Consider the following 71,481-nt stretch of genomic DNA (forward strand, 5'->3'; position numbering starts at 1 on the left):
TAGATGGGGTTGCATACTCTCTAAAAGTGCGTTCCTCAGCCATAGCGTTTCTATTATTGCGTGTGTTTCTTCTTCTTTCGTAGAAAAACCTCTCAATCTCAGGAATGAATTCTCCAAGACTTTTGGTTCTTCGCATTCAAGAATTAGAAAACTCCAAAAGTTGAAAGTAAAAAGAAAAAAGAAAAATTTCAGTCTAACCGGTACTAAAAAGTTAATCAATATTACTAACTCCCCGGCAACGGCGCCAAAAACTTGATGTGAAATCCGCAAGCGTACGGTTCTATCAAAGTAGTAAAATATCGTTCCACAAGGAGTTATTGTAATTACCGATTTCCTTTCTAATTATGATTAAATGAAAGGTTTAAAGTTTAGAAATTTAACAGATTGTTGATATAAGCTCACGGGAACAACGAATATTATCTATACTATTTTATACTTCCTCAAAAATAAAATAAAAACTACTATTCTCTAATCTATCTATAATCTATAACTTATACAAAGAGTAAAAATGAGCTTACACTTACTTTTTCTTACCTATTTTACCCTTCCTTTAACAATTTAATTTTTAATTTCCATCGAAATAGAACTATGTGACTGCACTAGGAGCAATATTATATACTATATCTATACTATATACGTGCTCGTCTTTCCGTTTTTTTATTGCGCTAAGACGTTTGAAAATTATGAACGGTTTAATTAAATATACTCATATAGTTAAAGGAAAAAATTAGACATATATATAATTATATCGTGTTTGTTACACTTTTATTTTAATATTTGAATTTACTCTTATCTATTTGGTATATGTGTTATTTGTATTGAAAGTTTGGGCTAACTTTTTTATACCGATTTTTATCAGTTTTATTATTTTCCAAAACATTGATTAACTATTTTTTACATATTTCTCCACTATTTTACCTATTTCTCCACTATTTTAGATAAGTACATTTATTTTTTATTAGTAAATTGAAAACACGGTTTAATCGGTCAAACTGTGTTTTAAATTGTAGTTTTATTTGTGTTAGGGTTACAAATAAATTTAGATTATTAAAACTACCACAAATAAAACTAGTACTAAAATTGTTATTATGGATGAAAATAATACGGTCTTTAGTTTCGTTGGTTAAATATTTTGACATTATTATTTTTGCCCCACCAAAATGTTAGTGCCGGGTCCACCCCTGCATTAATTGAACATGCCTGCCTAGTTTGAAAGGAAGTCTCTGAAAGGGAGCAGATTCAAATTGCTTGATGAAAAAGTCGGTCAATAGATTCATATAGATGATAGGAAGAAGATGGAAAAAATGTGCTTGTAACTTCTCACGAACTATGCAACAATCAATGTCAATATGCTTGGTGAGTTCATGAAATGTAGGATCAAAATCAATGTGCCTATCAGATCGACTATCACAGTAAAGAAGTGTCGGAGAAGTAAATGGAACTTGAAGATCCTGCCACAAATAGGTGAGCCACTGAATTTCACGTGTAGCAACTAGAGCTCAATACTCCGCTTCTGGGGACGATTTTGATACAGTGACTTGCTTCATTTAACTGAATCTTATATGAAATGGAAATTCTTGTGAGCATGACATCATCTACATAAACCATCAACGTTGTAAAGATAGTAGAAGTTCTTCTTATGAATAAGGAATGACATGATTTGGATTGAATGAAACCAGTTGAGATTAGAAAACTAGATGGTTAGGAGAACCATTGGTGACTTGCTTGTTTTAAACCATAAGAGATTTCAGTAATCTGCAAACTTGACTAGGATTTGAGGAAGTGACACCAAGAGGAAGCTTTATATAAACCTGTTTATTATTGTTGTGTGAATCCCTTTGCTACTAAACATGGTATTTGATCTTGTAAAATCTATCTACAACTAATAGGTACTTTACCTGATGGTAAATCAGTCAAAATCCAAGTTTTATGAACTTCAAGTGCCTTCAATTAAGTGTTCATAGCCTTAATCCAATCTTCGGATTTTGCAACTTGAGTATGAGTAGTGTAGGTTTGAACAAATGCAAAATGGCTAGGACGAGGTGTTTACGAGAAGAAGAGATGGAATGATAAGAGAACATAAGAAATGGAATATAGAATGGACTTACCTGATTGAGATTTTGATTGAGCTACTGATTTGTCAATGTTCCAATGAAAATTTTGGATATGCAGAGGAGCTCTATGAGTTGTAGAAGAATATAGCTACAATCTGTACTATATAGAATGAGGAGAAGGGTATTTACAAACATCAAATAAGTTTCGCTTCTGCATACATTTTAATATTTCAAGTTTAGCATTAAAAAAACGTCGTGACAAAAACAGTTTTGTTTATTTGTTTCTTTGAAATCCTTTAAAGATGATGACTTATAGCAAAATTCCATTATAAGAAATATACTTCATCTTGTCAAAAAAAAAAAAGAAATATACTTCAACATTCTTTTTTTTTTTTTAGAAGCTATACTTCAACATATGTTATCAAATCATCGTCTCTTGATTACATCTAGAGCATATACGCTCCTATTCTCAATACAACTGTGTATTACAACATGACAATAATTTTTTTCTTTAAAGGAAGTAAACAAACTCTTCCAAATATCAAATATTGTGCATGCCCTAGAAATATAGAGGGTTTTTTTCTTAGATATGTTTGGATGAATGGTTTTTTTTCTTCCTGTTTTTTGTTACATGGATAAAGGGTTTTGAAAGGTAGAGAAAAGAGAACTTTTTTTTAATTAATGACACACTATTAAATACATGTTAGAATGAATTAAATGTAATTGACATATTATATGATCATCTATCATAATATTCTTAAAAAAATAAAATTAAAATCAAATATATATTGAAATATAAACTCAGTCAGTCCTCCAAAATTCTCCCCTGTAAAACCCTATAAAACTCAACTCCAGATGTAAAAGCCTATAAAACTCAACTCCAGAATATAGGCTCAAAATTATGAAAATTGCTGTTGACACATTTGAAAAGGCTGTGGCATACATGTAAAATACGGTTTTGCCCCCTCGGCAGTTAACTGCCGAGTAATTTAAAACCGGCTGCAGTTAACTACCGAGGAAATCCTCGGTAGTTAACTGCCGAGGAAATCAGACCTTCTCTTTTCTTCTTCTTCTTCTTCCACTTCAATCCCTTTTTTTTATTTTTTCTTTCACAACCAAAAACTTCACTTTTTTTTTGAGTAAAAACCAAAAACTTCACTTTTCTTGTATGTGGAAATTCCCAAGGTAGCATAATCGTATTAGTTATTTGCATTGGATATTCATTGGATCTATACCGAGAAATACACCATCATGAGGCAAATCAAGTAGCAGGATTTACAGTTTTAGTTATTAAGTTTTTTTTATTCTGTTCCTGTAAATGCAAATAACAAATTTAGAGAGAAAGGGTATCTTGAAACGATGGAGAGAATGAAAATACAGATATGATAAGAAGCTTTTCTAACAAATAACAGTTGAACTCTCTGAAATATGTGGTAGATATCTTTCAGAACCACAAACTTCACTTTTCTTGTACGTACAAAACAGCAAAGCAGGACTGCTATAGATCAATTTGGAGAAGTTTGTGGTTGCGAAAGAAAAAAAAAACAAAGAAAGGGATTGAAGTGGAAGAAGAAGAACAAAAGAGAAGGTCTGATTTCCTCGGCAGTTAACTACCGAGGATTTCCTCGGTAGTTAACTGCAGCCGGTTTTAAATTACTCGGCAGTTAACTGCCGAAGGGGCAAAACCGTATTTTACATGTGTGACATAGCCCTTTCAAATGTGTCAACAGCAATTTTCCAAAATTATAGGAATAGATGGAGTTATTTGCGGTAACAGGCAGTAAGGTTCACACTACAGGTAAACTGGATATTACAAATGTGGGGATATTATTTACTAGTTCCTTGCTGGAAAAGTGACCGTAACGCTTATTATTAGGAACTATTGCTGCATGTATCCCACCAAAAAAATTATAATAACTTTTAACAGATAAAAAAGAGGGAGATGTGCAGCACGTGTGGTGACCAAATTGCAATTCGAGTGAATCATATTACCATTATTAGTAATAAATAGCATCTATTCTACAACAGTTTGGCAATTATTTATTTGGTTTCCTTTTGTATACTAACATCTCCTTGTTCTCTAATATGGACCTATGATGTTTGAGTGCCCAGAAGATATTAGTCAAGCATAGTTTTAGCAAAGATCATCACAGCTTAGATCTTGTAATTTTCTCATCGAATACAATCATCACCTTCCCTATAGCTTTCCTATCTCTGATGGCAGTGAAGGCGAGGTTGGCCTGCAACAATAAGAAATTGTTTACACCATCGTATAATACTAGTCCTCATTGAACATCAATGGAGCATAGAGGCAAATGATACAAATTACTGACTAATAGTTTCAACTCTCAAAAAGATAGATGTGTAGATGATAATTCCAACTGTTATAATGACCCAAGTATACAGTATATCAAATTTAAACTAAAAAAATAGGGAATAAAATAAATAAAACCAACATAATCCATAAAATATTTCACCAAAATTTCAAAAACTAATGAGAATAGAAGGATATATGAAGTTAATCATATTTACTAATGCCCATTGGTCATTGATGTCACAAGTCACAAACTAACATATCATGTATTTAGATAAATGATTTGTCATCTTCAAGTCTAAATTGCAAGAATATGTTATAACTTTTCCAACTTTCCCACTCTAACCACTCACTAATTTTAACCTGGTCAAATAGAACCCCAAGAAAATGAACATTGAACTAAATATTATGAGACTCCTATTACTTAAGTCAGCACTAAACCTGACAGTAAACATGCTGATTTATCCCAAAAAAAGAAAAAAAAATTTAGTAAAAAGTGAACTATCTAAAGCAATAGTTTCCTTTAAAGAGTTACAACAGTAGCGAAATCTCTTTTAACAAATAGTTGAAACCTTGAATGTACATTGAATTTTAGAAAAGAGAAAGAGATACACAAATTATTAGAACGGATAAGACAAGGGATTTTCTGACCTCTGACAGGCCGTAAGAATGAGAAATGTGAACGGAAATCAAGCCTTTTGCCAACCAAGACAGCAGCTCCTTGAGAGAATCTTCAAGAACAGCTGGGCGATGTATTTTGTAACTACCCCAATAAAGTCCATGTACTGTCCAATTCTGCCACAGTGATTTTAACAAACAAAAAGGAAAAATAAGCAACAATTACTTCCAGCTATAGCAGAACTAACATAAGAGGAGTGCTATGGACACTATCTTTCTAACACTCTCTCTAACACTCTTCTCTTATTGGATGAAATCCATGTAGGTCTCACACTTAGAAAATGGATCCCACATAAAGTGGTGAGACCCACATGGGATTCACTCAATAAGAGAGTGAGTGTTAGAGAGAGTGTTCCTAGCATTTCTCTTAATGTAAATATGCAATGTGGGCAAGGGAAAAAAAGCAGCCAACAAAAGTTTGCAGATCCAAAGATCTCACTAGTTTAGTTGGGTTAATAGTAATATTTTCAGCCATTAGAGTATTGTAGCGATTTAATCACAATGGTGTTTATGTATGTAGTTTAAATTAGGTTCTAAGAATCAAGGATTTAGTCATATGTATGAGGTAACAGCCTTTTCTTTTATTTATATGGGATTTTACATTGCTTTTCAGGGTTGATTATTTGTATTATCAAACAAATGCTGAATAAAGATGAGAGAACCCTACCCACCTAGGTATTCAATATGTTTCTTAGATGTCGTGGTCTTTTTTCCTTTATTGTCTAATGTAGTCTTAAACTTATGTCATTGATTAGATAAGCTATCTGTAAAGCCAGCCAGATAACTAAAAATTCCCCAGTCTCAGCTCTCAGTTTCATCCTTTTTCATTATATACCAAATATGTAGGTGCGTGTAGATATATATCACAACTTTGGAATAGACCCATAGGTCAGTTGTTTCTTAGTGATGAGATAGAAAAGGACTACATCATACTGGCATTTTGTTTGGCTTTTGGTTTTGTGCTGCTTTAGATACATAGCATAAAGTAACGGTAGTATTTAAGCAGGAGCTTTCAGCTTCACTATCTAAAAGGAAAGCAAATTAATTCACAGTTCAACATGTTGCAATAATACATGCAGGCTGTTAGTTTTTTCAAGGTTAGTTAGGGCAGCCAAAATCTAGCAAACTGTGAAGCGGCTGCTTTTAAACTTACGCTGTATATATTGTTTAGTACATATCTATTTTAAACTACTCTTTGACAATTCAAAACTACCATGTTTAGTACATATCTATTTACTTATATAAACTGTCTACAATCAGTATAGCATTTCCTGCTCAAAATTCTCTTCCCATTTATATGTCATTTTTCGTTACATTAATCACTTCCCTGTATATTTTTCAGCATTGATTTTCACTTGACAGTGGCGTATAGTTTATTTCTTTTTCTTTACTGTTGTGTGTTAACACCCTTGTCAGCAAATCAACAATGACTAAACGGAAGCAACATTAAAATAAATGCACAAATTGTATGGGTCTGCTAGCCCTACTACGGGTGCATGTAACTGATGACATTATTTTGGAAGTGGGATATCTAGTTGTTTACCGAACAGCAAAAGCAACAGTCATGATATGGTATCAATCATTGAAACGAAGAAAGAAGAGATTAAATCAATGTTGATGAGAAATTGTCATATGTGGTCCCTCGATATCCCTTCCCAATTAATTCCAAATTGATTATCATAGAATGTGATTTTAAATTCAAAATCTATGTGAATAAAGCATGATCAGATCAAGCAACAAACAATCAGGCATGAAGTTATTTAGTGACCAAGCAAGACAAGATAATAACATAGTCCAAAATCTATTCCTGATGTACCTTAACAAGAGCTATGTTAGCAGGGATGACAGGAATTTCTCCACTTGCAAACCCAATTATTAGAATGTTCGCTCCCCATTTCAGAAGCCGCAAAGATTCTTTCATGAGCTTGCCTCCTACTGGGTCATACAGGACATCAATCCCTTTAAGCCTTTTGACCTTAAGGAACTCTTTCACACTCTCAGTCACATTTTCATTACCCAAGTCCACCACATGATCAACACCCATTGATTTCAAGAGCTGCACCTTTTCAGCTCCCCTAAAACCAGATTATGCAAACAAGAAACACTCAACTCCAACTTTCCAAGGGATACCAAGTTAGAGTTTAAAATGCGAAATCTAGAGCATGTTTGAATAAACTTTTCAAAAAACATCAATAAAAAAAAATGTTAACAGAAGTCATGCATACCTGTGTGTATTTAAACAAAAGTTTCTCGTTATTTAAGTTGAAATTAACTTACTCATCTAAAAAATTTCAGAAACTCTCATTTAACCTACCCATAAAACAACTATAACTTTACAAAAACTTTTGTGTAAAGAAAGAACCCAAAATTCATTTTAGCTAAGCGTACTTTTGATAGTAGAATATGTATTATCGCGTTCCGATGTGATTACACCGTGAAAATTAAGAAGCTACAGATTGTAGCAGTTGCTAAATGTGCTGCTGCAACGTGAATGCAAACATACGCTAAGAAGCTCATGGGAGCTAGAAGCTAATCCAAAATGAACCCTACTCAAAGGCATAATGGCATTACGCGCACAATACAAAAGGAGAAGAGTACCTAGCAACAGCAATGACAATAGCCCCACATGCTTTTCCAATTTGCACAGCTGCAAGACCCACACCTCCTGCTGCACCTAAAACTAGCAATACCTACAAACAATTCCACAACCCACTTAACCCCACCAACAAACAAAACAATATACACATTGGCAAACAACAAGTGAAGTGAAACAACACTAGATCATACCTGACCAGATTTCAACTGAGCTCTATGAACAAGTCCAACATGTGAAGTGCCAAATGCCACAGCAAGTGCTCCAGCAGCAACCAAATCACAACCCTCCGGCACGCGAAACCTTCAAATTCAAAGAATTTACAATTTCAAGAATTTACAAACGTGACCTAACGAAATAAAATTTTAGATACTCGTTTGGATTCACTTTTGGCTCCCAGAAGTGATTCTAAAGACTTGAGATTGATTTTTGTATGTTTGGGAGTTCTCGACTAGAATCCATTGTAACTTAAATAATGTTTCCTTCCAAATGTGATTTTTAGGCTCACAATTATTATCTGAGATGTGATATTCAAACACCAAAATACATCCATCGTATATGACATTTTATATGTTTATCTCTATCTCTCGTGCTTTTTATCATATACAATTTACAAGCATTTCAAATGTACATATAAAAACCAAATGACATCAAAATGTTGGTGTCAAAACACCATTTCTCCATTATTTAACCCATTTTTACGTGAATATGTCTAAATCTAAATCATGTTAGCTTAAAATCACTTCTAATTAAAAATCAATTCTACAAATTCAAATCAATCAAAATCAAATTTTGCAACCATAGAACCAAACACACACTAAATAAACACGAAGAGGAGTATCGGAATCTCACAATTGAGTCTGATCAACAACTACATACTGAGCATAAGATCCAAGAGCAGCAAAGGAACAAACAGGATCCCCAACACGGAAATTGGTAACATTGGAACCAACGGAATCAACGATGCCTGAAAAATCGGATCCAGGAATGAATGGCAAAGGGGGTTTCTCCTGGTACTTTCCAAGAATTTGCAAGTAATTAGCGAAATTCAAGCTTGTGGCTTTGATCCTAACTCTAACTGATGTAGGAGAATCCAATTGAGGGATTGGGTGATTCTTGGATATGATTATTGGGCTGTTTTCGTCTTCGACGCTCACCGTTGGGTCACCCAATTTTCTGCACAAAAGTGCTTCCATTTCAACGCGCGTTTTGTTCACTCCGATTCTGTTATTATGTAATGAAACTGTGCAACGGAAAAAGCCACAACCAAATAAGGCACTACGCTGGTAAGGAAGTACTCATCTTCTGAACGTCAACTTATTTTTTCGATAACTACGGTCAATTTTTTTATTTTATTATATTTAATTAATAATATTATTGTTTTTTTAGATAAAAAAAAAATGATATTTATTTATTCAAATTGATAGAGTAAGCAAGTAATAGAACACAAATGGTTAATCAATTCATGTGTTAAACAATTTTTTTGCGAAACTTTACTAACACTCGGAAGATCGTCGAAATCACGAAGGAAAAACATATCTACGTGAAAATCATGTATTTAGATTAATGATTTTTCTATCATATGCAAATTTAAACATGTTAAAAAGTTCAAAATAGGAAGAAAAAGATGAGGAGAGTGATTTAGAGTAAAAGATTAATCCAAAATGATTCTCAAGAAAGAAGATGAAAGAGAGAACCTAGAGAGAGAAATTAGAGCAAACATGTTTTGATAGTTTTTATTTTAATTTTTGGTTTGTTAAATTACTTCTACTTAATAGAATCATTTTTTTACAAACTATTTGATGTAATTGTATTCAAAATACTATCATAAACGATTTTTTCACACGTTTTTCAGTCATGATTTGAACTATGTTTTGTTAGCAAAAGTCAAACCTCTTCGACTAACATATTTATAATATATTTTTTAACTTTATTTTTGGATTCAATATGTTTTTAATTCTTATAACTATATATAAAAAAAGTGTTTGTAGGGCTTTATCGTCTAAGATTACCTTGTAGAATAACGAGGAAGATGTGTTTTCCTTTTTTTGGTTACATCAGAAAAATAATGAGGACAATGTATGGATTTGAGAGTTTAATAATGACGATCTTAAAGAAACTTATGTTATGAATTGATATCAAATCTTGAAGTTGTAGAAGATTCTCTAAATGATTGCCTTTTAACTAAAATTAATGTAATCCGCAAAGAAGTGCATGCAAACTTTAACATCGCCTCTATGCATGAAAGCATGTACTTTAAATTAAGGCAAATGTTAACTTGTGCCCTCAAGGGCACATGTTAATTAACTAATTATAGAAATATACATATCAAAAGTCGTGTAGTCAACTTCTTAAAAGTTAAAATATTATGTTTTCCAATGTAAATTTACTCCTTTTGGGTTCCTTAACATGTGCCCTTAAATTAAATATTCAACCATTTGTTTTTTGATTGCTACATTGCTCGTAAATCATGGTCAGGTGTACTATCTTGATTAAGGATAAGTTGTGCATTAAGAAACAACACATTTTGTCATGTGGTGTAATTTATAGGTTTGGTATCTCATGGAAAGAATTAAAAGATTGTTTTTGTTTGGTTTGGTTAGCTTGTGTGTGACCAATTTAGAAGCATAAAAGTCATGTAATTTCTGATAACCACGATTATCTATAAGGGTCACCTATTGAAATTAACTATTTCTTGTGGGTTTTGCTAAGTTTTATGATCAAGTGACTTCTTATAAGGATACTTGTTAAAGATTCACAAAAAGAAACAATTTAAAAGTTTTTTGTTGAAAGAGTTACCTTTAAAACTTTTAGGGATCGTTTGATGACCATGATATAAAGATAAGATATGATACATTTATCATATTCTGTTTAAATCTCATGTTTAATGCACCAAAGAGATATGATAAAATAAATCATTTTTCTATCCTATTCTAATTTGCCTTTGTAATTTTTATCATGAGTATAAATTGGGTTAAATATTATCCTGACATAATTAAAAATTCATTCTCTATTTATTAACATTCAGTTTGTAAAATGTTGTTATTCCTTACTTATTTATAATTAATTACATGCCATTTTTAAAATATTTAATTAATTATGAGAGTAATTTCTCATTTAATTATAATAAAATAATGATATCATATTTGTTAGGAGAATGTTAACCAGTGCCCTAAGGGCATTGGTTAAGCAACCAAAATAAGTAAGCTTTTAATAAAAAATAGTGTAATTATTACTTGGTCAATTGTAACAGCTTACTTTTTCCAAGACAAAATTTTTACTTATGGATTCATTAACCATTGCCCTTAGGACACTGGTTAGGAAGACCCTATTTGTTATCATGTGCACATCAAACACAGATTAATACTTATCATATCCATATCATATTATGTCTCTATCCAACTCTATATCTATCATGTCTCTATCATATCTTGACTATCAAACAGACCTGCATTAAATGTATCATTTTCTAAAACGAAAACTTTATTTTTGGTTTTCTTAACAAATGCATGAGTGTCATGCAATTGTTAGCATTAATCTAGGCTAAATGCATAGGTGTACTCTTTTTTTTAGAGAATCTAGGCTAATACATACTCGTTGATGCTCCTTTTAACTAGGAGCTCATTTTTGAAAAATTCATTCTCTAAAAACAGAATTATGTGCCTTTTAACTTTAAACAACAGAATTTTTTTCTTAATACCTCTCTCACTTTTTTATGATGCTCTTGTTTTGTTCCTTTTTAATTGTTTCATTTGCAGGATAAACATGTTCTTATTAACTTGTCATTTTCAAAACTAAATTATACATTAATTATTTGTTTTTGTCAATATTATCTTTAATTCTTTACTGCAAAGAGAAAGTAGATAGAATCTATGGTAAATTATTAAGGTTATTAAAGAAAAAAGATAAATATTTTTATTAAAAGTAACAAAATTTATTGATTGTCTTTTATGTGTAAAAAATATTACTCTCTCCGTCTCATAATAATCGAGTTTTTTTTCTTCTCATTTCACATGTATTAAGAAAAAGTGTATATGTAAAAGTGAGAGAAAAAGTTCCCATAAGCATAACTCAATTGACAGGGATATGCATTATTATATGCAGGGGCTGGGGTTCGAACCCCAGACACTCCACTTATATATGAATGTGACATTAATTACTGAGTAGAGTTATAATTTGAATAAAGTTATTAATATTGTATTGATAAATAAAATAAATCAATTATTTTGATACATATTTTTTTTTTTGCAAATGCCTCGGTTATTTTAGGACGAAGGAGTAAAATAAACTAAAAAGGAACAGAAGAAGTAATTTCCATAAAATCATCCAACCCTCCCTTTCTTTTCCAAGTTAGTTATTTTTTTCAAATAAATGCATAGTTTGTATAAAATAATGGTTTAACATAAGCTTTTCTAAGTTGAAATTATTCAAATCATTTGTGGTCTATAGTCACAATGTATATGAAATAGGGGAATGGATCCTCTCCAGTGACTGGAGGGTCCAGTGAAATCTCAGCCTTTAAATCAAAATAAATCCTTGAAAATATAAATGTTTAAAACTTGAAATTATGAGAGATAATAAATTTAATGGTGTAGATTCCCACACTGCAGAAAACAGGAGAAAAATACACTGGAGGAAATCCCCTCCCTATGAAATAGTCTTATTTTGATTAATTATTTTATATGTATAGATTCTTAATTAATTATTGATTTTGTAGAAAAAAAATGTAAAAACGATAATAAGCAAATTATTAATGGATCAGAGAACGCTTGAATGAGATTTTTGTATCTCTTATAACTTCATCAGAGGTATTGAGTTCGAATCCAGCAATATAAATGCAATATCTACAAAACTCTTGATTGAAAGTATTGTCGTCCATTGTGGTCCCACCCAGATAAGGAAGCAGTGCGTGAAGTATACCTTGTTTAGACAAAAGAAGAAAATCAAATTATTAATAGAGCATCATTTCTTAGTTTGCAAAGGGCACCCAAAATCTCAGTCACTGCCCTGTGCAGATGCTATAGCCGAATGTTGGATAATTATCTATAATAGTGAAGGTATAGTTAAAATACATACTTACAAAAGAACCTGAGGGATATATGATGAATTTATGAGTTGATTGAGACATATATACATAGTAATGGAGACAGCAGAGAAAGAAGGAGCTCCCCTTCAGTCCAAGCACATATACATAGGGATCAATGCAAAACATACATCTGCCACTTCATTCATATATTCATATATAGTATTAACTGATGAATTAATGAGTACTCAGCAGATACAGTGGTCAATATCCCATATATATGCATGGGCTGAAGGAAGCCCCTTCACTCTCTTTCTCTCCCAATCTCACACTTGGAACAATCTGCTCTGCTGCATCACATTATTGATGAGGGGAAGGAAGTACTGTTGTGTTTGATCGATCGGTATTATTATGTAATTTCTGGCAATTAAACCAAGGTCCTTTATGAGTCTATTGATGAAAAGGAAATTGTACACACCCGCACGCAAAATATGGAACTTGGTTTGTCATAAATATCAACGTGAATGAAAGAAAATCAGATGACAATATAGTTTTCAAAAGTATATATACCAACCCTTTTATATTTTAATTAATGTAATTAATTGTAGCAACTAGCAAAACCAATATTTTTCAAATAAATTTTAAGACACCAGAAAAATGAGAAGACCTGAACTATACTGACAGGATGATGACACGAATGTATGTTAGTTTCAACATATTATTAGGCTATGTAGATGTACCATATAAATCCAGTATCGATATATCTATATAGTAGAAAGGAAAATAGCTGGCATGAAACATCAAGTAAAGAAAACACTAACTTTTTTTTTTGGAATGAAGAAAAAAAACACTAACTTTGAGAAACACATAGCCATACCAAATATAGAATTGTCATGGTAAACATACCAAAATATTTTGAAAAATAACCAAAAAAAAGTTATTATGATTATACATTTATTTACTAAAACACCATCCGATCACTATTATAAACAAAAGTATATTTTTTAGATTCATTCAATATAATACACTACATATATCATTTATTAAATGAAACTAAAAAATGAATTTTTGCTTATAATAGTTATTGGATGGTGTATTTTGAATGACCCAGAATAGAAAATAAACTTGAACCTGAGTAACTAGGACGAATTAAGAACGCAAAGCTCAGAGATAGATGCTGCCAGAAAACCTAAGCTGGTATGTTTTTTTTATGGATATCAGTGCTGTGATAGCTCAACAGATGAAAGAAAACGTGTGTTATAAAGAAATCAATACTGTATATAAAGACCAAAAAGGACATGATGGAGTAACGAATTAATGGCCAACAATGGAAAGGAGATACATTATTATTAATAATTTTATTTATGCTACTTTTATTTTCTTCAAAATAGCTGCAAAAGTCATAGACATGATGGGTCAGTGTCCCTACTTGAAAGTCAGGCGAGAAGTGCATATACTAAAAAAAGGCGGGAAAGTGCACAATATAATGAGGGGATAAATAAATTTCACTCACACTCATACTTACATTAATGTTGCTTTAACACTTTCTTGAATCCAAAAACTACTGCACTCCTTAATCCTTATAAACTGTTAAGTTTCACAGTGTAACAGGGCCATCCCTACTTATAAATACAAGGGTCTTGCTAACTAGTGGACAATGAGTGCCCTAGAGGTATGAGTGAAGGAATTCATAAATAGCAATTTTGCATTGAAAATGTAAATTTTTACTTTTGATAAAATAATAATTACACTATCTTTTTATAAAAAAAATTATCTGTTTTGATTGTTTAATCAGTGCCATAAAAGCACCGGTTAACATTCTCCTAAATATAAATGTGAAACTTTTTAACAAATGCAAATAAGTTTAATGTTACCTGCTTATTCAAGGTCACACTAACTTAGTATTTTTCAACTTAGCAAGTACATATAAGAGCAACATATATATATATATATATATAGGTTTTGCTAGAAGCCACCCATGAAGGTGTCTTCTAGCAAATGCTAATAGAATAACTTGTTAAAAGACACCTTCATAAAAGGTGTCTTCTAGCAAAACCCTATATATATATATATATATATATATATATATATATATATATATATATATATATATATATATATATATATATATATACTCTCTCCGTTCCAAAATATAAGCAAAAATTGGTCAACAAAAGTTAATGTATTTAGTTCAAAATTTGTATCAAATACATCAACTTATGTTGACTCATTTTTGTTTACATTTTAGGACGGAGGGAGTATATACTAGATATCAACTTTCCTTAATCATCAACTTTCCTTAATTCTAACAAATCATTTAAAGGGAGATAGTGTTTGGATTCTGCAGTGCAAAGGATCCAAGCTGCTCTACATTGTGCTTCCTTAGCTGTTCATTATTATACATTTCATGGAGACCATCCATAAATATATGCAGTTGTCCTTTTCATTCCTTTCATCAAAACTGCATAAATAACCAGTAATGTTTGTCAGAGTACTACCTTACATTACACTGTCATGGTCAGTGCACGTGCATTGTGCTCAATGACAGGCTTGCATTGCAGTCCATTTTCCAAGTAACTTCAATTTCATTCCCATTTGGGATCTGATGTTTACTTACACAACTGGTTGGTTGAGGACTAGAACTATTTCTTTGGCAACATTCCACTCCACCTCACCGATACAGGGTAACTACCACAACAGTAAGGTTGTGCTCAGAACCAACCAGCAAAAATTAAGGATGTGTTTCTGAAGAAGAAAAGGAAAGTATTCTACTAGTTATTATGTATTTAATGATTGCCTTTTTATTTTTATTAGCTCTTTGTTCTAATTTTACCATAATTGCATTTATTGTACTATTAATCTATCTATGTAGTAATAATTTTTATCAAAATCCAAAAATTAATTACACTGTCAGGTTTTATACAAACCATTGAAAAATTTAGTCACACATCTAGTAAAATAAAGAAGTGTTTATTGACGATCCATTTAGGCTGGTCTAGTGGTGTTGATTTGGAACCTTGGAGTGTGTTCAACTTAAGGTCTCTGATTCGATTCCTCCCGATAACAATTTCGGTGGGCTAGTTCGTAGCTTTGAATGGGACATCACAAGTGGACGGTGGGATTGGACCCTTTAGATTAGTCGGTCTTTGAGCAGGATACCAAGTTTTCAAAAGAAGAAAAAAGAAGTGTTTCTTGAACTAAAAATAATAATATTAAGAAGTGTGTTTACCCGTAGAGGGTAAAGAGACTCGCAATGATGGTGGATCGGTGGAAGGAATTCTCCGTGAATGGAGGTGGAGGCCAAAACTCGAGGTGGAGAGGATGGTGATAAGACTGTACTTGCAAACACTTCGACGATCAAGTCAGTATAAGCTCGAGATCAGTGTTAGGATTAGAATGCGACATACCTTGTTAGTTTTGTGAGGCCATGCTTATATAGTGAATGTGGTATTAGAGCTGATGGACGTGGCATTCAGCTTGACCAAACTCAAAAGTTTAGTCCTGATCAAGAAGGTTAAAGTGTTTATGGTTGTTGTCAAAATCCAACACAAACTTTCATGGTTATGTCAAAAACTAGATTGAGTTCGATCTCTAATTTTTCCATTTCTCCTCTTAGAAAGTAACTAAGCAAACAAATAAATAAAAGGTACTCCCTTCATCCTAAAATGTAAGTAAAAATGGATCAAATGTGGCATTGAGCTTGACCTAGCTCAAAAGTGTTTATGGTTGTTGTCAAGATCCAACACAAACTTTCATGGTTGTGTCAAAAATTAAACCGAATCTCTAATTTTTCTTTTCCCCCTCTTAGAAAGTAACTAAACAAACAATTAAATAAAAGGTACATAATAATATACCTCAATTTTTTTTCCTATTTTAACATAAACCTTAATTATTAGTAGCATGTCCATCTTTTAGTGTAGTCAGAAAACTAATACTGGTTAGATATAGGAGCTATTAGCACTAATTGCAGTGATACTAAACATGCAATTACATAACATATGTCAAAAGTAAAACTAGCTATAGTGGTAGTGAAGCAGGGAGGGAGTACATTCAAAACTGAAGGAAATAAATGGACATATCAGAGAGGGGAGGGAGGAAGAGCTTAGAGCTCCCACCAAAAAAAGGTGATGAGTAAAGTCATATATGCAAAGATGAATGTGGCACTTTAGGTGGGCAGGGCCAGGGGGGTCAAAAGTTTCATTGATGAAATGAGGGAAAGGAAGGATAGGCAATGAATAATGTGATCTCCCACAATGACACAGTGGGGAGCAGCAGTCAGACCACTAATGGACCACATAAGATATGGATTTGCTAAAGTTTAATCTTCTGCTGATTTGGTTAACATTTTAATTCCAAGATAAAGTTTGAGTTTTGAGTACTGCTTTTGCTTAATCATGTACTTCATGGTTGTCGGTACCTTAGTATGGATAGCCATATCTATGCTTATGTTGAACAAGTTCCATATATAGCTAGAAAAAGTTAGCAAACTCCAGAATCTAGTACTGTAAGTTATACTGATACAGGATTTCTAAAGAAATAGAAGTTAAATATAATAAATTCCGGTTCCACAAAATGAACAAATAGAGAAAATTAGCAATAAGAGATGTAACTCTGTGACCCTAATCAAAATTACATTAAAGAGTCAACATATTCACATATAGTATGAAACCAATAGAACGTTGCACAAAGAGTCAAAGTAAATTGCCATTGTTCTCAAATTAAAATAGAACAAAATTAAATTGGAACGAAATGAATAACCAGAATCCGGTTCCTGTTTGAGTTGTGTCCTTGTCTTATCTCATATTTTTGTCCCATTTTTATTTGACAAGGTTAGATCCCACCCATTGTGTTTGGACCAGTACAGGTAGTTAGAAAGGATCAGGTTCTATATACACCCCTAAATCAAGTCACCACCTAACGAAATACATCAGTCATTGTTGATATTTTTGAATGATTACTGAATTGACAATGAAAGTGGTCCTTGTCCCCCATAAAACCCACTTTTAGAAATAAGCGATGTAATCCCAAATATACACTTTAAAAGCCTTAATGTTTATCACAATTGTTATCATGGATCGCATCTCAAAGCATAATGATTGTAGATGACAATAATTCATTAATTCATTATCATCATGAGGTGAGAAATGAATATTTTGAACAAGAATGTCTATAATGTATATCAGACCTCCTTGCAGTTTTAATGAAAAAGAAAGAAAAGAAAGGGTAGAAGAAAACTAAAGAAAACTTTGATTGAACTGCCATAAACTTATTTTTATTTTTTATTTCCTTTAATCTCAAATTCATAGAATCCATCCATTATTACTAAACATTTGGACGGAAAATTTTACTTTATAGCGCAATAATGCGATCTCAACAGAACTGATAAAACAAACTTGTTGATCCATCTCCAAAGGTCCGCAGATGAGCAGGTACTACCAATGTCCTGCACACCGGGCAAGTACATTCTCTCTCAAACCTGGGAAAACAAATTGGTAAAGACATGTTATGAAAAGATTATTTTGAACAATCTGAATAATTATTCTATAATATAAAAGAAGGTTAATGAAAACAAAACCATGCCATAGACTCAGTTTTAAAGTTTGGGGAAATCACATTTCTGGTCATTAGGTCCAAAGCAGAGAGTGCTATTTATTACAAATTTATTAAAAATTCATTTCCATAATTGATACATTATCTTCCATAACCAATTACCTCCTTCCCTAATACCCTATTCTCATGCTCCACACAATTATTAGCCACATTTAACAATGCAACACTTAGATAATAATGAAAACCGAAAAGCATACATAAAGAAATCGGAAACTATCAAGAAGCAGGATTCAAGTCTAATAAATAGTCTGAGGATGCATAACAAGCAAGGGTTTCAACTTAAATTAGTAAATAATCACAAGTTATTTATGCAAACCATTTTCATCTTCTGAATTTATTAATAGACCACTGCAATATCTAGCAAATATATGCCAAATTTTAAGTGTAACGGAGAAGTAAACCTAAAATAATTATGTGGACAACAATTCTGATAATCAATTGAGGCAATTTAGGGGATATGCCTTATACTGAAGGCGTCCAACCCAAATAATTATCTGTTACTTCTAAAAACCTATAGTTTATTTGTCTTAAATAAGAAGTAAGTTTTCGATTTAAAATGTCTAAACATGTAAGAAAACTATGAACTAACCATTCAGATACACACTCCTCGCAGAACATGTGTCCACAGCGAACCACGATAGGAACATGCATCTTCTCTTGGCATATAGCGCACATATCACCAGCAGCACGTACCTGCATTTAGATACTCAACTTAGAACTGCCGGTAAAAAGACTAGTGAAAAAAGTCTTCCATTATACAAATATTAGTATATAAAGAATAGCAGCATTAAATAACAAAAGGGAGGTCAATAACAAACAAATAATAGAATAAAGCCGTGTCGATGTTTCAAAGACCTCCAGCTCTTCCACATAATCATATAAAGAATCCTTATGAAAGTATACATTATCCAAGCACTTAAGAAAATGAAAGTATACATTATCCAAGCACTTAAGAAAATAAAAGAAAACCACAATCCAACAAAGCAATGTAAAAGCAAGAACTGTCCCAAGTAGGATGCTTGAATGGTTAGTTGAGGGAGGTTGAAGGAGTTCCAATTAGGAAGTCGTTCAAACCTTAAAAACTAATGTAACCACTGTTTACAAACACTAATACTCGACTGATAAAAAATGTTAAGAGTTTCACATTGGATGAGATATGATCTAAAAATGTGTTTATAAATGGTGGGTAGTCATCATCTTACAAGTCGATTTTGTAAGAATGGGTTAGGCCCATCCCAAATTCTAAGATGGCATCACAGCCTATCCAAGATCTGTTTGGGCCACATGCTATCAGATCATCGCTATCGAGCCACGCACCAGATGCCCAGTCCTAGGTGTCAGTAAGTGTGTTAAGTGTCCCACATTGGGTGAGATATGACCTACAAATGTTTATAAGTGGTGGGTAGTCTCATCACCTTACAAGCCGGTTTTGTAAGGGCTTGAATTTTTAGTTTTTCTCCTTAATTTGACACAATTAAATGCAAACAAGGCATGCCACAAAGATCTTCCCTCCTTACTTCTAAAACCTCTATAAGCTGACTCGGCAGAATTTGCTCCAAATTTGAAGCAAGAGTCAGGAATCTCGAAAGATCACAAAAAGCTTAATCTACATATACAAACAAGGGCAACATACAGAATACATGTATAGAAATAAATTAATTCTTTACATGTATAGAAATAAATTAATTTATCAAACCAACAAGTAAAAACTATGAAGATTGGAATAAAAACCGTAACCAAATAAGTGGCATCCACAAAAAAAGTATACAAAAACCTTACGTTTCCCTGTCCCTTGATAAGCATTTGAAACTTTGAAAAGCTTTCAGAAAAAAGATGAGGCAGATGAATATAGTATCATATTCTTTTTTTTTTAAGGATCCCTTCCCAGTCCCCACACCATCCATAAAAATGCTGTTCTATTATAGAACACAACTACCATGCATACAACTAAACAAACTGAGTGTCATGATGACACAATGCATTATGGAGAGAATGCAAGCATATTCCACATCTTTTTACTATAACCGAAGACTGTTGCATTAATTTATCGACTTCAAATTTCAGATTAACAAAGTATGTTGTGGGCAAAGAGGTAAAGTTAACTCCATTTAAGTATATAATTCCTTTATTTGATTGCATAGATGAAGATTTGAAGGAGGGACACAGGTCCCTTATCTTAAACCTCTAAAATTTGCATATCCAATTTTCAATAACTTTTATAGATTGTGTATGCATTGAGAAAGCTACAGTGTCAAAGCGAAAAAATGCTATTGAAACAAAGAAAGAAGAAGCATAATTAAGATTGCAATTATTCAGATCCAGATTTAATCAGATCATTTTTCAGAATATTTACCTGTTCTGATGTAGCATAAACACCATAAAGAATTTCGTCTTCTGATAATGCTTTTAAGGCAAAAAGTAAGCATGTCACCTAATAAACATATAGACGGGTAAAGAAAATGGAATAATTTTGGGTCGTGCACAAACATCTTTATATACAGCATAAGAAAGCCAATTTTAAAGAATGAAAGCTTACCTTCTCAACTGCAGATGTTAACTTGAATGTTAAATACAATCCTGTGATAATTGATGAGAAGAGACTTCCAAAGTCCATGTAAAAGAAAAATCGGTACCAAACTGGTGCTGGCAAGAAAGCACGATATAGCAGCAGTGTATACTCAACCAGAGTTAAGATTTGACCCTTGAAACAATTTAAAACATTTTCAGATCACTGCAACAGAAAACTATACTTGAAAACTACAGGCTTGTTGTGAAAACCAAGGAAACTACTCCTAACCCGTCGACGGAAGTTATGGCGTCTGCCATTTTTGCAGTAAATCAGCAACAAACACTTGAAAGCCATTGCCACTTGCCGCACCATTGTATCTGAAAGACAATGAATATTGTGACCATGGATACTAACCAGTAATTGTTTCTCACCACAAAAGAATTAGAATAATTGTATGCCATAGAAACACCAATATCGAGAATAGACAACACACATAAATAATACACCAGGACACTGGGGATGGGAAGATACTTGTAAAACAATAGATATGTAAAAAGATACAACTCACTGTTAGTGTCGAAAAGTACCTAAAACATTGCAGCAGCTAAGTGATTCACAGCATTATTCTAAAACAACAATTTATAGTGAAACAAAACTGCTTAAATGCAAACAGGCAAATTTGGTAAATGTTATTATGTTAATTTCTTATACACAGCATGAAAAATACTTCAAATTGGCACACAATGCAAGACCCGCAAATTTTGGATCAAAACTTAAAACATGTTTAATATTGTAATAAGTTTATTTGGATTCCGTCATTGTTTCCTGCATGGCATACAAGAGTAACATGAACCCTGAAAATTCTAAAAGAAACATTGAATCCATCAACAGCGCACACAATAGCAAACCAATTGATATATTCCACAATTTATGTGATAATATCAATTAAAATGAGAAGTGCGGTTAGATAACCAACCAATAATGGACCCCAAGTGATGCAATTGTCAGGAGAAGGTTGACCAAGTAAGCCAACCCGCATTGGCAAAGAACTGTTAACTCTACCCAAAACAAAGTTATTCAAATTTGGTCATATCCCACTGATTAAATACAAAAGACTCGTTTTACTGTACTCCTTCCACATCCTTGATATACTTTAGTCTTTAAATAATAAAAATATTTCAAAATAGAGAAGTTATGAAATAAAACTACTTACATACATTTTATGTCACTAAGCCTGATAAAGCAAATAAATTGTCTGGTGTGCAAACAACTGATAACAATATAACTGCATATATAGAATGAATCCATACCATTAACCAAAATGATGAATATTGCGTTCCCAAAAGATGGTGTTGCTTTTGGCGGAAACATGGCCAGAGGGAATAAAACATCATCACTTCCATAACACTCGTAAATGCATAGCACGTACAGCATGAACATAAAAGAGAGAGCAAGAAGAGCGGAGACTTTCTGATCTCCCTGCAAAACAGAAATCGAATTGAGCCTCTCTAATTTTTTTCGTCATCTTTTTGTGAGGAGGATGGGAGTTCAGTTCACAAGTAGATGCTTCGTTTCAAAATGAAAATTCTAAAGGACTTGCATAGTTATGGGCATAGTACCTTCAGCGCAGTATGTTTCTTGACAATCTCATTTGACCTGAACATTACAGCTGATACACCAATTGTGACAAAGAAATCTGCAAGTTTTCATACACAAATATCATACAGTTAAATTGATGGATTGGATTCGAAGGTATAACATAGGGTTTGAGTGATAAAGTGGTCATTGACTCAACTCCCCTATTAACATAACACACTAACTGCTAAGTACTAATATTTTATGTTCAGAACAAAAATGGTGGAAACAGCCGAAGTAGAAACTTAGAGGAAACTGAAACTAACTATATGTGAGAAGCAGTTCACCATGCCCTTAGACCATAGAATCACTACGCAATTAATTCAGTACAGATAACAGTTAAACATCAAACCATGTTGTTTTTATTACCTTATCAAGGAGGGATGAAGACGTTGCAAAGAAGAACAAATACACTCACAAGAAATTAGATAGCACAGATTCAATACAGTCTTCTTCACTGAGTAAAGCTTGGACATGTTTTTTTTTTTTTTTTGAAAGAAGCTAAACTAGCTTGCCAAAATTGGCATCCGGGAGAATCAAACCTGAGACCTTGAGAGGAGCACACTCCAAGGTCCCAAGCCAATACCACCAGACCAACCCAAGTGGGAGTAAAGCTTAGAGATTATCAAGTAAGGATCATTACAAAAACACGGAGCATTAACATGATGGGCCTGTTTGGATTTGCTTATTTGAGCTTTATCTACTGACATATGTTTTGTGAGAACTTATGAAAACACGTCATGACAGTTTTTCATAAGCTTTTTTATAGCATGTACAAAATGAATTTAACTTTATTTTATCATTTGCTATAGAAATAGCCTGTGCGAGCTTACACAAACGCTTATCATGATAAGCGCTTCTGCTATAAGCTACAGATAAGCTGTTAATCCAAACATGCCCAATATCTCAAAGTAACGGTGCTATGTGAGCAACAAAATGAAGTTGGTTCAGCCATATGATTGAAGATTATACTACATTACATTACATTACATTACATTACACATCAAAAACACCACAATCCAATCCAACATTTGAAGGACAAAAGAAAGAAGAGAAACAAAAGAAAATCATACATTCCATGTGACGGCGTATCAAAACAATCAACAACAAGAGCGAAAAAGGAAGAATTTGATCAACCATCTTAGCAATCTGCTGAAAATCAAACCAGGAAAAAGTGGAGAAGCTGTCGTTAACTCCACCGACAACATCAGTTAAAGGGACTAACGGAACTCTGTCCGCCGCAATAGCACGGCGAGCCTCTTCAGAGAACATCACATTCCGTGATGATGATGAAGAAGAAGAAGAAGAAGAAGAGGAAGAACCAGCCTCTTCTTGAGAAGCAGCAGCTCGAAACCGTTGCCACGTGCGAGGAATCATGATCACGTGATCAGCTCTGAAGTGAAGAATCAACACGAAGGAAAACTTGTTTCAAACCAATTTATAGTGTTATTACTAACACTTCTTCTAGATGATGATTCTGATACCATCGTGTTGAGGAAACACGACAAAATTGAAACCTACCTTAATTGATTTGACCAAGGATGTTGTTTTCTTTTTCCTTTTGCGTCAGTTTTTTAGTTTGAATTATGCGTTTCGACGACGTATAAGGAAAAAGCGTTTGCGTTATCTTGAAGGATAAGATTTGGGTTATCTGAATGATGAAATTAATTAAGATAAAGATGGGAAATAATAAAAGAGAAGGATTAATGAAACTTGGGAAAGGGGTTAGTTGAAGATGACGGTGGAACAAGAGATCAAAAGTTAAATTCATGAAACTCATGCTTTTGTTTTTTTGTTTTTACATTTCCTTGTTCTTGTTTTTGTTTTTGTCTGTGTGCGCGTCACTCCTGTCTATATTTCAACACTTTTCATTAGTTGCTCCTCGCCACGTACCGTTTCCTTCACTCGAACCCGGTCCTTCAAATATTATACAATGTTTTTGGTAGACAGACGAGATAGCAAAACCATCGTAAACTCACACACACAAAATTGAGGTATCGAGGTTCGAACCACGGTCATAACGTTCGACCTAACAATTTTAACATTTTTGTCAGTTGAGTTAAGACTTATGAGACACACAATGTTTTTCTCAAGGGATAGGGGAGATAGAAAAAGTTTATTTTTCATTTTTAAATTAAAGATATTATAAAATATTTTTTAAAGAATTAAAATAACATGTTTAATTATACTTCAATCAGGTTTTTTTTTAAATATTTTAAATTGTCTGTAAATTAATATTAAAAAGTAAACTCTGGTTTTTTTTTCTTCTCCTGAACCTTGAATCCAAACATACACCATTATGAAATGGTGGTGTATTCATTGTTATAATAAACAATTTATCATAATAGATAAATGCAAGGTCCTTCAAAAAAAAAAGATAAATGCAAGGTAAAAAAATATTATTTATAGAATTTGTTGGTTTTGACCAAAAATATTCAAGTGTTAAAAAAATTAAAATGTTTAATAATATGATCTTCAACAAAATATATTAAAAAAATAAAAATATGATCTTCAACAAAATATATTAAAAATATGAGTTTAATGGTTGTGGGTTGACGGTCCAAAACAACTTTGCACATACAATCAATCAAAACATTTAGAATCGCCACATCAATTAATGTTTTTAATTTGTGGCAATTTAAAATATTTTGATCGGTTGTGTGTACAAAATTATTTTGAACCCTCAACTCACAACCATTAAACTCTATACATATTTTATAATAAATACACCAAAATATTAAATAGTACTACTCCCTTCGGTCATTTATATAAGAAACTTTTCAAGAGAAAACTTGGTTATAATAAATACACAAAAAAAAAACATATTACAACTTTTAAGATATATTTATTGAGGGTTTAGTTTTGTCGTCCCTCCTTTTTGTACCACACTTTTCTCTTTTATACACCCTCCGGTCACTAATCAATCAATAGTATATATATAAAGTAAGGTTTTTTATGCCACGTGTCGCTTCCACGTTTATTCTCAATATTTTTTTATTTTTTCTATATTTTATTTGACATCTTATTTGACATCAAAATCTCAGCAAACTTTTGATCTTATCCACGAAATATTTTATTTAATTTTATATTTAATTCCTAATATCTTGTGTAGCCAAAATATCTCAACAAACTATATATAATACTTTCAATACTATTCATTAAATCTTCCTTTATTTTTTTCTTTCTTTTTTTTAGGAAAAGAAGTTTCAATTAGTTTTTTCATTGAGGAAAAAAAGGCTTCGATTTGTTTTTTTAACTATAAATAAAGGAGAATTTTTTAATCACGTAAACACATATTTTGAGCAGAAACTGAAACTCAAATATTCTTTTGATCTAAGCTTTTTCTTTCTTCAGGTTTGACAAACACCTATACTATTGTTTCTTTTACTTATGCTTAGATTTTTATTTTTATATATAATATGAGAGGAAACTAACACCTACGAGTGAGTTTACCGATTGTTTTTTTCTTTCTTTCAGGTCCTTGAACTATTGTTGCTGGCATCCATTACAAACACCTACGAGTTTCAGGTCCTTGAACTAACACCTATAATATTGTTTCTGTTTCAAGTCCTTGAACTAACACCTATACTGTTTTTTTTCCTTTTTGTTTCAACAGTAGCGTTTTAATATTATTAATCATCTATACTATTATCACCTATACTATTTTTTCAGGTCCTTTTTGTTTTAATATTATTAATCAGTAGCGTTTTAATTTTAATAATAATATTTCAGGACCTGAAATATTTTTATTTAATTTTATATTTAATTCCTAATATTTTATGTAGCCAAAATGTCTCAACAAAATATATATAATACTTTCAATACTATCCATTAAATATTTCTTTTTTTTAGGAAAAGAAGTTTCAATTAGTTACTATCTCTTTTAGCACCATATTATTCAATTAGTTTTTTTCATTGAGGAAAAAAAAGCTTCGGATTTTTTTTTAACTATAAATAAAGGAGAATTTTTTAATCATGTAATCACATATTTTGAGTAGAAACTGAAACTCAAACCTTCTTTTGATCTAAGCTTTTTCTTTCTTCAGGTTTGACAAACACATATACTATCGTTTCTTTAACTTTTACTTATGCTTATATATTTTTATTATTTTTTCTATTTTTAATAACCAATATTTTATTGAACATAAATATCTCAACAAACTTTTGATCTTATGCACTCAGTATTTTTTTTTAATTTTTATTGAATTTCTAATATTTTATGTAGCAGAAATATCTCAACAAACTACACATCAATCAATCAATCAATATCAATCAATCAATCAATCAATCAATAGTATATATATAAAGTAAGGTTTTTATGCCACGTGTCACTTCCACATTCATTCTCAATATTTTTATTATTTTTTCTATTTTTAAAAAACCAATATTTTATTTAACATAAATATCTCAACAATATTTTGATCTTATCCACTCAATATTTTCTTTAAATTTTTATTGAAATTCTAATATTTTATGTAGCAGAAATATCTCAACAAACTACACATAATACTTTCAACAAAGTTTACATATACGATCTTATTTTATGATTAAAAGACTCCAATTTGTTTATTTGTTTTTAGGAAAAGAAGCTTCAATTAGTTATTACCAATCTTTTAGCACTATATCATTCAATTAGTTTTTATGTTTGAGGAAAAAAATTTAGTTTTTATGTTTGAGGAAAAAAATGGTTCGATTAGTTTTTTTTTATAAAAAAAAAGGTTCGATTAGTTATTATGTTATCTTTTAGCAGCATATTCTAATGCAAATGTTAACTACAAATAAATAAATTTTCGTTAATCACATATTTACTTATTTTGAGCACAAGAAAAAACCTCAAACCTTCTTTTCATCTAACATTTTTTCTTCTTCAGGTTTTCCAAACACCAATTTTATTATTTCTCATACATATACTTTGATATATATATATATATATATATATATATATATATATATATATATATATATATATATATTTCAACCACTTTCTTTTCTTTCAATCGATTTTTCTCTCTCATACGCATGGGTCACGAAACAAACCCATGACCACATGTTTAAAAGGAGTCAAAACTCTTACCACTAGGATTAATTCATTATTGATTTTGTTACACTTTTTATCTTGCATTGGACATTCATCTCATCATTTATATTTATTTTTATGATATTATTATAATTTTAAATTTAAATAAATTCAATCTAATATACTGACACGTGTATTCGTGCAGACAAACTTATAAAACTTATTTAATATCTAACCCGGGCAACGCCGGGTCTCTAAACTAGTATAAGCAAAAATCCACTTTCTAGGTTTATTCAATAAATGATGTATGTAGCCTATAATAAAGACTACATACATCATTAATTGAATGAACCTAGAAATTGGATTTTTGCTTATATTAGTGACTGGAGGGTGTATACTTTAGATGAGGTCATCTTAGGCTCGTCAGTTTAAAAAATATATATATTATTCAACACCTCATTATTTTTTTACCTTGTGTGTCTCTTGTAACAAAAAAATCAATTTTAGAGGAGAGTAACAGTAAGTGTCAAAAGATTAAGATAGTTTTGTAAAAAAAAAAAAAAAAATCAAAATCTATTAAAAATCCAAAACACAACTTCAAATGAAAAAAAATGTTAAGATTAAGAGTATTTTTTTTTTAAAAAAATTTCATAGTTAGCATTTACCTAGGTTATGTAGGTGTCAATCTTTTGACATTTATCAATCAACATGTCATTAATTTGAAATAAAAAAAATATTTTGAATATTAGATAAATCACACACAATTGATTTTCATGAATTAAACGTGACTTTTGACGGCATGAATTTCAATCACAAAAACACTACCAACTATGGGCACAAACCACACACATATCTTACAAAGAATACATATTTATCTCGTTCTTCAAGTATAAATATGATTATTTAAATCATCATTCATGTAATGTGAGAATGAATACTATATATACAAAGTGATTGTAATTTTAACCTTTATGTATCTATTCTTAAAAAAAAAAAACATTATGTATCTATTTTCAATCAAATAACAGTTTTTTATTTTTTATTTTTTTGACAAATAACAGTTTTTTATTTAAAAAATGACCACATAAATTGTTGAAATTTTATATTATTTTATAACCAAATTATAAATCACGTAAATAACCATTTTTTTGGTTACTAAATCACGTAAATAACCATTTTAAAAGTAGACAAAGAACGTTCCTCAAAAAAAAAAAAAGTAGACAAAGAACGTCAATGCCGTTAAATACTTATTTGATATTTATTTATCATCACCCATTTTTTTGTATTTTATTCTTTTTCTTTCTTTCATCATTTTGCACACATACCTAAAATAAAAGACACTTTTTTTTAAGACAAGAAACAGACTACTCAAATTGTGAAATTAATCATATTCATATCTATACTCAATTGAAATTATATCATAGTCTTGACTAGAGTTCAAGTTTTGTTCTGCTGAAGAGCTTAGGGGTTGCACCTCGAATCATGTGTCTGAGGGCTCCTTGTTAGATCCTCCCTGCACACACTAACTAAAATATCTACAAATGCTGCAAACATTAGACAAAATCAGTTGTATTTAGAGAAGAGGAAAAAAAATTACTATCTTTTTATCAAAACTGGCTACTCCTTCCCGATCTTAACTTATATATTATTATAAGAAGTTTAATGTCCCTCCAAATATTTATACAATTTTTTTTTTACATTATTTATCTTTGATACAATTTTAATTATTTTATATTTTTTTCCTTTTGATTCTTAACAAGTTTATTGTCCTTGTAGGATGTTTTTATAATTTCTTCTACTATTAACATTTACTATTTTTAACTCTAAAAAAAGTATACTATTTTTATATTTATTTTTTTCTACATTCCTTATCTTTAATAAAAAAAATTAGTGTCCCTACATATCAAAAAATAAAATAAAATTTAGTGTCCCTCTGAAAAGTGTTTTTTCTCTTTTGATTCATTTTTGTGGATTCACTGTATTATATACTTATTATGTATACTCAATACATAATAGATAGAGCTATGTCTATATTTATATATTCATATGTCCTCCTCGCGTCTGCTCATTCCTTTGGCGTCTTGCTCATCAATGCTTGCCTACACGCACAAACCTTAACACGAGAGGCATTCCATGTGACGATTCATGTGTTATGTGTGAATCACTTGCTGAAACTCATATGCACCTTTTCTTTGTTTGTTCCAAGGCTATGGAATGTTGGGATCATATTGGCATGGGAAATCAAATCCGTGAGCTGCTCCAACATGCTAATGATTTCACTTCTATGTTGTTTGATTTTCTTAACACGTTATCTTTATACCAACAACAAACAGCCGCTATGTTATGTTGGAGTTTGTGGAAGAGACGAAACACAAAACTTTGGGAGGCTTCAGACACAACTTCGTCCTTTACCGTCTCACGAGCGATAAACACCCTTCACGAATGGAGTTGTATGCAAAGACTAAAACCCCATGTCCCGAATGTGGAGTACCCTACCTCTTGGACAACACCACCAACTGGTGTGATCAAATGTAATGTAGACGCTGCAATTTTCCACAACAACACAGTAGGATACAGAATGTGTTTCCGGAACTCTGTGGGCCACTTCTTGATGGGAAAATCTGCCCACCTTCACTCTTCAGTATCTGTCCTAGAAGCAGAAGCTATTGCATTGCTTGCAGCAATCAACACGACTATTTCACTTGGTTACCACAATGTTACGTTTGAAACAGACAGCAAGTCGCTTGCAGATGCCATAAACTCTTCTTCATCCTTCAACAACGAGCTCGGGGACCTGCTAGTTCAATGTGGGGGTCTCTTGGCTACCAACTTCGACTTTGTAGTGTCGTTCATTCGGAGGCAAGCAAATAGGGTTGCACATAGCATAGCTAGAGCATCCTTATGTCATCATAGCCACCATGTCTTTTATATTGTATCACATGATGTGTACTCTATAATTATTAATGAAATTCATTAATTCTCCTTTTGCTCAAAAAAAATAAATATTCATATGTCCTCGTGAGCTTAGCTCAGTTGGTAGGGACAATGCATAAAATATGCAAGATCCGGGGTTCGAACCCCGACCACCACAAAAAAATATTTATATATTCATATATATTATGTATACTCAAAATATAATGAATATATATAAATTCATCTACAATAAAGTTATGAGTGAATAAGCAATTTCCCCCCCGAAATTGTTAGTTTCATCAATTACCCCCCTGTAATTAACGAAACATCAATTACCCCCCTGAAATTGCATAACGTTAATCAATTTACCCCCTCCGTCAATTTTTCTGTTAACTGTTTACGGTTATGATCAATTACCCCCCTGAAATTTTACACTTATGTGCAAAATGCCCCTTGAAAACTGTTTACGGTTTTTATTAATTTTTCTAGATTTTTTGAATTTTTTCAGATTTTTTTATTTTTATTAAATTTTCCAGATTTTTTCCATTTTTATTAATTTTTCAATTTTCCAGATTTTTTAATATTTTTTTCAATTTTTTTTATCGTTTTTTTATTTTTCCAGAATTTTTTTTAATTGATCATAACCGTAAACAGTTAACAGAAAAATTGACGGAGGGGGTAAATTGATTAACGTTATGCAATTTCAGGAGGGTAATTGATGTTTCGTTAACTACAGGGGGTAATTGATGAAACTTACAATTTCGGGGGGAAATTGCCTATTCACTCATAAAGTTATTAAAAAAAATGATACCCTTGTGTATGGCACCAAAGAGGTCGTATCTGAGTCAGAGTCAGCATTTCCCATAACTAATAACAATATATTGACCGAGGAAAATATAAGTTAATTAATATAATGATGAAAGCAAAATGAATTCACATCCAAATAGGCTCCAATTGTAACCTTGCTTCTCGACTTCGCGATGCCACTCAAGCAACATTTGGTATGGGAGATAGCTATAATCAAAATCGGAGATCGACAGAAGAAAATATAAAATCATAACATCAATTTTGTTATGTTTTATTATTACTACAAACCGTAGTTATTGAGGGATTGAAATGTTGATCATCATGTACGGGTTATGCTAAACAGTTAAAATCGTAAAATCTTTTCTTGATTTATTTAACTTATTCGTACAAACTCCATCCAGATAATAATAAACACTGTTTAGTTTTGCTGATTTTTTTGAACACTATTTAGTTTTGCTGATTTTTTTGATGTAACCACTCATACTTGAAAGTTGACTTTTATGCTTGAATATGTTTATGTTTTTGTAAGAATTAAAAAAATAAACTTGAAATGAAAAGATTAAGAAACTGCATTTTTCAAAATCCTCACCCATCGTGTTCATCAAACTCCATCCACCTTCACCCACCAAACCCGATTTTCTACAACCTCACTCACTCTCTCTCGTTTAAACATGATCCTCACCCACTCTCGTTTAGTGTCAGGTGCTTAAAGAATGAACAAAAAAGAACATAAATTATATGCTTGATGAACGAAATCGAAAATGAGAAAGAATGGGTCTGATTCAAAAATGGATGAACGAATTTCAATTTTGAAAACGAGGACGAATGAGTCTAATTTGAATATCTGTAAACAAAACTCAAATTCAAAAACGAGGAACAATGGGTCTGATTCCAAAAGGAGAAAGGAAAAGAAGAATGAGAATGAAGTCGGGGATGTAAGACAGTAGGGTTCATGATCCCCAATCAGATTCCTTTTCCATTTATTATTTAATTTATTTTCTAATTTTTAATTATTAATCAAGTAGTTATTATTATTATTATTCACAAAAAAAAGTAGTTTTTGTTATGTATATAGTTAAATATTGTTATTAACGAAATGGAAAATGAATAAGTCAACATTCATGCCACTTCATTGTCATGTCATTAATGAGAGTTATAAATCACTAAAATTTATGGGAGACTTATAAAAACCCACGAAATGTATAACATGGGGACTAAAATAACAGCTTTAAAATGGGGGGACTAAAATTTCGTTTAAGTGTCTTTAGAAAGAAAAAAAAAACTGTTTAAGTGAAATAGTCTTGGTAACGAGTGCCATAAGGGCACTCTTTAAGATTTCCCAATTAAGTAATTATTCTTTGAAAAAGTTCAACACATCAATTTCTGATGCATTTAATACACAATTTCCCATAAAAATTTACTATTTAAAGTCTTAAAGAGTGCCCTTCGAGCACTCGTTAGTGTTTCCTTAAGTTGAAATATGACGTCCAAAATTGAATTTAAACCTTGTAATTTTATTTTAAAGACAATTTAAAATGAAGGTAAAAGGGTCATTTATGCACTAAATACACCTTAGAAGTTGTACTTTTCTTATACTCAATCCGTCTCACAATAATAGCCGTTTAATGTTTGTACACAATTATTTAAAAAATGATTAATTGTGTTGATTTCAATAATAAAATTAGTATCATTTACTAAAACTAAAATACTTTTATTAATTGTAGTTAGTGGAGTAATCAAGTCGGATGAAATTGAATAAATACAGATATGATAGTGGAAAAATAATAAAAATGCTACATTGGTATTCTAAAGTGACAATTACTTTGAGATAAAGAAAAAATGCTAAAGAAACAATTAGTATAAGACAGAGGCAGTAAATAGGAACGAAAAATTCTCCCAAATTTCGTTTAATAAAGACCATAGAGAGTATGGGTGTTCAAATCAAAACTGAAGTAAAACCGCAAACTGATCAAAAAAACCGAAAACCGCAAAAAACCGAATATTTTTGGATGCGTTTGGACGTTGTTTTGTGAAAATGGCTATGATCAGATCGGATTTCGGATCACTTTCTCAAAACCGATTCAAACTGAACCGAACCGCAAAAGTAAATATTAATACATATTTTTTTTCTATTATTCGTATTATATATTGCATTATTATGTTGCTAGTTGGTTTTTAATCTTATATACTGCACTAATTTAATGTTATATATTAGTATTATATATGTTTAAAAAATAATTGATAATTTTCATACTATAATTTTATTTTTTTACTATGTTTTGCATCAAACCTATTATTTTACCGTGTTTGTGTAATATTAATATTAATAAAAAAAATAATATTCTTAAAAAAAGTAAATAAAAAAAATATAATTTGCATTTTGGATATCCAAAAACCGATCCAAATTAAACCACATGTATTTGGATCAGATCAGATCGAATTTTTTTTAAATAATCATCCAAACCGAATCGAACCGTATGTGATTTTTATGTTAGATCGGATGACAATTTGTTTTAAAACTGATTCAAACTGCACCGCAAACAACCCTAATAGAGAGTATTTGCCCATACTTAATACCAACGGTTATTACTCCACTAATATAGCCTTATTTAATGAATGTATATCCTGGACCCCTAACTATGCTATTTATTGAATTGCAATTTAGACTACATCTTTTTCTTTTGAGAAAGGATAACAAGTGCCTTTAGAGTATTCTTTAGAAGTTTAAAATAGTAAAATTTTATGAAAATGTGTATATTCGATGCATTGAAAATTAAACTGATTAACTTTTTAAATAAATACATTTGAGTAATTTCATTTTTTGGAATCCTTAACGAGTGCTCTAAATACACTTGTTAACAAAAACATTTTTCTTTTCTTTTTCTGGAAACAACATAAATATGTTTCCAGAACCCTATTGATAACCTCAGTTTTCACGTCAGACTCCAGGTGATCATAGGCAGTGCTCGTGCACCTTGTAATTTGAATAATTCCTTTCAAAAATTAATCATAAAAGTAGGGTCTTTATCACTTACAATGGATAATGCCACCACCTCTCGAGCAAAAAGTCAACCAGATAGGTAGTTGTATAAGAATTTTTTTGGGATAAAATGACTTGATCAATTTGTTTACTCTACCCGTATGGTGTCAAATCCCTTTGATTTAAGCAATCTAGTAATTTAAAATCCATACTAATTTTCTCCCAAATGGCATTAGGAGTAGGCAAAGGTTGTAACAAACCTGGTAGTGATGCAGTCATAATTTGCCACGAACTTGGTAACTATATCCTTCATTCCTCACCAATACGGCGATTGCGCCATCCTTCTATACGTTCTTTATACCCCAGAATGGCAGTATGGAATGATCATGTAGCAGTTTAGGAATCCAAACCGAAATAGATGCAAGCATCAACTGTCCTTGTAGTGTAACCTTTCTTGCTATAGTGTATAATGAGGGGAGTGAGATTGAGTCTTTTATCAACTCTGATGTGATCCTTTGCAACTAACCAAGGATCAACTTGCACCTCTACCACTAGAGCAAAATGGTCCAACCAGTAAACACCAGAAAGAGCCATATGTTAAATTTTTACCACCTTTTTTGTTACCCCCTTGTTTGTGCACAATATCAAACTCATACCCGAAAAGCTTTGCTATCAAATTTTGTTGGTTCTAAGTTGTAATTCATTGATCCATTAGAGCATTCATAATTGTATTAAACTAGAAAAGTCTTTGATTGTGGGCCATGTTGGGTAATCAAGTGTGAGTGATTATGTCCCACATCAACTAGAAATGGAGGAAACAAAAGATATATAAGAGAGGGAACCCATAAACCCATTGCCTTAAGGTTTTGGGTAAGAGTGTGGTGTTCAAGTCTCTAATGATCCTGAAGAATGTTATAATGTTATGTTTGGCTCATTGCCGCTCCCGAGGCTCTTGGCTCATTGCCCCGCTCCCGAGGCTCTTGGCTCATTGCCGCTCCCGCGGCTCCCCGGACTCCCCACCGAGGCTCCCCGGGCTCATTGCCGCTCCCGAGGCTCCCCGGACTCCCCAACAGTGATATCAGAGACACGTGGTTAGGCTTGGTGGGGAGCGGGATTCACGTGGTCCCCGGACTCCCCACCGAGGCTCCCCGGGCTCATTGCCGCTCCCGAGGCTCCCCGGACTCCCCAACAGTGATATCAGAGACGTGGTTAGGCTTGGTGGGGAGCGGGATTCACGTGGTTAGGCTTGGTGGGGGAGCGGGATTCTAGAGCCCCAGCCCGACCCACTTTAGTTGTTCTTTTTTTTTTTTTTTTTTTTATAATCAAATTAATAATTTATGTTCTCGTGAGCTTAACTTAACTGATAAGGACAATGCATTATATATGCAAGGTCCGGGGTTCAAATCCCGGCCATCACAAAAAAAATTAATAACTTATAACAAAAATCAAATAGACAGATTGATAATGGGCCGGCCTGAAGCTCGATGGGTCAGTTCAACTCAACCCCCTGTTTTATATGGGCCAAATGGGTTAGGGCCAAAAAAGCTCGAGTGCATTTTTAACTGGTTTTTTGAGGCTCGGCCCAACCCAAAATGTAGGCTAATACATCGACCCATTAGCCCAGTTCATTTTTAACAGCTCTTTTTTTTTTTGTGGTGTTACAATGCTACATTGTAACAAGCAAAAAGAAAAGAAAAAAAACAAAAAACTAACTAGCTAGATTGTCTCTTAGAAGGAGAGATTCTAAGCCAGTTGGAGGACGAGTCTAGTGAGCTGAGCAAGCGGAATATGAAGACTCTTTTGTCATAAAGTCAGCATAAATGTTTCACTCCCTCAAAATATGAACTAAATTTACAGTCCCATTATGTAAGGCATCCGAGATTTCCAGTAACACATATCCATACACATGCTAACTTGCATTTTTCAAGTTATGAATAAGGTTCACCGCTTTTAAACAATCATTCTCACAAATGATGCTTGTATATCCAAGATCATAATAAGTAGCAATCCCAAGTTGAATAGCACGAAGTTCCGCCATGAGTGCATCACCGCCATTTTCAAAGTAAGTGAACCCTGCTATGCAGCTACCATCATGGCCACTAACAACTCCACCAGCTCCTAGGCGAGATCTGTCTTCAAGAAATCTGCCATCCACATTAATTTTGTTGAGACCCTCAGGAGGTGGTTTCCAACGCGGTAAAATTCGATTCATAGATGTATCAGAGCCTGGAGGTTGGCAAAAAGTAACGAGTTCGTCATGTAACGTCCGAGTCTTTCTCACCACTTCTTGAATCTGCCAGGAATGTTCTTCAAAGATACTATTATTTCTCCAACACCAGGCCTGCCATAAACCTGCAAGAAACAAGAGCGACCTAGTACCACAAGCCATTTGTTTGACCCAACCTGCGGCATCTGTTAGGGAGAAGAAATTCACGTGTCCTCCCATCCTTAAGCGAAGCCAAAGTTCCTTGGAATGAGGACAATCGCGTAAGCACCGTAAAGGATCTTCAATAGGATGAGCAACAAGTGCAGCCTGGTGTATCTGTCATGTTGCAGTAGTGCCGACGAGCATTTATTGGAAGAGCGTTGTGTGAACAAAGCCAAATAAAATGTTGTATCTTTGCAGAAACTTTGAGCCGCCAAATCCATCTCATATCACAGTTAGGATCCCAACCTCTTTGCTCTTGGAGAAGCCAAAAGTAACCACTTGAACAAGTATAAGTCCCACGTTGTGTATGTTGTCAGGTCCACTCATCATTTTTGACAGCTCTAATTACATTTTGTTTAAGATACTGCAATTCTCTTAAATTTATCGTCAAGTCAACGTACATTTAAAAATTGATATATCCATGATTTAAAATTGATTTTTTCTTGCGAATCAATCTTATGGTAAAAGTAGATTTTTTTTAAAGAAGTAAAAGAAGAATTTATATAGCCTGTGCTTTCAAAAATAAAATAAAAATCTTCTAAAAAAAATGTAAATTATTTGGCTCTAAACTTCTTTTTAATTAAAATCAATTCTATAAATCAATTATTTTTTGAATAAATTCTATAAATCAATAAGAAAAAACCAATGGTCAAAGATAAAAATAAATAATAAAAACCAATGAGTTATTTTTTCTTTTTTACATATTCTCTTGTGTTCTAGCAATTTTCTTGTAGAGAAAGAAGGCATCTGCGTGAATCGATTGTTCCTGCGCAACGCAACCACTACAATGCCACACAATTAACAGTTCAATTAGTCCATTTTTGGTGCCGATCGGGTCGAACCGACCGTTATTTCAATCTCCGGCGAGTTCTATCACAGATCGGAAATGCAAATGTCAAGAACAAAATGCGGTGGTTGTTCACAACGAATCACCCAACTCCACCAACTCTTCCTCCGCCACCCTTTCACTTCCGCACCCCCTCCTCCACTTCACCACTCTTCAAAATTACTACCCACACCCCACCCTAAATCCATCCTCTCTTCCTTCCTCCATTCACCCCCAATTTTCCACCCTCCCAGTCGTATCGGCGTTTTCAGATTCTTCTCTTCTTCAAAGCCACCACTGAACCTCGGTTTCAAGGCCAAGAAGGTTCTGGAGAAACCTACGGCCGCGGTGACCTCTGCTTTCACGCGGTACCGTGAGGCCATGGTTTTGCAACTTGAGGCTTTCTTCAAAAGGAATAACCTTTTTCTGTTTGGTGCTGCTGGGGTTGTTCTTTGTGCTATTCTTTGGAGGATTATGTTTGGTATTGCTAATACTTTCGTTGTTCTTTCTGAAGGCATGGCTAAGTATGGTTTCTTATCCCTTTCTGCTGCCATTGTTGCTTTTACTGTAAGTTCCTTTCCTTCATTTCCAATTTGGATAATTGGATGCAAAATTTTATGTGCATTAGGCTGTACACTAGTTCTGATTATTGATTATGATCCTGTTTGGATAAACAGCATAATAATGATGCTATTTACTAGTTCTGATTATAGATTATGACCCTGTTTGGATAAACAACTTAATTAAGCACCTGTAGCATAATGTATAAGCTATTTCTACAGCAAAAGGTAAAATTGTTTTCATAATCTATCATAGAGAGTACGGAAATGAGCTGAAATGAGCTCATGGGCATGTCATGAGCCGTTTTCATAAGCTCTGTCAAATAGTCTCACAAGTGTTTATGTTAGTAGATTAGTTCAAATAAGACAATCCAAACCGTCTTTATGACTGTTTATGTGATATAATATCTAGCTGAATAATGTTTTTTTAGATTGGGATGGAAGTTGTAAATTTTTCTTTCGAGTTATATGCAGATTGTTATTATTAGTGAGTTCTGCATTGATATATGGATTGTTGTCTAATTATTTTATTTTAACATCTTTTAAGGGTTTGTATATCCGCTCAAGGCACACAATCAACCCCGATAAAGTTTATAGAATGGCCATGACAAGACTTAACACATCTGCTCAAATTCTTGAAGTTATGGGTGCCCCCCTTACAGGAACTGATTTAAGAGCCTATGTGATGTCAGGGGGCGGCCTTACGTTAAAGAAAATCAAGCCAAGTCTTAGAAGCAAACGTTGTTTTCTCATTTTCCCCATAAAAGGTTCTGAGAGAAAGGGTCTAGTCAATGTTGAAGTCAAGAAAAAACAGGGCAAGGTAAATCAAGTCCCCTCTTGTTTATATAATTAATCGCCTGATAGAATTTATTTGTCTTAAACTGAAATTTGTAGTATCTTAAATTCTGCTTCAGTGTCATCTTTCCATTCTGCGTCAAATTCTACTAATATTGTAAACTAAAGTACATCTTGTTTTATCTATGTCATGATATTTGTTAGCTAGCCCAAAGTTTGGTTTCTTGGAAGCATTCATATCTGGTGAATGGTTGTTCCAACTTCATCCGTATGATATGCCTTTCCAGAATTATGTCCTCCTAATTCTTAAAATAACAACATCAGATTGTGTTTAGTCTAGGAATAGTTGTGGGTAATAAACTTCATAACCCTAGATATAGTAAGCATTGAAATGGGAATAGTGGTGAATAATAAGCCTACTAACTCAAGATATATGTATGTAAGTTTCCAAATGGAAACATACTTAATATTATGCTCTGTCCATGATATGATGCTTGCACAAGTTACCTTTGGACTGGAAACATGGACACCGAATGCCCAAGCCTACAAGGCCCTGTGCTGAAGTTCACATTTTTATTTTAGATATCTGGGGGAGCAAACTCTTCACCATATGTTCATTGAGGCTTTTGGAACCATGTTACGATCCAACTATTGCTGGTTGGGAGCACAATGATTTATATCTTATAATTTTGTTTAGCAACATTTCCCTGACATATATGACGAGGCAATGTTATAAATCTCGGACCGGACAATGACTTGGTAAGGGTACTATGTCAATGGATCGTTGGTCGAACTAGTGAGTCACATGAACCCCATTTATTCATACAATAAAGTTCCTCGCTTATAAAAAAAAATCATATAATTTAACACCACACTTCAAAAATTCACACTGTGCTTCAGTAGATGTTCATAATTTATTTTAACTTCATTGTTCTATTATAGAACATTACTTGTAATTATTATTAATTAAGAGAATATTTAACCACTTAAAAAAATTAATAATTATTAGTAAATTTTGTAATTTCATTGGAATAATTTATAATTTTGTTTGCAATTGTATAAAGACATTGCAAACTTGTACAAATATTACAAAATTTTAAACTGGTCTAGTCACCAAAAAATCCACCGAGTCAAACCAGTTTTCACTGGTTCACAAGTATTTTCGACCCGTACAGTGACTCAGATCAGTTATGTAACTGGTTTTCCGGTCGGTCCGGGCTGATTTTAATAATACTGCTGAAGGATTGAACTACTTGGATTTGTTGATTCCGTTTAAATTACTCATTCATTTTCCTTGTTTGTTAAGGAATATCCTTGTCCAATAAATTGAGGTAGAGGAAGATTAAAGATAGCTGTTGGCAACATTATTATGTGCAATTTAGAGTTAAATGGTATGTTGTTTGGATAAACTAATGAAAGTGAGTAAAAGTAGTTAGGGTAGTTGGTTAATTAGAGGGAAGCCATGTATGGAGAAAGAAGGATAGCAAATATAATTCTGTACATTTGATATTGTGAATGAAAGGAGAACCCTTTGAAAAGACTGCTATTCTTCCTTTTATTTTAGTTTTTCAATAATACACTTCCTGTTCTTTTGATTGTTTATGTTTTCCTTCCATCTCAATTATCTGGTTCCTAGATATGACATTGAACTGATTTTGAGAAGGGAATTCTTGGGTTGTTTTATCTAAATAGCTGATCCCACCTTTTGGGTTGTTTTTGTAGGAATAGGCTTTGGTGGTAATTATTATTAAGGAGGATTCCTTTGTTAGGCTTCTCATTAAGGAACAATTATGTGTGCAGTTTTTATTATGTGACAGTTCTGTGTGTTTTATGAATTGCAATAAGTAGGAAGTTATAGAAAAGGGAGGGAAGTTGGCTAATTTGGAATAATGATAGGGAAGGAGAGATCCAAGACTCTGAAATTCTTGGAGGGACGTTTACTTACCAATTCTTGTCATTCTAAGCTTTCCATATTGTACTTGTGTGGATTGTTAACATAAATAAATTTAGTTTTCTGCTGTTCCAGTATTGTGGTAGGATTCTTACTCATAATTTTGTTTTTCCATAGATATCAGTTCTAACATCCTTATCCTCCATAATTCTGTTTTTCCATAGATATAAGTTAAAACATAGGAAAGAAATATATAATGCAAGAATAATTATTGTGTCAAATATTAGCAAAAATGATTCCCTAGAAGAAAAAGAAATGTACAATGCAGAGCGGAAATTCGTGCTTCAAGGTTTGCTTACTTAGCTTTTGCTGTTATCTTTATATGCAGTATGATATGAAGCTGCTAGCCGTTGATGTTCCCATGGCTTCTGGCCCAGACCAGCGTTTGTATCTGATTGGAAATGAAAAAGAGTACACGGTTGGTGGGGGACTGATATCTGATCTAAGAGACCCTGTGGTGAAAGCAATGGCCGCAACCAAAGAATTTGATGATCTTGATGAGATTGAGGATGAGGAGGATGCCGAAAGAGTGCGTCAGGAGGTTGAACGAAAGCATCGAGAAGAAGTTGAGAAGGTTGAAAATAGTGGTACCAAGCAATGATCATTGATGATGTTTCTCTTCCTGTTTCTTCTCTTGTTAATTACAGGCTTTGTTTTTTTTTAGAACACATTAATTTTGTACCAATTTGAGTTTTTGCCAAGGCTTGTAACACAAGTTTCTGAGTTTTTCTGAACCAAAACTGATAAAATAAAGATGACAGACATCGACATACATTGGTGCTGTCTTGTCCGGAGTGTATAATCCTTGTCTATGATGTTTTTAAGTAGCAAGCAATAATAATCATGGGCGAATGCCCAATGTCAAGGACTGATTGGATAAAGTCTTGTTTTTTGGTCAAATTAATTATTTTTTCTGTCGCTTATAAAATGAAAATTGTCAGCTAACTTGGTTTAATCATCTCACTTGCACACGTGTCTCATCATGAAATCAAAATTTTGAGAGGCCATCCTTTTCATGGAATATAGGCAAGAGGAAAACAACTCTATGTAACATATAATCACTAACAACGTGAACCTAATGTTCTATTTACAAAATCCAAATAGAGGAAGTGTTGATGATGGTTAATGTTGACATGATGAAATATATGTGACAGCCTACCTATATTATATGTCCATTAGCGATGACATTAGTGAGAAAGGGAGAAAGGTTTTCAAGTAGTTCTGTAACAGCCAACTACCTTCTTCGTGCTTATATGAATAACTCATTATAAGGCTGGCCCCATTATGGTTTAGTCTCTCTGACAAACTAGCCAATATGTGCCAATTTTAAGTGTTTCAGATTCTATTCAACACAACACTTGTTCATGACCTCGTCTTCTTATTCCTCTCTAGTCAAATCACAATAGCTGAATCAATCGGAAGTATCCGAGTTTAAATTTTAATTGGACCAATTCACAATTAGACTTTACTTGTCTCGATTGAACTTGGGATTATCGGGATTCATTTCTCCTAAAAACCAGAGGGTTAAGACAAAAAACCACTGGCTAACAGTTTGGAAGGTGACAACTAAGTAAACATCAAAATATTTAACCAATGGACTATGTGGTATGTGTTGAATATGTTGATAAATGATATTGATAGCTAGTTAACATAAATAGGTCTGCCTTGACATTTTAGCTAAACTAGTCTTTCATAAATAACAGACTATATATGGTCTACAAGATATGAATACAAGTCGGTGTACAGTGTGATTACAATGTTGCGCTGGCCTCTTGGTTTTAATCCTCATTGGGGGACCATTGTGATGAATTTTGATGTTGCATATGAAATCAACACACAATTATTGTCCTTTTTTGAATCTGTAATTGTAATTACTCACTCTTTCATGAAAGTTTCCGGCTCCATCATAACCACTATAACAGTTTTTCATGTAAGTTCTGACAGACCCATATATCACTCACTCGCCAAACAGTTATAGTTTTACTATAAAAGAGTTAAAGTTTCAGTCTTGTTGAGTGCAATAATCATGGGGTGACAATGGGTTGGTTTGGTTGGTCCCTCATTGACATGTCATCAAATTAATCCTCATTCATGCGCCTGTACTCTTGGTACTTCTTTTCCTACTATTAGATTAGATCCATGCACTGTTCTTTCCTTTTATGCCTGACTATTTTCAATAGCATGAGAGATGGACATTTATGCAGTGGTACCACTACCAGCTAGTTAGATAAAAGACTTTGATGTTAAACTCCTTCATTATTATTGCTGTCATTATAGTTAAGAATGATTCTTTTTTCTGTGTGAATAGTTGAGCCACCAACTCCAACGGTTCAGTAAAAGAAACTAGCCTTACTCTTAATGGTAATGTTTTTCAAGTCATACATACAAGTGTTCAATGCACTAAAGTTAAGTCCTACTGTCCTATGACACTTTATATGTGAAGATGGTAGATAATTGTGCTTTTTGAAACTTGCTTTATTCTTCACCACAATGATATCTCCTTGCTCTTTTTTGTGATGTGATGCTTCACTCTATGATGTGTTCTTGGTATTCCAAAGGTGAATTTCTTACCAAGGTAAATATCTCACTGCCATCACATTTTCAATTTGATTACTACTAGTCCCTAACTTGAACATTTACCTCTTTTGTTCACAGCTCTAAGTCACTATAATTAGTCTTGAATCCTGATCCCTATGAAGTTTTTATCTCTGTGTGCGCGCATTTATATGTCCTAGCCTTGTAACTTTAAATCTTTTTTTTGTTGCTTGCCTTCAATAGAATAAATAATCAACAAGTTGTCTTTGATGAAATGCTGGTTATATGATTGCTTTGTGTTGTTTAATGCAATATCCCTTTAATAACTATCCTTTGTTTGATTACTTGTCTAATAAATTTGGTTCATGAAATAGTTTTGAGTACTTCAAGATGACTTTTTCTGCAGTATTCACTGACCAGATATGTATGGTGGAAAAAAAATGAGAAATCAACACCAATGATTTATGTTGCTGATTTTTTTAAAATTATGAGAATACAGTCCACTTTTGTTAAAGAATGCTTTTTCTTTATAAAGTACAAAGGAGAATCAAACTTTAGCTTTTTCTTTTTTAGTTCTAATTTTCCTTGGATTCTCAATTATCACACCAACTTTTTTTTTCCTTCTCCCTTCTTGGCTGGCTGTTGCTGAAACATATAAGCACCAATATGTGAGATAATTTCTTTATTAACAATGAAAATTGAAAAGTGCACTTTAGTCCCCCATAATTTAAAGTTCACAGCTAGACCTTCGGCTTTTTTCTTTATCTTTTTAAATGGAAGAGTCAGCATAACACTTCAAGCATTGAAATAATGAAAATGCCTAAATTTATGCATCTGAATTAAGGAACTCCCTTTCCTTACTTCAAAATGTGCTCAACGGTAAGCTTGAATCAGACAGACTGTCTATTTTATTTTCTTTTTTGTTTCTTAGCAAAGCTGCAATAAGTGATGTCATCTGCATGAACAGCAACATTTTTTTTTTACTAAATTCAAATTTTCAGAGAAAAAGTTGGTTTACATGTCTGGTATCAATTCTGTAATATTTCTAAATTCATGGTATATTGTTTGTTCCTATCCCTTTCATCCTTAAACTTACAAAACCATCGCTTTCTGTTTAAAATTCTGTTTCACTTTAAAAATTGAAAAATATCACTGATCATAGTCTAGGACTCTAGGTCAGATTCATGCAATCATGCTTGGATCAAGTAGTTTTATATTTATCTGAATAAAAACTAGTTAACATAAACTTGTTAATGTTATACTTTCCTATCTGCATGAGTAATTGACAACTTGTTGTATCTTTCAAAACTAAACCAGGAAAGGATGAAGAGCAGTTAAGCTTATAACTTGGAATAATCAGTAGCCTTGATTTCTTACCAAACAAGACATGAAGTTGCAATTCCCTAATGTTTCTCTGGTTTTATTAATCTCCACACTGTCTCTCTTTGGCTTGATTATATCTGCTGCTGACTTGAACTCCGACCGACAAGCTCTATTGGAGTTTGCTTCTGCTGTTCCACATGCTCCAAGGCTCAACTGGAATGAATCTTCTTCAATCTGTACCTCATGGGTTGGTGTGACTTGCAACTCAAACCATACTCGCGTCGTAGGTATCCATCTTCCAGGAATTGGACTAACCGGTTCAATTCCGGAGAACACCATAGGAAAATTAGATGCTCTAAGAGTTCTCAGTCTTCATTCCAATGGTCTTGCAGGGAGTCTTCCTTCTAACATCCTTTCCATTCCTTCACTCCAATTTGTACACCTGCAGAAAAACAACTTCTCAGGTCTAATTCCTTCTTCTGTCTCTCCTAAACTAATTGCATTGGATATTTCCTTTAACTCCTTCTCTGGAAGCATACCATCTGCATTTCAGAACCTTAGAAGACTCACTTGGTTTTATCTCCAAAACAATTCTATATCTGGACCTATCCCTGACTTCAACCTTCCAAGTCTCAAATACTTGAATTTGAGCAATAATAAATTGAATGGATCAATTCCAAATTCTATCAAAGCATTCCCTTCTACTGCTTTTGTCGGAAACTCTCTCTTATGTGGTCCACCTCTTAATAATTGCTCTTCAATCCCCCCTTCTCCATCTCCTTCCCCTGCATCCTCACAAATCCAAAAAGCTACTGTCGCTCATAAGAAAAGCTTTAGCATAGCTGCTATACTTGCTTTAGTCATTGGAGGAATTGCATTCCTCTCGCTACTAGTTTTAGTGTTCTTTGTATGCTTCTTGAAGAAGAAAAACAATAAAAGAAGTGGCATACTTAAAGGAAAGGCTTCTTGTGCCGGAAAGGCTGAAGTTTCAAAGAGTTTTGGGAGTGGGGTGCAGGCTGCTGAAAAGAACAAGCTATTTTTCTTTGAAGGTTCATCTTATACCTTTGACCTTGAGGATTTACTAAAGGCCTCAGCTGAAGTTCTTGGAAAAGGGAGCTATGGTACAGCATACAAGGCTGTTTTGGAGGAGGGAGTGACAATGGTAGTTAAAAGGTTGAAGGAAGTTATGGTAGGAAAAAAGGAGTTTGAACAACAGTTGGATATTGTTGGGAGAATCGGACGCCATCCGAATGTTATGCCACTTCGAGCTTATTACTACTCCAAAGATGAGAAACTTTTGGTTTACAGTTACATGCCAGAAGGCAGCTTGTTTTTCTTGTTGCATGGTATGTTTTTCTAACTTTTAAGCTAGACGGCTCTCTTTTCAACTGTGTTGACAGTGACACATCAACATGCATGCATTCACCAATGTCATTCATAATGTATGCAACAATAAGACTTTTTGAATTGATTTATTTGAACTTATCTACTGGCGTAAGACTTGTGAAGCTTGTTTGAGAGAGCTTATGGAAACAGCATATGACATGTCCATAAGCCGTTTTCAGCTTATATTCTCATAAACTCTCTTAGATAGCTTATGAAAACAGCTTTTTGCCGATATAAAAATAATAGGAAATAATACGATCTTATGTTTATGCTATAAGCGCTTTATAAAGTTGTTTATCCAAACATGAACAATGTTATCTATGCCTAATTTTCCTTTAATATCACTCCAAACAATAGGAAACAAGGGTGCAGGAAGAACACCATTTGATTGGAATTCAAGAGTGAAGGTTGCACTTGGAGCAGCTAAAGGAATTGCTTTCATTCACACTGAAGGGGGTCAAAAATTTACACATGGAAACATCAAATCCACCAATGTACTAATAACAGAAGAATTTGATAGCTGCATTTCTGATGTTGGATTACCACCTCTGATGAATGCACCGGCAACCATGTCAAGAACCAATGGATATAGAGCTCCAGAAGTAACAGATTCCAAAAAGATCACACAGAAATCCGACGTATACAGCTTCGGCGTGTTGCTACTTGAAATGCTAACAGGAAAGGTTCCAATGAGATATCCTGGTTATGAGGATGTTCTTGATCTTCCAAGATGGGTTAAATCTGTTGTGAGAGAGGAATGGACAGCTGAAGTATTTGATGAAGAACTTCTTAGAGGACAATATGTTGAAGAGGAAATGGTGCAGATGCTTCAGATTGCACTTGCATGTGTGGCTAAAACACCAGATATGAGGCCTAGAATGGATGAAGCTGTTAGAATGATTGAGGAAATTAAACATCCTGAGTTTAAGAACAGAACATCCTCTGAGTCTGAATATTCTAATGTGCCAACACCATAAGTTAACTCACTCTTTTGCCTCTGTCAACAGATATCTTCAACCAATAAGCACATTTCTTTGTAATATAGTACTAATCTATGTATTCATGTTGGATGTAAAAGTTTTCATGTATCATTCTATTTGTTACCTTTTGAAGCTTTTTGCTAATTGTTGTTTAGTCAATGGAAATAATTCAAGTTTCATCATGTATTGCAGACCACAGAATCCTGTTGACTGATATTTCCCCCCCCTTCAATATCTGGAAATGAGTAATATCTGGAGCTTGAATACCACTTGCAAACGAATGGACAAATCTAAAGTCACAACTGCAATATAGTACTCTCTCGCTTTTCGAATAAAATATGATTTTGATTCAAAATATAAGTAAGTTTTTGTATATCTTCACTATATTGAATATAAATAGACAACATTTATAAAATACATACTACTATTAGTTAATTTAGATTTTTTCAACAACGCTTTTCTTCTCTTAGAACAAATTCTCATGCGGGTTCTGATAGAATCTGCTCCATCGAAATTGAGCAGCCTGCGTAATACTATGTATTTTTAATTTTTCTGCATTTTTTCCATGAAAAAATGTCCTAACATGCTGCTTAGTGCACAGGTTGGTTTTTGTCTGTACAAAAATACAAAAAATTGCTCAAATTTTGCCTAGAACAAGATTTTAGCACCATTTTGAGAATCAAAATGAAGGTTGGATGTACGTATCCAAAAAATGCATATAGATGTACACATGATTTTGGATCCACGGGTTAGGAAAAGATGTGAATTTTGTGTCGTCTGAAATATTTGTGGTATTTTAGAAATATAAGGGTGAAAAGTAACCGGAAGATAACCTTCAAGAACAAGAATTCTAGACGTAATGTATGAAGCCCATTTATATCTACAACTCGAAACTTAAGAAGATATCCAAGAGAGTGGGAAGATGCATAAACACTTTCCATCCCTTTATATGATCAAATCTGCCAAAATACACTATCGGATTCCGGTAGTGTATTTTCTGTCAAAATGCATTACCGGAAGTATGGTTCCGATAAGTCCTGTGTTTTGGAGGCAGATTGAGAAATCATCAAGCTCCTATTTTATCACATTTTTTTTGTGTGTGCAGATGTTAGCCTCATCTTCTGCAGAGCACCAAACTCTTATGCAGTGTGTATAAAAAATATCCTTCAACTTTATCAAGACTCTTCTGATCAGTTGGTGCATCTGGACAAGTCATGAATCTCCTTCAACCAAAATGTCCATAATGATAGAATAAAATGATTTCCAAACAAGGGTTTCTTTTAATAGCGGGGAGACACAATCAAAGTACTTGGGGCTCTCCCTCCTTTGTTATTGAATGAACAGTGTTATGTCCGACTATTGGACCATGGTAGAGGAATATACGACTATAACAAACACTATATTGTCCTAAATAGTACACAGGCGCCAAAAACTCGGGCACTTGAATGAGCCCCCGCAATGAGGCCTTTATAGAAGGTGAATATAGACGTTGCAGGTCCAAATATCAATAGGTGAGGGGTGTTGGAGCTGTTATTAGAGACGTGGAGGGACTTGTCCTAGTTGCGGCCTTGTGGTATTTTGAAGCCCTACCAGATTCTGATATTACCGAAGCTATGGCTTTAGACTAGACTTGCAATTTTCTCTTGACATGTGCAAGTTGAAAGTGATTCTCTGAATGTGGTTCGAGGGTTACATTCATCGTATTTAAATCCGTCTTACTTTAGAGTTTAGAGTGGTGCTCGTTGGATTAAATTAATTCCCAGTTAAAAAGGTATTTATTTTTTGTCAACAATGCACATGTTAGGGAATGGGGTTTTGACAGTAAGAAGCCTGCATGCATAGTGTGGCCCATTCCTTTGATTCGATATCCAACACACCACATGGACTATGGATCTATTAGTACTTAGTAGTGAGCACTAAAATGAGGGAACATACTTTTTCTGTCAAAAATAAAAAGCTGAAGGAACATAATAGTACCGCACCAAAATAAAATTTTGGAACAGAAAAACTAGAATAAAACTGTATGAGTTTTTACCTATTTCTTTTTGTTTGTAGACTGAGTGAAAAATATCCGCCACAAACTGACACACAAAGGGGAGAAAAATGCTTAAACTCGAGTAACCACAAAAAAATATCGAGTTTAACAATCTCGGCATTGTAAAATAAAAAAGGCGCAATTATGTAGGATAACTTCATTTTTTAAAATAAAGTACAAAATAAAATGATAGTTGTATGATAGTAAAATAAAAAACAGAACATATAATTCCACTTTTACATTATAAGCATTCACATTCTCATAGTCACACTTTTGGATTTCATCTAGAAGGAGCGCATGACAATGCTCTCTTACAGTTCTCTTTTCATCGTACTTCTCTAATTTTGATAGGTATTGCTCATTTCACTATTTTATGCTAACACATGGTTAGTATGAATGTTAAGATACTCATACAAATCAAGTAAGTGGTAACAAGTTTGAGTCAAAACTCTTATACACGGAGAGAATCTTAACTGAGATAGAATTATGCGTATTCAACATGTTTTTTTAGAGATTAGTCATTGATATATAAATGGTGGATACTTCTTTTCTCATGTACCAAAAAAATTAATACTTATTTTTAACTCGGCGAAAGTTATCCTCATATCAAATTAGTGTGGTCCAAGTGATAAGCAATTCAAATTTCTTAAATATGTAGACATAAGTCTGGTCGTACTCACACTATAGAAATTCGCCATTTGAAAAGAAGTTACACTTAAATGTGCTCAAAATTCTCAAAGGAAATAATCTTTAAGATTGCGCACAAATGATACCCGGAAAACAAAACCTACCTTTGTAGTTTGTGTCATTTTTTGTTTGATATAATGAATTCATCCATCAATTTCAGTCACATAAATGGTCATCCTCATACATGTGGCGTATAGAAAAAGAAATGTTCTCTTATCTAATAATCTTGGGGCTTTAATAAAAGTTATGTAAGATAGTCTGGATAGAGATGGACAATGAGATTCCTTCTAAATATCAGAAAAAATAAAAAATTCCATGATGATGATTTTCATAAGAAAGCTATTCCATAGACACACCCATTTTATTCTGCAACAACTCTTTTGATCTTCACATGATAAAAGAAGAATAGCATAGTGAATTAGTCAAAGGTTTCAGTTTCAGAATTGCTTGTTGCTTTTCTTCTGTTGGATGCCAATCATTTCAGTTCAATCGCTGAATTTTATCCATGTGGTATTATTTAAAGGGTCGTGGTAACCACCGTTGAAAATTAGATGTTACTTGAGTTCAACAAGAGCGAATCTTCTTTTTTTTTGAGCAAAGGAAAAATTAATGCATTTCATTCATAATCAGAGAATACAAAGTAAGTGGTACATGATAGAAAATATGGGGGCTAGCGTGGGAATAGGATGCTCTAGCTATGTTGTGAGCGACCCTATTTGCTTGCCTCCGAACATACGACACTACAAAGTCGGAATTACTAAACAACAAGTCTCTACATTGTGATACAATGTTGCCAAACTCGTTAAGGTAATCAGATGAAGAGTTGATGGCATCGGCGAGAATCTTATTGTCCGTTTCAAACACGACATCATGATAGCCGGCTGCAATTGCAGTGTGTAATGCCTCAAGCATAGCAACAGCTTCAGCTTCTAGGACAGAACCAAAGGATTGCAGAAGAGCTGATTTCCCCATTAACAATTGCCCCCTAGAGTTTCGAAAGCACATTCCAAAACCTGTCACAGTGTTATGGCTGAAAGTTGCGGCATCGATGTTACACTTTAGGACGCCTTCTGGAGGCTTCTCCCAAGAGATTATGTGAACCTGATTTTGTTGTTGAGGTCTAGAAGAGCGGATCTTCTTAATTCTTACTCCTTCCGTTTTAAATTATATGTCGTTTTGAAAAAAAATTGTCCTAAATTATATGCTGATTTACAAAATCAATGAAACATTAATGTTATTTTTCCTATTATTCCTTAACTATTTATTATTCTCTCATTTCAATTTTTCATTTATCTTTTTCATATCATTTATTAAGGACAATCTTGTAAAACACTTCATAATATCTCTTTTCCATACAAAATTAGTTATATTTCTTAATACATGTGAAGTGTCTAAAACATGATATAATTTGGTACAGATCATGTATTTTTTTTTTTGAATGGCAAATATAATTATATAAATATATAAAAGAAATGTACAAATACACCAAAACGGGATAACAATGGACACCCCGAAACACCAATAGAAGAGGAAGCCCCGGGACAAGCCCCAAGGCATCCCCTGCACCGGAGGACAACAAGAAGAACAAAAACAAAAACCACCAAGCTAAACACTTGCCAGAACAGAAACACAAAAACAAAGAGGCATCCTCAGTAGCCTACCAGGAGGGGGAGGCAGAAACCCCCACCCAACCCCCCAGGAACCGAGATACACCCCCACCAAAACCCTACCGATGCCAGCAAAGGACGGGTTGCACCTCCCACTCATGAAAGGAACAGGAGCTAGCAGGGCACTTAGCCAGGAACCACTTCCAAGCCAAGAGTTTCGCTCTATCCACCACAGGCTCCTCACGGAGAGAGCCACCAGAGAAGATAAGGTCGTTCCGGGACATCCAGATGGTCCAAATAACAGCATGCCAAACTAAAAGGAGACCTAATCTAACTCTTTTCCCCCCACCTAAGCCCATAAAAGCAAGGAAATGTTGAGCAAGACTGTGGGGACTCACGAACTCCCACCCTAACCACCTAGACACCTGATACCACACCGAAAGAGCCGCATGGCAAACAAAAAAGAGATGAACCGCAGATTCTGAAGGCGCCTCGCAGAGGACACAACCCCGATCTCCAACAGGCAAGGGGACACCACGCCTTTGAAGGTTACACCTAGTCGGAATCTTATCAAGAAGAAGTTGCCAAGAGAAGACAACAACCTTTGAGGGGGCCCAAGACTTCAACACCCTAGTTATAGCCGTCAGGGTATCACCCTGAGGGGCACCGGTAGTCATAGGGTCCCTAATAAGAGAGGAATAGGCAGACTTCACCGAGTACCTACCATCAGGGCTAAGCGGCCAAGACCAGGAATCCTCCCTATCCACTCTAGATTGCCTAGTCGCAACCCCAAGCAGCTCATTAAGCAGGCCCGCTTCCCAGACAAAGAGTGGTCTCCTCCATCTCAGATCCCAAACCCAATCAGTCCCGACCCAAGCTCCTAACTCCCCCACTAACCCGTCCCCTTGGATAGACAACTGAAACAGGCGGCGGAACCTATCCCTAAGAAGGACCGGACCACACCACGGGTCATGCCAGAACTTGGTCGAGAGACCATTTCCGATAACTTGAGACACCCCTAAGGAGAACCAGTACCCTATAGCAGCCCGATCACTCCCTAGTAAGGAAATGAGGATTAAAATATTAATCGTCCATTAAAAGAAGAGAAAATGAGGATTAAAATAAAATAAAATAAAAAGAAATTTAACGGTTGAAAATGAGAGAACATGCATGAGAAGATTTTAAATTGGATTGAACCAGACTTAATTATAACCATTATATTTAGGGGTGTTCATGTCCAATCCAATCCAATGCAAACCGCAATAACCGAACTGAAAAATAAAAAACCGAACCAAATCAAAAACCGAAAAAAACCCGCAATTTTAAATGGATTGGATTGATTTTCGGTTCCCTTTGTATAAACCGATCCAATCCAATCCAAACCGAAATATATACTTGTATATATATTATTATATGAAATTTTTATAAATATTTCCTTAATTTACAATCTTGTAATTATTTTCTAGACTTGTTCCTTAATAATGTTGATTTTTTTTCTTTCTTTTAAGAAATATTATTAATTTAAGATTTTGTAACTATTTTACTTACCCTACTATTTTATTTGCTTTATGTCACTTTTATTTTCTACTTATTCATCTTTTTTGTAACCTCGCATTTTTATGAAATGTCATAAAATAATATATTTTTTTTAAAAGAAAATGAAAAATTATACAACAATGAAAACCGAAAACCAATCCAATCCAAACCGAAAAAATTTGGATCGGATTGAATTGGATTTAAATTTAAAACCAAACCAATTGGATGAACAAATAACAAAACCGAAGCAATTGGATCAGATGGTTTTTTTCTCCCGAAACCGAACCAATCCAATCCGCGAACACCCCTACTTATATTCAGATCTTATTGCACCACACACACTTGGATCCGATAAATCTTTGATATGTTCTGATATCATATTAAGAGCTCAACTTAACAAAATCAGTTTGTAAGATGATAATTGCATTCACTTATAAATCTCATATTCAATCATTATGTCATTCAATGTGAGACTCTTAGAAGAGAGCGATGCATTCTTACATATTATCTATTTGAATTATTTTTATGACGACCACTTTTTTTTTTTGTCGAGGAAAACGGCCACTTATATACATATATATATATATAAAGTCTAACAACGATACTAACACACTAAATGTTAAGAAGTGAAAAATTGTAAATTTGAATGCATATCACACAGCTAGCATAAGCATATCAAAAGTTTCTGAAGCCTTATGCGAAGCTAAACACATATATCCAGAAGTCTTTCGGACTTCATTATTTTAGGAGCTTCTATTTTTTCATCATTTATTTAATATGAAAATTGATGTCACGAAATAATATTTTTGGATATTGACGTGTGCATTTCGTCAAAATCTGATTTAAAATCAATCTTTTATTATTCTTAAAAATCTTACGCGTGTGATGTGACGTGATAATATTAATATTTTTTTTTTTACAAAATGTCGTGATATTATATTTGTAAACTCTTTTCTCCCTTTATATATTTTATTAACCCTTTTGTCTCTCCTAACAAATAGCACTGTTGTTTTCATAAATCATTGAACAATCCATACACCCTATGATCACGGTAAAATTTAACATTTAAGATTCATTCAATAAATGATGCATGTGGTCTATATTAAAGATCACATAAATCATTTATTGAAAGAATCTAAAATATCAAATTTTTTTTTCTTATAACAGTGACCAGAGTGTAGGATCAAACCAATAGAATAACATTTGATAAATTATTACAATCAATAGTGTTGACAAATTAATTACCAAATTGATTCCTCCTAGCTCACACCACAAATTATTTTTTAGGGCAAAAGAAGGAATAAGCAAAATAAAAAAAAAACATGGTGACTGTGTTGGATTCAACTAGTTGCATCCAACGTCAAAAGTTGCAGCTTTGACAAGCAAACCAAAGAGTAGAAATGGGGTAGAGAAGAAGGGACTATGGTCACTGTCCAATTCATACACACTACCTGGCGGCCACCTATTTATCATGGCTTCCTGTTGCTTTGGTTTCACTACATTGTCTTGCCTTGTCCTTATGTACACACGAGGCACCTTCTCCACTTCAATATTCTCTCTGAATTGTGCACTCGTTAATGCTAGTAATGGTCCTGGTCTCAACAACATTGCAGCCAGGGTTGAATCCTGATGCATTATCAACATTTCTAATTGTATCATTGGTGATAAACTAATAATTATAAATTTATGGCGCATTTGTAAGATACGAATGACTGAAACAATAAAATTTGGCGTACACCAACGTGTATCAAACATTAACACTTGTTGGACACCAGACACGTCATTGATCTGAAATGCTACATAGCATGGAAGCAAGGTTGACCCAAATGTGAGCGAAGCCTAAAGTAAATTGGGCTAATGGATATTTTATTGGCACGCGTGACATTTTTTGTACTTTTGTGGCATCTTTGCTTTATAAAATTTATAAGAATATTGTTTTGAATTTATAGCTACAATTTTAGTGGCTTACCCTTAATCTAGTCCTGCTTGCAAGCATACAAGCCCAGATTTTGTCTAGAATATTTGCTAAGTTAAAGTTGTTTTTATCTAGGAGATTGGTGATTTTCATCGTTTTTTTCCCCAAGAAAATTGCCACAAATGGTCCTACATGCGACAAAAGCAGAGGATGAAATGAAGCATAAACCAAAGCATTTGTCATGAGCCATGTGGGGTGTACCCTACGGTTGAACAGTTTTATGGAGATTTCATGCACATCATGTCCTTTTTTTGGGTACAAGTCCTTTTCTTTTTATTGGAGATATAAATAAAAATGAACTATTAAATTAGTCTCTAAAGTCAAAACTATTCTTCTCTTCAATTTAGTCATGAAATATGTAAAATGAACAAGTGATCTAGAAAGTATTGAAAACATATAGTCCAATAATTGAGAGATTATGCGGAAGGTCGAGGTTCGAACTCTTCACACTTAAATTTTGTGAATTTAATCATTAATAAACTATTTGATCAAAAGAGAATAAAAAACACATCACTTTAGTCAATGCAAATAAGATTAAGTTTACTTATTTCTATACTCTAGAAACTAAATTTGAGAGGGATTGATACTTTAGGAGCTAAATTAATCGATATAGATAAATGTACCTCATGAGGGCTCAAAGGATATATGATTTTGCGTTGAAGCTCTTTCTTGATCAAAGCACTTGTTGGAGGATTATCTTGTCCTAATCCAAACCGCAGCTCATAGACATCACCAAATTCCGATAAGTCAGGTACTCCCTATTTGGCACAAAAGATAAACAATTTCTAAGTACCATTATTATATTTCGATAAAAAAAAACGTAAAACGTACAATTTTTTTTTTGGTGACTGGGGTTTGAACCCCAGACCTTACATATATTATGCATTGTTCATACCAGCCGAGTTAAGTTCACGTGGACTATTATTCATTTATCTAATGATACAAAAAAAAATAAAAAAAATACTCGTAGCTAGTATTATTATATTTTATTTTTACTTTTCAATCATTGGATTGGAGACACATTGGTTTAAAGTAAATCTTTAATTTGTTCTATAAACTGTCACTTTATCTCCTATTTGATCCATAAACTATGGAAATAAAATAGTCCTTAACCATTCTCAAGTCCCTCAATTGCTTTTTAAAATAGAAGAAAGTGTGTTAATTGAAAGATTTGATAGGATGTGAATAGTTTAAAGACTTCACATAATTATGCTAGCAAGTGCCCTAGAATCCTTAAAATTATTCTTTTTTCTTGAAAATATTCGTTCAAGGTTTGTCAAGGTGATAATTACATCACTTTCTATGCAATGATTTTTTTTTCTTAAACAATGTCCTAAGAATATTGATTATCATTTTCCTTTATTATATTTTATTTTTATAGTTTAGATACCAAGTGAAATAACAAGTGATACTAGTTTAGAAATTTAATCGAAGGTTTAATCATTTTACACAAAGTCAAATGGTGGAAAAGACGGGGTTGTCGGATTTAATCAAATTGAACCCATTCTAGTTGAGATAAAAGGGAGGAAAAAAGTTACTATTGGACAATTTCATTTTCATGCCACTAAACAACATAACACGATGTTACCAATGAATAATGATTAGTACAATGATTGTTATTTTATAGGGGTTTGTGTGGCACAAATTATTGGTGATGAATGAGAGAGTAGACACGGTTGGAATAGAAAACATAAAACTTTATTAGATTGAAAAAACATAAAACTTTATTAGATTGAAGTTACTATAATGATTGTGAAAAAAGGCAATTAGCTTTGCTCGTGCACATTCTAGTTCTAGGCTCTCAAGACTCAAAGATTGGGTTATAGTTATACTGCCTCCGGTCCTAATTATAAGAAAATTTTCAAAAAAAAATTTGGTCCAATATATAAGAAAATTTCACAACTTTTAAGGTGTATTTATTGTTTAAAAGACTTTTATATCCCTCATTTAATGCTCTCTTTTTAATATTAGTGTGTGTATTTAATGTTTCACAATTTTTTATGAGGGTATATTTGTAAAAATATTCAAAAAGTTTATTTAATCAATGATTGCATTGGTTTTGATGTTTTTTTGTTTCGTTTCTTATAATAAGGACCGGATGGTGTATTCCTTTTCATCATTTTAGGGACTATTAATAAATTACAGCTAGATTATTGTCAAAGCCTGAAAAGAGGTGACTAAAGACCATTGACTAAATTAAGAACTCTAACTAATAAGCTAGAAAACTAAGAAAACTATTTCCTTGACAAGCAAAGTAGAGGATAAAAAATATAAGGATTAATTGCAGTTTTAGCCCTCTAACTTTTTCAAGGTTGCGATTTTGACCCTCTAAGAAAAAAAACTACAAAACTGTCCCCTAAGTTTTGCACATGTGACAATTTTGGCCTCCAAGGCCAATTTTGACTTGGTCTACGCTGATGTGACACCCTAAGTGAGGTGCCATGTGTTATTTATTTATTTATTTTTTTTGGCCTTGGGGGCCAAAACTGCTATAGTTGCAAAACTTAGGGGGCGGTTTTGTAGTTTTTTCTTAGGGGGCCAAAATCGCAACTTCGTGAAAGTTAGGAGGCCAAAACTGTAATTAAGCCAAAATATAATAGAGAAAGAAAAAAGAAAATCCCAATTTTTTTGAAATTGTTTTTGATTAACAAACTCCCTTATTGCAAAAGAGCTACATATTTGTTTGTATATGACACAAACCTTAGCAAAAATGTGAGAGAGTAGGTTAGATAAAAGATGCATGACACCAGTGAGTGAGTCTCGGAGTTTCCTAAAAGCTAGTAGTATGTTTGTTTGTGATGACAGTTGGCAACCAAATATTTCAGCTGGAAACCTTGAAGATTTTTCATTAAATTGAAGTCAATAATATACATCACTATCATATTCTATTCTCACCCCCCAAAAGTTTATCCTAGTACTTGGCATTATGAATTCATATCAATCCTAACGTACTAAAAATAATTAAGAATAACAGAGGAAAACAGAACATAATTTATCATGAAAAGGACTCACATCTTTAAGATCTTCATCGGTTGAGTATCCAAACTTAAGCATAGTTGCTGCCACATACACTGCTAAACGAACCTTATTTGCAAATTTGTGACAGGCCTGAGTAATACTCAACCCTCCTGCACTGTGCCCCACCAATATAACCTATACAAACCAAAAATGTTTAATTAATCATATCATATGTTAAAAAATATATAATCAATCATATCATATCATATCATATCATATATTATTAATTCCATATAGTATAAGGTGGGGAGAAAGGGAATGAAAATGAAAATATACATACCTGTTCATTATCTGGTAAAGCAGATATGAAATCAATGAGAGGTTTATTATAATCATCAAAAGTTAGAATAGAATCAGCATCAGATTGATCAATTCCACTACTTTTAAGGTCTATGCATGAGACTTTGTACCCAGAATTCTCCATAAGGCACCTAATTTTGTACCAGCACCAACCTCCACCACCTATGCCATGTACTAGCACAAAGTGTTGTTTCAAAGGAATACTATTAATTTCTCTAGAATTAGAATCAACACCTTCTTCTATCTCTCTCACAGCCATGGCTTCCTCTGAAGCTTTGACCAACATTATGCTTTGTTAGCTTCTTTTGGTTTCAATGTTGTTGGTGGAACACATATATATAATAATTAAGATAAGAATAGGAATAGTTTAATTTAAGGGGTAGTGACGTTACCCTTTTTATTTGTCCTAGTGTCATATTATAGGAATATATGTATATTTTTATTATTGAGGGGTTCATATGGATATAGATAATGATATAAATGTTTTACTCGAGTCATTTGTATGCATCATCAAAACTTTGAAAATGTCAGCATAAACAGTTTGATAAATTTTATAATCAGTGTTGCATAACACTGGCGTAGGATGCACTCAGAGAAGGCCAACGCCAATATGGTTCCAAAATTCCAAATTACTTCACTGTTCTGCTTTTCAGGATTGAATACATACTCTCTCAATTAAAGTATTGAGTACATACATGAATTTAAAATAATTTATTACATGTCATACATGAATTTAAAATAATTTATTACATGTAAAAGAATATTTTACAATAATGAGAATGACTGTAATGATCAAAATTATTAATATCAAAATTTTAACAATTTATAGCTGCTATAAAAAAAATGGTCGAGTTGATTTTTGTTTAATTCCGTTGGTAGGTATATTGCATAATATATGCAAGGGTCAAAGTTCAAACCTCGAACGTCCTATTTATTTGTATTAAAACGGTGAATTTTTAACCACTAAATTATTCTGACAAAATAAATAAATAAAATGGTCAAGTTGAGTAACTTCAACTTTTTACCCAAGTGTCCATAAAAAAATACTTGTGACCCAAGTGGGATATAAAAAAAAAAAAAACTCATAAAAAAACTTTTTTTGTACTTAATTTATTAACATTTTATCTGTAGTTTAAACATACTTAATTACACAAAACATCATATTTAACGATACTATATTTTAAATAAAATTTATGATTGAATTAGATTTTTGTTCCTGCAAAATTATCAAACTGTGTTTTTCATCCTCATAAATAAAATGGTATGTTTGCGTCCTAAAAACACTTTTTAACATGCAGTTTTAGTCCTTTCTAAATTTAAATTGGTTTAATCATCCTTAAAATTTAAAATTTTTAAATATTTTTTACAAGTATGTTTAGAACATCATAAAAATTTCTTTTTACAAAAAAATATAATTTTTTAATAAGAAGTTAATTAAATATAATTTTTTAAAATGAAAGTTCAAGACATGAGTATTTTTTTGCGAAGGAACATTTAATAATATTCTAAACATGTCTAAAAAATTAAAAAATAGCTCTTGGTCCCTATAAATATATCTTATTTTGCTTTTTGTCTTTGTAAATTTCTTCTTCAAACAATGGTCTTCGAAATATTTTCAATCAACATTTTTTATCCCTTATTTTAAGTCAACTCATATATATCCTTCGAAACTTGAATATTTTTTCCTGCTATTATGTTTAGTACATTATAGAAATCTTTCATGCAAACGTTTAGTCTTTTTTAATATCGGATGAATTAAATGTGAATTTTTATGTTTCTTGTGCTTAAAAATTCATTTCAACTCATTTTTTTTTTAAATTCTAAATTTTTGTGGGAGAGATTTTTATAATATTTTAAAGAGTGAAGATCCATTTTGGTCCTTCACAATTTTCGTGCGGACCAATTTAGTCCCCAACAAAAATAAAACTCGAAGTAGACCCCAACATTCTTATAACGATGACAAATTAATCATGATTTGTCCCCAATATGAAAATATCAAAGATTAATTTGACTTTTATTTATGTCAAGGACTTAATTAGTCCACACAAAAATTGTGAAGGACCAAAATGAGTCTTCACTTTATTTTAAATATGCCTTAAAAAATCATTAAAAAATTTGAAGGGGACAAATGAGTTGACTTATAAACAGAGACAAAAAATGATGATAGAAAAATCTTTTTTGAAGGGCTAATAGAAAAGAAACCATTTGAAGGGCCATTGCTTGACGAAAATTTTGAGAAGGACTACAAACAAAATATGATTTTTTGAATGACAAATATTAATATGTTTTTTTTTTAATTTAAAAGAGTAGAGATTAAATGTTGAGAAATGATATTTTGACAACCACTTGACAACTTTTGGACAACTTTCTCTCTCATACTCACATGATATTGTTATCATCTCTCTTCCTTTTTCTCTCTCCATTGTTTTTGACCAATAAGAAGTGAGAAAAACGAGGTTGTCAACAAAGTTGTCATCAAATGGATGTCAAAATATCATTACTAATGTTATGTTAGTATTGTCTTTTTTGCTCGTATTCAATCAAACACAAAACCTTTTAACTCCTTTAAATTTAAGAATTTTGCTCTACACCCAGCACTTTTCGCTCGCGCCCTGCAGCCTTGCCAAAAATACCCCTGCGTGAGTTAACTCACGCAGCGTGACTTAACTCACGCAAGTGTTAAACTCTGCGTGAGTTAACGCACGCCGCGTGAGTTAACGCACGCCGCGTGAGTTAACGCACGCCGCGTGAGTTAACTCACGCAGAGTTTCAAATTCTAAAAGTGGAGAGTTCTGTGCTTGTGCCTTGTGCTTGTGCCTTTCATGCACTTGATATGTTGGTGCAGCCTCTACTTTAGGCGAATGAAATGAGTAGAAAAGTAGTAAGTATGATTCAATTTCAGTACTGTATGATCATCACCACACCCCCTCATTGGGTTTTCTAATTACTCATTTAGTGGACAGACATATATCATTGTCGGCAAAGCCTTAAAAAAGCTTAGTACACTGCTTGCCAACTAAAAGTTCATTCTCTCTCTTTCATTTTTATCTCTCTTCACTATCATGCCATGCCATGGTATTAGTATATATGAAATGGATAACTCCACTATATTTCATGCACTTGAGATAGCCTAGATTCGTAAATAGCTACGTGGATGTATATAATAATTCGTATTTCCAGAAGTGTAATGTTATGAAGATACTACTTTAGCTTCAATGATTATGCTTGTTGAACATCTTCTCTCAAAAATGAATGGTTTGTGTACCAGCGTGAGTTAACTCACGCTGAGTATAATGTCTGCGTGAGTTAACTCACGCAGCATGATGTTTAACACTTACGTGAGTTAACTCACGTAGCGTGAGTTAACTCACGCAGCGTAACTTAACTCACGCAGGGGTATTTTTGGCAAGGCTGCAGGGCGCGAGCGAAAAGTGCTGGGTGTAGAGCAAAATTCTAAATTTAATCGTTTAGCCCAACCAATCATTCTTAAAAAAGTGAGCTACCCATCCTCAAATATTTAACCCTTAATTTAATCAACCAACTTATCATGTATTTTATTCATTATATTTATTTTTATCAGCTAGTTTATCCGATTCTTGCAAAAAAAATAAAAAATTAGCTTAGCCCTAATTTAAATCAAAGTAAGTTTTTCTTTTGAAGAGGTTTATCAAAGAAAGTTATAGTAGAAAATAAGAAAATAACTTGAATGCCGTCTCCGCATAGATAATATCAAAACTGTACTATTGCTCTCTCTCATTAAAAAAAGAAAACTATACTATTGCACCGTAGAATTAGAGCAATTGTTTTGCCAAGTAATTTAATGACTGAATTCAAACAAGTCTAAGCGTGAAGATGTGAAGAATTTAAGGTTTAAACCCGGCTTCTGCATATTATTGTCCTTATAATCAGGGGCGGATCTGCTTAAGGCAGGGTGTGGCAATAGCCACACCAGCCCAGCCCAATTTTTTTAAAAATTATCTATTTTTAATCAAAAACACACTCAGCCAACCCAATACTATCAACACCCTACATTTTCCTTACAAATTCCAAAACACACACCAAACACATTTCTTTCTATCTTCTCAATTTTCTATTAGATTTCTCACCCTCACCTCTCCTCTAAGCCAAGTTTTATCGTTTTCCTCTCCCAACACGGCCTTACTCTTTTTTTTTTTCCGTTTGGACACTGACACAGTCAAAAGATAATTTCACCACCATTTTGCTCTGAAACATTTAGATTGAAACTGAAATTGAGTGGTTTATGATCTCTCTTAGTAATTGGGTGAAAAAAAATTAGCCTCACTGATTTTTTATGTCCAGATCCGCCCCTGACATCTAAGTTTATACTTACCAAACAAATTAGATAGATGTTAACAAAATAAGATTGTTTTCCCTCGTCAAAATAAGATTATCTTCTAAAAAAAACTTACATAAAAAACTAATAAAAGACAAAAATCCTACTATAAAAAAAGATTAAAAACCGGACACTGGTGCAAAAAATACTTAGTTTGAAAATCGGCATTTCTTCTATTAGAGATATCTAGTTTAGTTACAAGTAGTATTAGCCCTATTAGTATATATAGTTGTAACCTCCTCATAAGTGGGATAACTTCATCATATTGTAATATCCAATTTCCATCAATACAAAGAGCTTTTCTATATTTCTCTCTTTCCTTCCATGGATGCCATGTTTCCTAACATGGTATCAGAGCAAATCTGGTATCCTCCTTGAAGGATTTTCCGCTGCGTTTTCTCGAGAAAATCCATAATTTTCTCACATCCTTTTTCACTATTATTTTCTTGTTTCCTTTCTCGTCAGTTTTCACTATCAATTTACGATTCGTCGTGAATTCGTCTTCGTTCTTTTCTTTTCTGTTGAATCGATCCTTTCTTCTTCTATTTCCTAATTCAATTTCCATTTTTCTCGTTCAATTGCGGGTTTTGTGTATCTTCTCCTTCGTGATTCTGTTCGTAATTCGGTTTGATTTCGTTTTCATGAAATTGAATCAAAAATTCGATTCTGATTCGTTTTCCTTGCTTTCTGTCCTTAAATTCGTTCAATTTGTACTCGTCGTATTCGTTTTTCAAAATTCTAATCATGTATCGTGATTCAGTTTGTGTCCATTGTCCCCAAATCTCTGAGTTCCGCGTTTCCGAGTTCTTATCCTTTGTTGATCGAACACTGATTCATCTCATCTTTTTCCGATTTCGAGTTGAACAATTTCTTGTTTCGTTCTTCTACATTGTTTCTTGTTACAGCTCTCATTCTGCTTCAATTTCATGTTCAGTTCATCAAACTGCTCACAAGGTGTTTGTTGAAATTCTTCAGTGAAGATAACTTGGTGATTGTGTTCAGTTTGAAATCTCTGTTGGCTTCTTCTCTTCAATTGTGATTGGTGTTGAGTATATTGAAAAACAAATAAGTAGTTTGGAAGCGTGTGGTATCGACTCAGACTCTTCTCGTCAAAACTGGAATTATGTCTTCTTCAGAAGCATTTTTGTATTCTTCAGAAGCTGTATTCTTCAGAAGCTGTCTTCTTCAGAAGTTGTATTCTTCAAAAGCTGTATTCTTCTCATGCACTTAATTCTTCTCAGAAGCTGTATTCTTCAGAAGTTTTTTTTGGTTCAGAAGCGTTCTTTTTGTGTTTCTCTGTTCAGAAGCTGTTTTTGTTTCTACTGCAACTCAGAAGCAGAAACGCGTAAGAGACACAAAGTCTGAAGCTTCCTCACATGTTCTCAGTTGTAATTTTCATTGTATTTCAAACTCAAATTGGTAAACTTTCCCACTTTGAGTTTGAGGGGGACTATTAGAACATAGTGTGAAGATAACTTGGAGAGCAAGTTATCTAGATAGCTTGGAGATCAAGCAAGTTTGTTAGGGAGTTAGTTACTCCAACTCACTCCTATAAATACTTCATTCTATCATACTCATTCATCATCTTTGGATATTGACTTTGAGATGGTTTTGAGGCTCACCTTTCAAATTCATTGTTTGAGGGCATTAGAGATTCATAAAACAAGATATTCTGATTCTATACAATTCTTGAGGTTTGTCTTTGAAGTTCATCAGTTTTGTTGAAGACTAAACTGTTTGATTTGGAAGTTTGATGGTGAATCTGGCATTGCTTGATGTTTTCGTTTGAGATCCTTACACTTGTACTACACTGCTCTCATTTCAATTTTGTGGTGCAGCACATTGTTGAATGCTGCTCTTAGTTGTTGTTTGTTGATTGAATATGATTTAGATGTTTGCTTTTGGCTTTCTTCATCAGTAGTTTTGTGGATGCACAATTGTGCTAGTTTTTGGCAGATTGTCTTTACCACTTGGATCCCTTCCTTTATGAGCTCTACATGGCACTTTCATGCCCTTGGAGTGGTATTTGGTGAGGTTTATCGTTCTGGCTCAGTGTTGGATTGTTGGAAGATTCTTGGATTGATTACCTTCCCTTGGTTTCTTTGTCCTGGATCGTTGTTTAGAGTGCTTCATTATTGGAAGCATCGGTTTTGGCCTATGGTTTGAATGCATCAACATGGATTTGTTTTCTATGGTTTGAAGACACATCACATGGCTATGCATCTCTATTGGACTGCTTTTGGTTTTACTTGTCTCGGCTCGGCATTGAAGGGCATCACTTTTATCTTTGGAACCTTGGTCTTGTTGCTTCATGGTACCTTTGGTGTGAAGTTTGTTCAACATATGACCTCCTTCCATTGTAGACTATGACTCTTCCTTGCACTTCTTTTCTTGTCTTGTGCTTCTGTTCATGATGGTTAAGACATGTTGATATTGCTTCCGTCATGGATGGTTAAGCGTCGTTTTCTTCTTCTTCTTCTTGTGCTTCTATCTTGAGTGATTGAACACTCTTGATGGTTAAGCGTTGTGCCTTAATTGGCTTTGTTGATATTGGCTTCTACCGGATGGTGGTTAAGCGTTGCTTTGATGCTTCTTCCTTCAATTGGTTCAACCTTGAGTTGTGGTTGCTTCTTGTTGGATAAGCACTTGTTTGATGACTTTGTTTTTTTAGCCGATGTGTTTCCGGCATCTTTCCTTGTATTTTCATTTGCTTGATGTATTTCCTTGTATTTTCTCATTTCAAGTTGGAAGTGTTTTGAACACCTTCCAACTTGAGGGGGACTATTAGAGATATCTAGTTTAGTTACAAGTAGTATTAGCCCTATTAGTATATATAGTTGTAACCTCCCCATAAGTGGGATAACTTCATCATATTGTAATATCCAATTTCCATCAATACAAAGAGTTTTTCTATATTTCTTTCTTTCCTTCCATGGATGCCATGTTTCCTAACATGGTTATTAGAGATATCTAGTTTAGTTACAAGTAGTATTAGCCCTATTAGTATATATAGTTGTAACCTTCCCATAAGTGGGATAACTTCATCATATTGTAATATTCAATTTCCATCAATACAAAGAGCTTTTCTATATTTCTCTCTTTCCTTCCATGGATGCCATGTTTCCTAACATCTTCCTTCAAGACGACGGCAGGAATTTTGTTTTTATTAAACTGTTTTTTATGTAGGATTAGGTTTGTCACGCGATTGTCCATAGGGTGATAAATCATAAGGTTGACAATAATTTGTGTCGAGTTAAAGTTTGTTGAACAATAAAAAATATTGTAATTAATACACCATATATGTTGTTCTTTATTAAAAAAAAACTTGTTATGTTAGTTCAAAAATATTTTTCGTCAACGAAGAGATTATTGGACGGCGTCGCAAACTAGGTCACTCTCTTTAACATGTTTCAAGACACTGTTTAAAATTATGCAAGCAGACGCCGTCTCCGGAATAAAACGGACAATTGTATCAAAGTCCCATTGCATTGTATGACTCGTTCTATAAATAGACCTTCAATATGGTACAACCATACAAGATTATTCTATGAGTCGATCCAACACCATTTTACTTCAATATGATGATAATTAATCCTACTCATGTAAAGTTATTATTGCTTTAAATTGGGTCTAAACAAATGGTCTCAATCGGTTTTTGTTAACCAAATATAGCATGAGTTCTTTTTTTCTTTTTACAAAAGATAGTTTGAGTTAGTATCCAACTTTTCTTTAGTTATATAGTGGCTATTTGAGTTTAAAAGATTATATAATATAATAAATAATAATTTTAAGTGTTCACATCCTTCAAAAAAAAAAATTTAAGTGTTCATTGAATTTTGTCCAAATTAAAAGTGTTGAATTTGAATTTGAGTTTGATTTGGCCCAATCTAATGTGCTTCATGGATACCCCGTAAACTGAGGAGCGAAAGGAGGAATCCGTCTAAGGAGGGGCTCAAGTCTGATTAGCTAGTTGGTGAAATAATAGCTTATCAAGGCGATGATCAGTAGCTCGTTTGAGAGGATGATCAACCACAATGGGACCCAAGATCAATACCGTCTAACGCGAAAGGAGGAATCTGCCTAAGGAGGGGCTTGAGTCTGATTAGGTAGTTGGTGAAGTAATAGCTTATCAAGGCGATGATCAGTAGCAAGTTTGAGAGGATGATCAACGACAATGGGACCCAAGCTCGATAAAGTCTAACAATTTTTTTTTAGTCTCTAACTTATTGTAATGAAAGAATTTACAATCTCTCCCAACATATATTGATTTTATTTCTCCCAACATATCATAGATTGATTTTATTTTAGTTCCTAAAAAAAAATTGATTTTATTTTAATTTTTTATCTGAATGAATTAAGCCTATAATTATGATGGATCAAAATTGGTTTGAGTAGAGAAAAAAGGGTTAAAGTAACAAACCCTAATAAAACAGAATAATTCATTATTTTCCTCTCCATCAAACCTAAACCATCACTCTACACTGCGGCTGTTAACGTCGTACTGTTCAGGTATCATGTTCCTTTCTCGTTATTGTATTCTTTATCTCTATATTTATAGGAATCTCTTTCACCGTTGTTATTTTTGTTTTCTTTATTTTACTCTATCGCTAAGTTGTTCTTAGTTGTTACTATGTTCATCTGTTTCGCCGTACTTCCCTACGTAACATGAACACACCTTCTGATCGAAGGCATGTCAGGTGTCTGCTCTATACATGTACTTGTCAAACACCGACACACGACACCGAAACACGCATTTACCCTCGGTGTCCGTTTGCTTTATAGATAATTCTTTTTGCTTGAACTGTTATAATTAAATAATTAATGTATTAAGGAAGTCCGTGATCAATTTTACGTGTTAGTAAATGATGCTCATTCAACCAGTAGGATTTTGAAATTTTAATAAACATCTGATATTGATTTATTTCATTTTACGAGGATACATACTATTTTAGCTTTATGGTACAACTAGACTCTAACCCGTGTTTTAGAGTTTTATATATAGGTATTAAATTGACTATATTATTAGAAATCATTCATTAATTAATCGGAATTAATCGGTTATAAGAAACAATCTACTATCATTTAATAGAACACAATAGTGTTTTAAAAAACTCAATCGATTTATTAATTGACTATAAGATCAGAACAATATAAAGCATATATCTTCTAATCAACATAATCAAATCAAGGGCTTAACCATAAAAAGTAGTGAAAATTAAGATCAACACAATATAAGCATATACGATCGACAAACATTCTAAACAACAGAAACAGGCAAAAATTATATCAGATTAATAAATGAATTCAAAGTGAATGGTTGCATAGTTGGGTGGTTGCTACATATTTGCTAATTAGAATTTTGCTCATGTGGAATAATTAAAGAATGGAGGATAGGCGGTTGCATAAGAGGGCGGTTCCTACATATCTTTATTAAAAGCAAACCTTAAATATAAAAAATGTTGGTGGTTTAGTGGTATAAAGTGTGTAATGCGGGATTAGGGTTAGGTCAAGACAAGACTATCTAACATTTAGTATAATAAAGATTTTTAAATTTGTTTCATATCCTAGAAAAATAATAAGAATAAAAATGGTGATTTGGTCTATTATTATATCCATCTATCTATATTCATTATGGTTTAAATTGAATTTCTTTCCATTTGATGATTGGAATAGAAAACTTGTACGATTTTTATTTTACTTTTGGCGCATAGTTCATTGGAGAGTTCTAATCATTGAGTTTATTCTTAGATGGAGAGCTGTAGCAATACTGATCTAGATCTTGATGGAGATATTGTATTGGTAACTCCATACCAGAAGCTGATGTTGCTGAAATCCGACCTTCAACCTCTCAATATTGATTTGCGCTCTGATGGTGGTAATAGTTTTATGTCTTCTACGAAGGAGGATTGTGAATCACCTTTATCATCCTGGGATTCTGAACCTGAAACTGATATCCTGGTGATCAATTGCCATAGCATGCAGCCTGAGGAACACTTTGAAGTTATGAAGCTAGAAGATAATTATGTTGATATGGGTGAACAAAACCAGTTTGTTGGGGTGGAAAATACAGATGATAGTTTATTGTGGGAGATGGACAATAAAAGTTACGATGACTTGTTAAAAAAGTTAAGGGAAAAGGATGAAGAGTTGAGGGTTACCAATTTAAAGCTTCAGCTTTCAGAAGAAGTGAATATAAAGTTGGAGGTTCAAGTCGAGAACAACGAGGGTCAACTTGAAAATGTGAGTAAAGAATTAAAGCTCAAAGAGGAAGAGCTAAGTGTTGCTGATATGAAGCTTCAGCTTTTGGAAGAAGAGATCATAAAGTTGAAGGTTCAAGTTGAGAATAGTAAGGATCAGGTTGATAATGTGAGCAAAGAATTGAAGTTGAAAGAGGAGGAGTTGAGTAAACAAAAAAATCTCTTTGCTTATGAAAAAAATCAACAAAAAGAGCTTTTAGAGGAAGAGATTTTCAAGTTGAAGATTCAAATTGAGAGAAGTGAGTTTCAACTTGATAATGTGTGGAAAGAATTGAATCTAAAAGAGGAGGAGTTGCAAAAACATACTGCTGAATCGGATACTCGTATTCAAGAGTATGTCAACAAGATTACAAATTTGGTGGAACAGTTTCAGGTAGATAATGAAAAACAGTTTCAGGTAGCTAATGAAAATCTCAAGCAATTAGAAGATGAAATTGAAATGTTAAAAAAGGAACTTTCGAATAAGGCATCTGAAACTCATCAATTGCAAGGCCAACTTAAAGTGACACAGGAAAATATGGATAAATCAGAATTGGAGCTAGTTTCAGGGAGAAAACAGATTCACATGTTAGGAGAGTTGGTTAGAATGCATAGAAAAGAGGTGCAAAAATTGAAGTCTGAAATGCTTATTTCACAAGATAAGTTCTCTTCTGAGAAAGATGAGCTACAGTTTAATATTGATAGTTTGTTAAGCACAAAAATACAACTTACCTCTAAACTGGAGGACTGTGAGTCTAGAAACAAGGAATTGGAAAACAAATTAAGGCAACATGAGGCTGAAATTTTGAAACAAGAAGAGTTGCTTGCTACTCGACAAATGGTTTTACAAGATGAAATCAGTTCTGTGAGGGAAGAACTTGGTCAGAGAATGCATGATGTAGAAGCTGTAAATAAGGAATTGAACATGGTAGTGATCGAAAGAGATGAAGCAAATGTCGAGATTAATAAGCTGCTGACTGAGATATGTTCCTGTGGTGATCAAATTTCAAATATGACAAGATATATTATGGAGTTAAAAGTCTCATTGAAGGAGGTGGGAGTCGACAAAAAAGCTACACTAAATGAAGTAAATAAGCTGAAACTAAGAGTGGGAGAACTTGAAAAAGAGGTAACTGAACAAAATGTTGTGATCTTAGATATGGCTGAGGAGAAGGAGGCAATTAGACAACTATGTTGTTCACTTGAGCACTATAAGAATGGATATCTCGAACTTCTTCAAGCAACGTATGGTTAACCGCGTCATGGTGGTTGTGCTGTTATAGCTTCCTAACATTCAGTTGTGTCTCGTCGTTTTATTTCCTTTTGTTTTATAGAACTTTGGTTTTTATTAGTTTTTCATATCCGCCTCTTAATTCATTCCTGCCATGCACCTAAACATTGCATAACAATGTCTTTCTTTGTCGATTGCAGTATAATAAACAGTAACATTGACAATTTAAATTTTTACTTTTTTTATGGTCATGCCATCTAATGTGAGCTTTGAGAGCATAATTTTACTCATTTTCTGGCTCTTAATTAGTTTGATTTGAATGAGGAGTGCAATGAAAGATAGATAAAGCTCCATTAGAAGCCACTTAATAAGTGCAAGTCATGTTAGAGGGGCCATAAAAAATTAACATTGAGATTTGAGAGCCTAGTTGAGGAGATTAAGATTCAAGGTTGGTGTTAGTTAAATGCTGGAAAAAGTAATTTAATTATTCGGTAGCTCACTGTTGCCAAAATCCTCATCATCTTGGTTAGACATACAAATATTTGACCAAAGTGGGAGTGCCAGTGGGGTGATGTTTGGACAAAATCAACTGATACATCAGATAAAGAAAAAAAAAAAAAAGTGGGAAGAAATTAAAATATATATTTGTTTCATGGGAGAGATGCTGCTTATTGTGACATAGCAGAACTCTCATGTAAAATTATGTCCACTTGGATCAATTCTAATATATGCCCTTAGTAATGAAAAATAGAATTTTGTATTCTCAAAAAAATAAAAAAAATAATCAAGTCTTGGACTAAATCATAGTGACATGTTTGTCCAAGCTTTATTTTTTATGTTGATGTTGTAATTGCAATGAGCAATAATAAGTTTATGCTTACGGAACATTTAGTTATTAGTTATCTTTCAAATCTCAAAAGGAGTCTTTCTTATCATTAACTTAATTTTAACGACTGAAATATATATCATTGTATTAGGTATTATTGTTTGAAATTGATTTTGTTTCAGTGGTTTTAAGGTTTAGATGTGTTATTAGAGGCAATGTGGTAGCTGCATCGAGATGCAGGAGTTCAATGTCCAACGTTGAATCTCATCGTAAAATTTGCTCTATTGGTTTAGATATATTATTTTCGAAACCGATTGCCAAATGATTGCTATGGTTTCATATTTGAAGGTATTCAAGAGAACGTACGGATGAACCATAGCCAGAATGTAGATCGTAGACTAGTTTGGGTTTGATTCTGATGAAAGAATATTTGTTTGGATAAGTATTTAGACACTTTGTTTTATCACAATGTGTACTAATGAAAAAAGGTAGAAAGAGAAAATAATTAAATGAAATGTATGTTTGTTTGTACTGCCATCTTGCTCTAATTGAACCAAACCGGGTTTAAATAAAAAAGAGTCTTAAAAGCTAGCCATTATTTTTTTGGAAATCACCTTGTAAGAATCTAAAGCTTATTCGAGCGAGTTTTTGTGTTTCGAGTTTCTGTGTTTCGAATTTCAGAATGAACGCAGTGTGAAACCATAAAACTGATAGTATGTTTGTGTGTAAGGCCATCTTGCTCTAATTGAACCAAACCGG

At 33.2% G+C, this 71,481-nt stretch overlaps 7 protein-coding genes and 1 long non-coding RNA gene across 11 annotated transcripts; 4 read left to right on the plus strand and 4 right to left on the minus strand.

Annotated features, from left to right (window-relative positions):
• Positions 1–4,013: 4,013 nt before the first annotated feature.
• On the minus strand, positions 4,014–8,870 carry LOC146941520 (GroES-like zinc-binding alcohol dehydrogenase family protein). Its single transcript, XM_085755322.1, has 6 exons — positions 8,492–8,870; positions 7,834–7,942; positions 7,645–7,736; positions 6,863–7,121; positions 5,020–5,163; positions 4,014–4,294 (listed from the first exon to the last, which is right to left on the minus strand). The coding sequence occupies exons 1-6, from the start codon at positions 8,833–8,835 to the stop codon at positions 4,202–4,204; spliced, it is 1,041 nt and encodes a 346-aa protein (XP_085611448.1). The 5' UTR covers positions 8,836–8,870; the 3' UTR covers positions 4,014–4,201.
• Positions 8,871–12,366: 3,496 nt separating this feature from the next.
• Positions 12,367–12,841, minus strand: LOC146941521 (uncharacterized). The gene is made up of 2 exons (XR_015032408.1): positions 12,720–12,841; positions 12,367–12,559 (listed from the first exon to the last, which is right to left on the minus strand). It is a non-coding gene; the product is annotated as an uncharacterized LOC146941521 (long non-coding RNA).
• A 5,071-nt stretch (positions 12,842–17,912) lies between these two features.
• LOC146941522 (uncharacterized) lies at positions 17,913–24,091 on the minus strand. 2 transcript variants are annotated; one of them, XM_085755314.1, is made up of 8 exons: positions 23,490–24,091; positions 22,401–22,477; positions 22,092–22,260; positions 21,070–21,158; positions 20,809–20,973; positions 20,626–20,703; positions 18,862–18,965; positions 17,913–18,138 (listed from the first exon to the last, which is right to left on the minus strand). In XM_085755314.1, the coding sequence occupies exons 1-8, from the start codon at positions 23,791–23,793 to the stop codon at positions 18,033–18,035; spliced, it is 1,092 nt and encodes a 363-aa protein (XP_085611440.1). In that variant the 5' UTR covers positions 23,794–24,091; the 3' UTR covers positions 17,913–18,032. The 2 variants fall into 2 exon arrangements, with proteins under 2 accessions (XP_085611440.1, XP_085611441.1); XM_085755315.1 differs by lacking the exon at positions 20,626–20,703.
• Positions 24,092–29,642: 5,551 nt separating this feature from the next.
• Positions 29,643–30,410, plus strand: LOC146941523 (uncharacterized). Its single transcript, XM_085749962.1, has one exon. The coding sequence runs from the start codon at positions 29,643–29,645 to the stop codon at positions 30,408–30,410; it is 768 nt and encodes a 255-aa protein (XP_085606088.1).
• A 6,881-nt stretch (positions 30,411–37,291) lies between these two features.
• LOC146941524 (uncharacterized) lies at positions 37,292–41,574 on the plus strand. Its single transcript, XM_085755330.1, has 3 exons — positions 37,292–37,954; positions 38,495–38,767; positions 41,022–41,574. The coding sequence occupies exons 1-3, from the start codon at positions 37,448–37,450 to the stop codon at positions 41,292–41,294; spliced, it is 1,053 nt and encodes a 350-aa protein (XP_085611456.1). The 5' UTR covers positions 37,292–37,447; the 3' UTR covers positions 41,295–41,574.
• A 364-nt stretch (positions 41,575–41,938) lies between these two features.
• On the plus strand, positions 41,939–47,099 carry LOC146941525 (putative inactive receptor kinase At5g58300). Of its 3 annotated transcripts, none has more exons than XM_085755328.1 (3): positions 41,939–43,268; positions 44,546–45,897; positions 46,295–47,099. In XM_085755328.1, the coding sequence occupies exons 2-3, from the start codon at positions 44,616–44,618 to the stop codon at positions 46,912–46,914; spliced, it is 1,902 nt and encodes a 633-aa protein (XP_085611454.1). In that variant the 5' UTR covers positions 41,939–43,268; positions 44,546–44,615; the 3' UTR covers positions 46,915–47,099. The 3 variants fall into 3 exon arrangements, with proteins under 3 accessions (XP_085611454.1, XP_085611455.1, XP_085611453.1); XM_085755329.1 differs by lacking the exon at positions 41,939–43,268 and adding an exon at positions 44,026–44,284; XM_085755327.1 differs by lacking the exon at positions 41,939–43,268 and adding an exon at positions 44,026–44,107.
• Positions 47,100–53,960: 6,861 nt separating this feature from the next.
• Positions 53,961–58,382, minus strand: LOC146941526 (methylesterase 17-like). Its single transcript, XM_085755331.1, has 4 exons — positions 58,056–58,382; positions 57,770–57,910; positions 55,381–55,515; positions 53,961–54,408 (listed from the first exon to the last, which is right to left on the minus strand). Exons 1-4 carry the CDS (start codon positions 58,359–58,361, stop codon positions 54,127–54,129), a joined length of 864 nt encoding a protein of 287 aa, XP_085611457.1. The 5' UTR covers positions 58,362–58,382; the 3' UTR covers positions 53,961–54,126.
• Positions 58,383–66,840: 8,458 nt separating this feature from the next.
• Positions 66,841–70,132, plus strand: LOC146941527 (uncharacterized). The gene is made up of 2 exons (XM_085758016.1): positions 66,841–66,938; positions 68,178–70,132. The coding sequence occupies exon 2, from the start codon at positions 68,178–68,180 to the stop codon at positions 69,918–69,920; it is 1,743 nt and encodes a 580-aa protein (XP_085614142.1). The 5' UTR covers positions 66,841–66,938; the 3' UTR covers positions 69,921–70,132.
• Positions 70,133–71,481: the final 1,349 nt, after the last annotated feature.

Source organism: Medicago sativa, chromosome 3 (assembly GCF_051527215.1).
Source record: "Medicago sativa cultivar Bolivia chromosome 3, Bolivia_mono, whole genome shotgun sequence".
In the NCBI taxonomy this organism is placed as follows: domain Eukaryota; kingdom Viridiplantae; phylum Streptophyta; class Magnoliopsida; order Fabales; family Fabaceae; genus Medicago; species Medicago sativa.

Excerpts from the sequence above, each read along its gene's own strand:
- LOC146941520 (XM_085755322.1), bottom strand. The coding sequence starts at position 8,835 with ATGGAAGCACTTTTGTGCAGAAAATTGGGTGACCCAACGGTGAGCGTC. Across the intron at positions 7,943-8,491 it reads GTTGTTGATCAGACTCAATT|GTTTCGCGTGCCGGAGGGTT; the intron begins GTGAGATTCCGA and ends TTGAATTTGAAG. Across the intron at positions 7,737-7,833 it reads CTCAGTTGAAATCTGGTCAG|GTATTGCTAGTTTTAGGTGC; the intron begins GTATGATCTAGT and ends AATTGTTTGTAG.
- LOC146941525 (XM_085755328.1), top strand. The coding sequence starts at position 44,616 with ATGAAGTTGCAATTCCCTAATGTTTCTCTGGTTTTATTAATCTCCACA. Across the intron at positions 45,898-46,294 it reads CTTGTTTTTCTTGTTGCATG|GAAACAAGGGTGCAGGAAGA; the intron begins GTATGTTTTTCT and ends TCCAAACAATAG.
- LOC146941526 (XM_085755331.1), bottom strand. The coding sequence starts at position 58,361 with ATGTTGGTCAAAGCTTCAGAGGAAGCCATGGCTGTGAGAGAGATAGAA. Across the intron at positions 57,911-58,055 it reads CTTTACCAGATAATGAACAG|GTTATATTGGTGGGGCACAG; the intron begins GTATGTATATTT and ends TGGTTTGTATAG. Across the intron at positions 55,516-57,769 it reads CCGATGAAGATCTTAAAGAT|GGAGTACCTGACTTATCGGA; the intron begins GTGAGTCCTTTT and ends TGTGCCAAATAG.
- LOC146941524 (XM_085755330.1), top strand. The coding sequence starts at position 37,448 with ATGCAAATGTCAAGAACAAAATGCGGTGGTTGTTCACAACGAATCACC. Across the intron at positions 37,955-38,494 it reads CTGCCATTGTTGCTTTTACT|GGTTTGTATATCCGCTCAAG; the intron begins GTAAGTTCCTTT and ends ACATCTTTTAAG. Across the intron at positions 38,768-41,021 it reads TCAAGAAAAAACAGGGCAAG|TATGATATGAAGCTGCTAGC; the intron begins GTAAATCAAGTC and ends CTTTATATGCAG.
- LOC146941527 (XM_085758016.1), top strand. The coding sequence starts at position 68,178 with ATGGAGAGCTGTAGCAATACTGATCTAGATCTTGATGGAGATATTGTA.
- LOC146941522 (XM_085755314.1), bottom strand. The coding sequence starts at position 23,793 with ATGATTCCTCGCACGTGGCAACGGTTTCGAGCTGCTGCTTCTCAAGAA. Across the intron at positions 22,478-23,489 it reads GATACGCCGTCACATGGAAT|ATTTCTTTGTCACAATTGGT; the intron begins GTATGATTTTCT and ends GAAAACTTGCAG. Across the intron at positions 18,139-18,861 it reads GAGGAGTGTGTATCTGAATG|GTTTGAGAGAGAATGTACTT; the intron begins GTTAGTTCATAG and ends TTGTTTTCCCAG.
- LOC146941523 (XM_085749962.1), top strand. The coding sequence starts at position 29,643 with ATGGAATGTTGGGATCATATTGGCATGGGAAATCAAATCCGTGAGCTG.